Here is a 72,089-nt window from a genome sequence, read left to right as displayed (position 1 = left end):
ACGATCAGATACGGAGCCAAAAACCTAATTCCACCGCCGCAACTGTCTGTATCCACGAGATCCCATCTTGGGGCCTGTTCCAGAGCTCCGCCAGAAGGGGAATCGATCATGGAGGGCTTCTACATCTTCATCCAAGCCTCTCCGATGAAGTGTGAGTAGGTTACTTCAGACCTACGGGTCCATAATTAGTAGCTAGATGGCTTCTTCTCTCTTTTTGGATCTCAATACAATGTTCTCCCCCTCTCTTGTGGAGATCTATTCGATGTAATCTTCTTTTTGCGGTGTGTTTGTTGAGACCGATGAATTGTGGGTTTATGATCAAGTCCATCTATGAATAATATTTGAATCTGCTCTGAATTCTTTTATGTATGATTTGTTATCTTTGCATGTCTCTTCGAATTATCAGTTTGGTTTGGCCTACTAGATTGGTTGTTCTTGCCATGGGAGAAGTGCTTAGCTTTGGGTTCGATCTTGTGGTGTCCTTTCCCAGTGACAGAAGGGGCAGCAAGGCACGTATTGTATTGTTGCCATCGAGGATAACAAGATGAGGTTTTTATCATATTGCATGAAACTATCCCTCTACATTATGTCATCTTGCTTAAGGCGTTACTCTGGTTTTAACTTAATACTCTAGATGCATGCTGGATAGCGGTCGATGAGTGGAGTAATAGTAGTAGATGCAGGCAGGAGTCGGTCTACTTGTCTCGGACGTGATGCCTATATACATGATCATACCTAGATATTCTCATAACTATGCTCAATTCTGTCAATTGCTCAACAGTAACTTGTTCACCCACCGTAGAATACTTATGCTCTTGAGAGAAGCCACTAGTGAAACCTATGGCCCCCGGGTCTCTTTCTCATCATATCAATCTCCATCACTTTATTATTGCTTTTCTTTTATTTTGCCTTTTACTTTTTACTTTGCATCTCTATACCAAAAATACCAAAAATACACTACAACAATTTTGCTAATACATGACGGATTCAATCCGTCACAGACCTATGCAAAATTATCATGGAAGGGCAGACGTGACGGATTTCAAATCCATCATGTATATCGCGTCATAATTTGATCACTATACACTCCATGACGGATCATCTTAAACTGTCATGGACCATGACGGTTCTTGATTGTCATGGATGGCACTTACTTGACGTGCTCATAACGGCGTTAACTTGCCTGCCATGTCATCATCCAACATGGATCTGACATGGCAGCCCATGTAGTAATCAGCCCATCTGAAATTTTGGCCCACTAAATTTTAGAATTTTAGCTCAATCCAAGATTGGCAGCCCATATTGTAATCAACACAATTAGAATTTAAGCCCATTAATTTCTAGTATGGACCACTACGATCACTTGTTTCTTTTGGCACATGAAAATTCAAGAATTTGGCACAAATATATGCTCATGTCAATAAAAGAAAGAAGATTACATAAACACATCTTAAAATACACATGTACAAGAGCAAAATAGAAGATCCAAAAAAATGTTAATTTTACAAGTATGTCTCAGAGAACACTGTGCCAGCGCCTCCCCCATCAAACAAGGCCCCGCTCTCATCAGGCATTAACCATTAAACATCAACACTAGGTCATCTGGCATTTTCGGCAACTGATCCGAACGTCCATGCCTAAGTCAACAACCATGTCTTGTTGAAAATGCTCCCAAAAACCAGTATCTGCCACATGATGAAAAACATGTCAGGTATAAAATATTATAGCCAGTAGGTTGAACTAGAAGTAACTTGCTACACGTTACCAATTCCATGATGATTGTCTTAACAGAATGTGTCCTATCTGATATGATATTCCACAGGAAACATATCTATATGGCTTACAATTAATCTAGGTGAAAATAGATTCGTAAAATATTACTTGTAATAAAGGATTGGATCAAATAGAAGTCACTTCTTTATGTATATTAAGAACATAATTGTAGAGACTGACTATAGATACAACAAATATTGTCTAGTATCACACTGCAGTATGTTATGACTTATGAATTAACTTGGAAGGGCACAACTATTCAGATCATATCCAAAGAAACAGTCATACAATTGACCATATGAAGCTTTTATTACTACATCCTAGCCTAGCCTAAAAGATGGCAAAAGAGATGACAGCCCGAATACACATTAATCTGAGTGAAAAAAAACATGTTACATACACATGCTGTAACGTTCGTCCGAGCCTGAACAAAATAGTGTCATCTACCAATCTTTGACAAAGAAATTAATGATCTAATGGTTGTCCAATTTAAGAAATTCTTTTGAATGAAGATAGAAAACTCTTTAGTTTTTTCATGTGTTTTATTAAACACCAATTGTTAGACATTACTCTGAGTGAAAACACACACATTACATATACATGCTGTAACATTAGTCCGAGCCTGAACAATATAGTGTCACCTACCAAATCTTTGACAGAAATTAACGATCTAATAGTTGTCCAAAATAACAAATTCTTTTGAATGAAGATAGAAAACTTTTTAGATGATTGATCTATCTGGGATCTGATTTGGAAAGCTAAGGTACCACAAAAAGTCCGGATTTTTGGATGGAGGGTCGCTGCTAATACTCTGGCAACAAAGAGAAACAAGTTTAGAAGGACTATTGAGCTGGATGCCATCTGTAATATTTGCGGCAACGGCGAAGAGGATGAGTACCATGCGGTTGTTGCCTGCACAAAGAGTAGAGCACTCAGAACAGCTATGAGGAAAGAATGGTCGCTCCCTGATGAGAGAGCCTTTAGGTACAGTGGGAAGGATTGGCTTCAGCTGTTCCTTGACACTGAACCTGTGGACACACGCGCTAATATTCTGCTCCTTTTGTGGGGATGCTGGCACTTGCGGAGGACTGCATTCGCAATGTGGGCAAAGAATCGATTATGGGATCTGTGCAGTTCTTGCTGAGGTATTCTGAAGAGTTTAAATCAGCGGCAATTGAGTGGTGATCATGAAGCAGGAAAAGGTGTGGGGGCCATTGCGGTGCTGCAGCCCCGCTGCCCCATTACGCAGCACTTGCATTGGACAGGGCCGGCCATGGGATCAATCAAACTAAATTCTGATGCCTCGTACCTGGAGGAAATGGGTGAATCTTCTGCAGGTGCTGTCGCTAGGGACAACATAGGGTAAGTTGGTGTTTCTATCAGTCAGAATACGTCACCTAGCCGTAGTGTTGAGGAGGCCGAAGCAAAAGCAGCCCTTATTGGGTTGCATGCACTCTCGAGGATCTACAGGGGCCCCGTGGTTTTGGAACTTGACTGCCAAACTCTGATTAAGGAACTGATGACAGGGAACCAGTCCCTCTCCCCCTGCTATGAACTGCTAAGAGACATCAAGCAAGCACAGCAGCGTGGGGAGATTGTGCAATGCCCTTGCTCATGGGCTTGCAGCGTTTGCCAGGAATTCGGAAGACCAACAGAGGATTGTGGACGTACCGAACTGCCTCCGCCCGCTTATGATCTCTGAATTTGTGGCAATTCAGACTTGTATTTTATTGAAATGCTTAGCAATTCGGTAGTTCTAGCGTACTTATAAAGTAGTACTCTTTCTCCCTTTTAAATAAGAAAATACTATTACAGTGACCTACATATATTTTTAAGACAATCAGACCTACATATATGAATGATTTAGCATACATTAGGATCTTTTCTTCATGCACCAGGCTAAACATCAGGTTTGCCCTACTTCTACCTTATCTCACCAGGATAAAGATTGTTGTCAACTCTGAAGCTATTCCTGTAGCATTTAAAGGGCTTTTTCAGCATTATGTCAGAGAAGATTAATTCCAATTTTGCAACTCTCAAGTCTCAACACATGAACTGATCAGAAAAGACAATGAAAAAACGATATGATGTGTGAGTTGCGGCTTCGCTAAGTAGGGCCCTACAACTTGCTGGTATTTGTAACATCAACATAACGACGGACGCGGCTAACTACAATTTTTAAATCCATGCAAGTTAAACATGTCAAAACTTACTTCAAATCCACATACATTATTTTACTTCTAGTATGTATATATCCACAAAATCAAACAGACTAAAAGATGGATACCACACACACACACACACACACACACACACACATATATATATATATGATTACTTAGAATGATACATAATCCACATAAACAACTTGAACATTCTGAAAGTGCATGTGGTTTCTTGATATTTATGCGTTTCTTATGAGATCCAAATTTATTGCTATTTTCAGTTAATAATTAGATAGTGTTTCAGTTAATAATTACATTTTCTCTGAGGTACACATCTGTAAAACAAGTCCATTCTGGCAAGATACAAAATCATACCTGAATTTATATCTAACAAGCTGAAGCTTACAAATTAAGTCCCAAAAGATCAGTGTGAAAGCAACATGAAGTACAGTGCATGTTAGAAAAAATAACCATATCATATTATGTGGAATAACATTAGTTTGCTGTGGTTATAATATGCGTAACATTGCAAGAGTCAGATCCGCAAAACAATCAACAACTAATCAAGCTCACGTGTTCATCTCAGCAATTGAATCCACCTCTAAACTGAACAAAAACACAATTTGTATTCAGAATTTCAGATTGCAAGTATCATTAGATTTTGGGGTAAATGGGGGAGAGGTGAGAAGCTCACCACGCTAGGAGCGAAGGACGTAGCCGTCGGTGAGCTCATCCACACACTAGAGGATATGAGGTTGGGGCCAAGAGGGTGCTGGACTTGCTGCTCCACCTAATCCAGCAAAGACAGCCTGTTGGGGACGGCCATGTCGAGGAGGACATCCTGTACACCGCTGGATGGGAGAAGGGGGTACAGGGGCGTGCTTGTGCTGTACTGGCGCTCCTCCTTGGAGGTCGATGACAAGGAGGAGCACCGGTGTTCGCCGCCACTGCCGTCGAGCAGGACAAGGCCGCCATGCCCGCCCTCATCCCGGATCGGCGGCTGCAGGATGCGCCGTGTCCGTGGATCCTGCAGGAGGAGGTCCTCCATGATGCCTTTCTCAAGGTGGACCATCAAGAATCGAGGGCGCGCAGTAGACGACGGAGAAGAGCCGTCAGAGACCGCCGGAGATGCGCTGACAACGAAGCCGGTGCCGGAGGGCCAAGCCCTAGCACGGGCGTGGATTTTGGGCGAGCGGTCGAGGCCGAGAGGGGAAATTTACTGGAGGGGAGGATGGATCCGAGCGAGGCGAGCTCGGTGGTGTGCTCCACGCCGGCGCTTGCCGCCGGAATCGCCCGAATCGGAAGCGGCGGTTGTGGCGGCTAAGGGAACGGAGAAGACAATGGGGGTTAGGGTTAGATGGGTCTGGACTTTGGGTTAAATAGGCTGGCTCAAAGTTTTTGCCACCGCCCGCGTCGGCGACTTAAAATTTTGCACGTCCACGCGCGCTCTCGAAATTTCTGGCGTGTCCGCTTTTTATTTTCCCTATATTTGTGTATTATATACTATTGACTACATTCAACTGGCATATGGGCCAACCCACAAGCCAGACACGACATATCATTAGGAGTCATCGGTGACGGTCTGGATGATGCATAAAAAAACAAATGGCTTGCCCGAGTAAGTTGATTTCTGACGATTTCCATGACAGTCCAGCTTGTCCATCATAAAGGGGCTACCATCTTCAGTGGGCAGTCACATCCTACTGATCCATGACGCTTTTCATGACGGATAGGCTAAAACCGTTATCATCGGTGACAATTTTTGAGAACGTCACCAAAAATCCGTCACGTATTAACAGATTTTTTGTAGTGATATTATTTATCATCTCTATCAGATCTCACTTTCATAAGTGACCGTGAAGGGATTGACAACCCCTAAGCGCGTTGGTTGCGTTCATCTATTGTTTTTGTGTAGGTACAAGGGACTCGAGCGTAGCCTCCTACTGGATTGATACCTTGGTTCTCAAAAAGTGAGGGAAATACTTACGCTACTTTTCTGTATCATCCTCTATTCTTCGGGGAAATCCAACGCAGTGCTCAAGAGGTAGCAAGAAGAATTTCTGGCGCCGTTGCCGGGGAGTCTGCACAAAAGTCAACATACCAAGTACCCATCACAATCCCTATCTCTCGCATTACATTATTTGCCATTTGCCTCTCGTTTTTCTCTCCCCCACTTCACCCTTTCCATTTTATTCGCCCCCTCTCTCTCTATGCTCCTTCTTTTTCCCTCGCCTTTCTTCCGCTATGTCTGAATCCAAAAGGGTAGGGGGTTCTCTCCGGATTTTTAGTACTTTGGACAACCCTTCTGTTCTCGCTAAGCTCATAAATAAAAATACTATGGAAAAACCTACTGGAGTTATCAGTGAGAATCTTAATAATTTTGATGAAGATGATTCTGGAATTTTTCGTAATTTACTTGATGTATCTTTGTAAGATGCTTGGTATAGACTACTAAGAATAAGGGCTAGTTATGTGCCTCAATATCAAATTGAAGTCTACTTAAAAAGCTTTTATATTGCCCTTCCTTCATCTTTTAAGCATGTCTTAGACTCTATATTTGAGGAAGGTTTTCTTGAAGGGGATGCCGTATACACTAATGAAAAAATGAAAACCATATTTGGTCACCCCATGAATGAGAAAGTTGAATCTACATCTCTTTTGCTCTCTTACCAAAATGAATCTATTAAAGAGATAAAGGCTAGTCTAGATACAAATTTCCGTAACATACTTAATCTTTCTTCTACCATTAATAGCCATGCGCTTTATCCAAATAGAAGGATTAATTCTATAGATAGCAAGTTTGCTCTTTTCTTTCCTAATACCAAAGATGGCAATACCTAGATCTATTCTTGCTTGTTATGCCTAGCTAGGGGCGTTAAACGATAGCGCTTGTTGGGAGGCAACCCAATTTTATTTTTATTCCTTGCTTTTTCCTCCTGTTTAGTAATAAATAATTTATCTAGCCTCTGTTTTGGTTGTGTTTTTTGTGTTTAATTAGTGTTTGTGCCAAGTAGAACCGTTGGGAAGACTTGGGGAAAGTCTTGTTGAACTTGCTGTAAAAAACAGAAACTTTAGCGCTCACGAGAACTGCTGTCATTTTTATTTGGGAAGTGATATTTAGTGAATTATTTTTGCAGATGATTAATAGATGAATTCCTCACGTCCAGAAATTTATTGTAGAATTTTTGGGGTTCCAGATCTTGCGCTAGCTACAGATTACTACAGACTGTTCTGTTTTTGACAGATTCTGTTTTTCGTGTGTTGTTTGCTTCTTTTGATGAATCTATGGCTAGTAAAATAGTTTATAATCCATAGAGAAGTTGTAATACAGTAGGTTTAACACCAATATAAATAAAGAATGCGTTCATTACAGTACCTTGAAGTGATGTTTTATTCTCTTTCACTAACGGAGCTCACGAGATTTTCTACTTTAAGTTTTGTGTTTTGAAATTTTCAAGTTTTGGGTAAAGATTTGATGGATTATGGAACAAAGAGTGGCAAGAGCCTAAGCTTGGGGATGCCCATGGCACCCCCAAGATAATCCATGGACACCAAAAAGTCAAAGCTTGGGGATGCCCCGGAAGGCATCCCCTCTTTCGTCTACTTCCATCGGTAACTTTACTTGGAGCTATATTTTTATTCACCACATGATATGTGTTTTGCTTGGAGCGTATTTTATGATTTGAATCTTTGCTTGTTAGTCTACCACAATCATCCTTGCTGTACGAACCTTTTGAGAGAGCCATACATAACTTGGAATTTGATAGAATACTCTATGTGCTTCACTTATATCTTTTGAGCTTTATAGTTTTGCTCTAGTGCTTCACTTATATCTTTTAGAGCACGATGGTGGATTTGTTTTATAGAAACTACTGATCTCTCATGCTTCACTTAGATTATTTTGAGAGTCTTTAATAGCATGGAAATTTTCTTAATAATAATATGCTTGGTATTCAAGATTTGTAGAACTTTCTTTTGAGTGCGTTGAATACTAAGAAAAGATTGATGCTTGATAATTGTTCTGAGATATGAAGATGGTGATATTAGAGTCATGCTAGTTGAGTAGTTTTGAAATTGAGAAATACTTGTGTTAAAAGTTTGTGATTCCCGTAGCATGCACGTATGGTGAACCGTTATGTGATGAAGTCGGAGCATGATTTATTTATTGATTGTCTTCCTTATGAGTGGCAGTCGGGGACGAGCGATGGTCTTTTCTTACCAATCTACCCCCCTAGGAGCATGCGCGTAATACTTTGCTTTGATAACTTCTAGATTTTTGCAATAAGTATATGAGTTCTTTATGACTAATGTTGAGTCCATGGATTATATGCACTTTCCTTCCTTACACCATTGCTAGCCTCTCTAATACCGCGCACCTTTTGCCGGTATCATACACCCACCATATACCTTCCTCAAAACAGCCACCATATCTACCTATCATAGCATTTCCATAGCCATTCCGAGATATATTGCCATGCAACTTTCCACCGTTCCGTTTATTATGACGCGCTCCATCATTGTCATATTGCTAGCATGATCATGTAGTTGACATCGTATTTGTGGCAAAGCCACCATTCATAATTCTTTCATACATGTCGCCTTGATTGATTGCATATCCTGGTACACCACCGGATGCATTCATATAGAGTAATATTTTGTTCTAAGAATTGAGTTGTAATTGTTGAGTTTTAAGAAAAATAAAAAGTGTGATGATCATCATTTTTAGAGCATTGTCCCAAGTGAGGAAAGGATGATGGAGACTATGATTCCCCCACAAGTCGGGATGAGACTCCGGACGAAAAATAATAAAAAAGAGGCAAAAAAAAGAAAAGGCCCAAACAAAAAAATGAGAGAAAAAGAGAGAAGGGGCAATGTTACTATCCTTTTACCACACTTGTGCTTCAAAGGAGCACCATGATCATCATGATAGAGAGTCTCTCATTTTGTCACTTTCATATACTAGTGGGAATTTTTCATTATAGAACTTGGCTTGTATATTCCAATGATGGGCTTCCTCAAAATGCCCTAGGTCTTCGTGAGCAAGCAAGTTGGACGCACACCCACTTAGTTTCTTTTGTTGAGGTTTCATATACTTATATCCCTAGTGCATCCATTGCATGGCAATCCCTACTCACTCACATTGATATCTATTGATGGGCATCTCCATAGCCCGTTGATACGCCTAGTTGATGTGAGACTATCTTCCCCTCTTTTTGTCTTCTCCACAACCAGCATTCCATTCCACATATAGTGCTATATCCATGGCTCACGCTCATGTATTGCATGAAGATCGAAAAAGTTTTGAAAATGTCAAAAGTATGAAACAATTGCTTGGCTTGTCATCGGGGTTGTGCATGATTTAAATACTTTGTGTGGTGAAGATAGAGCATAGCTAGACTATATGATTTTGTAGGGATAGCTTTCTTTGGCCATGTTATTTTGAGAAGACATAATTGCTTTGTTAGTATGCTTGAAGTATTATTATTTTTATGTCAACATGAACTTTTGTCTTGAATCTTTTGGATCTGAATATTCATACCACAATTAAGAAGATTTACATTGAAATTATGCCAAGTAGCACTCCTCATCAAAAATTCTCTTTTTATCATTTACCTACTCGTGGACGAGCAGGAATTAAGCTTGGGGATGCTTGATACGTCTCCAATGTATCTACAATTTTTGATTGCCCCATGCTATATTATCTACTGTTTTGGACTATATTGGGCTTTATTTTCCACTTTTATATTATTTTTGGGACTAACCTATTAACCAGAGGCCCAGCCTAGAATTGTTGTTTTTTTTTGCCTATTTCAGTGTTTCGGATAAACAAAATATCAAACGGAGTCCAAACGGAATGAAACCTTCGGGAACGTGATTTTCTCATCAGATAAGATCCAGGAGACTTGGAACCCCCGTCAAGAAAGCCACGAGGTGGTCATGAGGGTGGGGGCACCCCCCTAGGGCACGCCCCCTGCCTCGTGGGCCCCTCGAAGCTCCACCGACGTACTCCTTCCTCCTATATATACCTACGTACCCCCAAACGATCAGATACGGAGCCAAAAACCTAATTCCACCACCACAACTTTCTGTATCTACGAGATCCTATCTTGGGGCTTGTTTCGGAGCTCCACCGGAAGGGGAATCGATCACGGAGGGCTTCTACATCATCATCCAAGCCTCTCCGATGAAGTGTGAGTAGTTTACTTCAGACCTACGGGTCCATAGTTAGTAGCTAGATGGCTTCTTCTCTCTTTTTCGATCTCAATACAATGTTCTCACCCTCTCTTGTGGAGATCTATTCGATGTAATCTTCTTTTTGCGGTGTGTTTGTTGAGATCGATGAATTGTGCCTTTATGATCAAGTCTATCTATGAATAATATTTGAATCTTCTCTGAATTCTTCTATGTATGATTTCTTATCTTTGCAAGTATCTTCGAATTATCAGTTTGGTTTGGCTTACTAGATTGGTTGTTCTTACCATGGGAGAAGTGCTTAGCTTTGGGTTCGATCTTGTGGTGTCCTTTCCCAGTGACAGAAGGGGTAGCAAGGCACGTATTGTATTGTTGCCATCGAGCATAACAAGATGGGGTTTTTATCATATTGCATGAAACTATACCTCTACATTATGTCATCTTGCTTAAGGCGTTACTCTGGTTTTAACTTAATACTCTAGATGCATGCTGGATAGCGGTTGATGAGTGGAGAAATAGTAGTAGATGCAGGCAGGAGTCGGTCTACTTGTCTCGGACGTGATGCCTATATACATGATCATACCTAGATATTCTCATAACTATGCTCAATTCTGTCAATTGCTCAACAGTAATTTATTCACCCACCATAGAATACTTATGCTCTTGAGAGAAGCCACTAGTGAAACCTATGGCCCCGGGTCTCTTTCTCATCATGTCAATCTCCATCACTTTATTATTGCTTTGCTTTTACTTTGCCTTTTACTTTTTACTTTGCATCTCTATACCAAAAATATTATTTATCATCTCTATCAGATCTCACTTTTGTAAGTGACCGTGAAGGGATTGACAACCCCTAAGCGCGCTGGTTGCGTTGAGATATTGTTTTTGTGTAGGTACAAGGGACTCGAGCGTAGCCTCCTACTGGATTGATAACTTGGTTCTCAAACACTAAGGGAAATACTTATGCTACTTTGCTGCATCATCCTCTCCTCTTTGGGGAAATTCGACGCAGTGCTCAAGAGGTAGCACCCCTTAGAGGATTACTTTCCATAGTAACAAGTGACAGTAAATTTCAGCACACTATATAAATTTTTCCTTGCCAAATTCCACCTATCGAAGGCGCTTCACTCCCCGACAACGGCGCCAGAAAAGAGTCTTGATGATTCACAAGTATAGGGGATCTATCGTAGTCCTTTCAATAAGTAAGAATGTCGAACCCAACGAGGAGCAGAAGGAAAGGATAAGCGGTATTCAGCAAGGTATTCTCTGCAAGCACTGAAATTATAGGTAATAGATAGTTTTGGGATAAGGTAATTGGTAACAAGCAACAAGTAAATAAAGTAAATAAAGTGAATAAAGTGCAGCAAGTTGGCCCAATCCTTTTTGTAGCAAAGGACAAGCCTGGACAAACTCTTATATAGAGAAAAGCGCTCCCGAGGACACATGGGAATTATCGTGAAGCTAGTTTTCATCACGATCATATGATTCGCATTCGGTACTTTGATAATTTGGTATGTGGGTGGACCGGTGCTTGGGTGTGATACGTCTCCATCGTATCTACTTTTCCAAACACTTTTGCCCTTGTTTTGGACTCTAAGTTGCATGATTTGAATGGAACTAACCCGGACTGACGCTGTTATCAGCAGAATTACCATGGTGTTATTGATGTGTAGAAACAAAAGTTCTCGGAATGACCTGAAACTTCACGGAGCAACTTTTTGGAAAATATAAAAAATACCTGCAAAAGATGAAGGCCAGGGGTCCCACCACCTATCCACGAGGGTGGGGGGCGCGCCCCCCCTACCTCGTGGCCCCTGTGGAGCTCCTCCGAGCCCAACTCCAACTCTATATATTGTGTTTCGGGGAGAAAAAATCAGAGAGAAGAATTCATCGCGTTTTACAATACGGAGCCGCCGCCAAGCCCTAAAACCTCTCGGGAGGGCTGATCTGGAGTTCGGGGCTCCGGAGAGGGGAATTCGTCGGCATCATCATCATCAACAACCATCCTCCATCACCAATTTCATGATGCTCACCGCCGTGCGTGAGTAATTTCATCGTAGGCTTGCTGGGCGGTGATGGGTTGGATGGTATCTATCATGTAATTGAGTTAGTTTTGTTAGGGTTTGATCCCTAGTATCCAATATGTTCTGAGATTGATGTTGCTATGACTTTGCTATGCTTAATGCTTGTCACTAGGGCCCGAGTGCCATGATTTCATATCTGAACCTATTATGTTTTCATCAATACATGAGAGTTCTGGATCCTATCTTGCAAGTCTATAGTCACCTATTATGTGTTATGATCCGTTAACCCCGAAGTGACAATAATCGGGATACTTACCGGTGATGACCGTAGTTTGAGGAGTTCATGTATTCACTATGTGTTAATGCTTTGTGCCGGTACTCTATTAAAAGGAGGCCTTAATATCCCTTAGTTTCCGTAAGGACCCCGCTATCATGGGAGGGTAGGACAAAAGATGTCATGCAAGTTCTTTTCCATAAGCATGTATGACTATATTCGAAATACATGCCTACATTATATCAATGAATTGGAGCTAGTTCTGTGTCACCCTAGGTTATGATTGTTACATGATGAACCACATCCGACATAATTCTCCATCACTGATCCATTGCCTACGAGCTTTCCATATATTGTTCTTCGCTTATTTACTTTTCCATTGCTATTGCTATCATCACTACAAAATACCAAAACACTACTTTTTCTACTGTTACTTTTTGCTACCATTACCACTAGTATCATATTACTTTGCTACTAAATACTTTGCTGCAGATACAAAGTTTCCAGGTGTGGTTGAATTGACAACTCAGCTGCTAATACTTGAGAATATTCTTTGGCTCCCCTTGTGTCGAATCAATAAATTTAGGTTGAATACTCTACCCTCGAAAACTGTTCTGATCCCCTATACTTGTGGGTTATCAAGACTAATTTTCTGGCGCCGTTGCCGGGGAGCATAGGTCTATTCTTTGAGTCACTTGGGATTTATATCTGCTTATCATTATGAAGAACTTGACAGATCTAAGAACCAAGATTTATCCCTCAACTACGAGGGGAGGTAAGGAACTGCCATCTAGCTCTGCACTTGATTCACCTTCTGTTTTGAGTAAGCTTGCGACACCAAAACCTGCTTCTGCTATTCGTTCTGATATGTCGCATGTTATTGATGATGCCACTTCTGCTATACATGATACTTATGATGAAACTACTTCTATGCTTGATACTACTGTGCCACTTGGTGAATTTCTTGACGAACAACTTGCTAGGGCTAGAGAGATTGAAAATATTGAATCTGATAATACCGATGAAAGTGATGATGAAGACTTGCCTGTTATTCCTAAGGGTTATTGTCGGTGTCAAAACCGGCGGATCTCGGGTAGGGGGTCCCGAACTGTGCGTCTAGGATCGATGGTAACAGGAGGTAGGGGACACGAAGTTTTACCCAGGTTCGGGTCCTCTTGATGGAGGTAAAACCCTACGTCCTGCTTGATTAATATTGATGATATGGGTAGTACAAGAGTTGATCTACCACGAGATCGTAGAGGCTAAACCCTAGAAGCTAGCCTATGGTATGATTGTTTGTTCTGTATCTATCGACTAGCCTGGCCCTGGTTTATATAATGCACCAGAGGCCTAGGTTAACAAGAGTCCTAGCCGAATAAGCCGGTGGGGAGAAGTCCTTGTCTTGATCGCCAAGTCTTGTGGAATCTTCCTTGTATGCGGCAGCTGTCCGAACTGGCCCATGAGTATACAGCCATGGGGGTCCTCGGCCCAATCTAATAGATCGGGAGATGACGTGGTGAGTACCCCCTAGTACAGGACATCGTCAGTTATGTTTTTGATAAAGAAGCTTCTTTAGCTATTTTAGCTTGCAAAGATAGATATGAACTTAAGAGGTATTAGCTAAATGGAATCAGCAATCTCTAAATGCTAGAATGAAACCTGACCCTGCTTTTGCTACATTACCTATCTACGTTACTGAGAAGGATTATGAATTCTCTGTTGATCCTGATATAATTACTTTGGTTGAATCTGATCCTTTTCATGGCTATGAATCTGAAACTGTTGTGGCAGATCTTACTAAATTAAATGATATTGCCACCCTGGTCACTAAAGATGAGAGAACTCACTACTTTTATATCCTAAAAATATTTCCGTCATTAAAGGGTGATGCTAAGATATGGTTTAATTCTCTTGATCCTGGTTGTGTGCGTAGTCCCTAGGATATGATTTATTACTTCTCTGCTAAATATTTCCCTGCTGATAAGAAACAATCTGCTTTAAGGGATATATATAATGTGGCGCAAATTGAAGAAGAGAGTGTCCCACAAGCTTGGGGGAGGCTTCTCCAATTACTTGATGCTTTGCCTAATCATCCTCTTAAGAAAAATGAAATACTTGATATCTTTTATAATGGACTAACCGACGCTTCCAGAGATTACCTGGATAGTTGTGTTGGTTCTGTTTTCTGGGAAATAACACATGAAGCTGAAATTCTATTGAATAATATGTTGACAAATGAAAATAATTGGACACCTCCGGAGCCAATTCCTGAACCTATTCCTAAACCAACTCCGAAGAAAAGGGGTATTCTATTTCATAGTCCTGAAGATATGCAAGAGGCAAAGAAATCTATGAAAGAAAAAGGTATTAAAGCTGAAGATGTTAAGAATTTACCTCCTATTGAAGAAATACACGGTCTTAATTTACCGCCTGTTGAAGAAACATATGATCTTAATCCATTACCTATTGAAGAAGCTCATGGTCTTGATAACCCGACACAGGTAGTAAAGGTAAATCCTCTCTATAGATATGATAAAGCTGAAATCCCATTTACTAAGTTTGCTAGCCCATGCTTAGATGAGTTTGATAAATTTATGGTTAAGCAAGAAGATTTTAATGCTTATTTTGGTTGACAATTAAAATACAATTCAAATATGCTTGAACACTTGGGTGATTATATGGCTAATGTCAAAGGTGAACTTAAACTTGTTAGTAAACATGCTTCTATGGTTACCACTCAAGTAGAACAAGTACTTAAAGCTCAAAATGATTTTCTCAACGAATTGAATAGTAAGAATAATGATAATGCTATTAGAGTGGCTACTAGAACTGGTAGAATGACTGAGGAACCTTTGTATCCTGATGGCCATCCTAAGAGAATTGAGCAAGATTCTCAGAGAAATAATATAGATGCACCTAGTCCTTCTAAAAGGAAGAAAAAGAAAAATGATAGGACTTTGCATGCTTCTAGTGAACCTATTACTGAAACACCTGAGAATCCAAATGATATTTCTATTTCTGATACTGAAACACAATCTGGTAATGAACCTGAAACTAGTGATAAGGTTAATGATAATGTTCATGATGATGCTCAACCTAGTAATGATAATGATATAGAAATTGAACCTCCTGTTGATCTTGATAACCCAGAAACAAAGAATTAACGTTATGATAAGAAAGACTTTGTTGCTAGAAAACATTGTAAAGAAAGAGAACCATGGGTTCAGAAACCCATGCCTTTTCCTCCCAAACCATCCAAGAAAAAGGATGATGAGGATTTTGAGCACTTTGCTTAAATGATTAGACCTATCTTTTTGCGTATGCGATTAACTGATATGCTCAAAATGAATCCCTATGCTAAGTATATGAAAGAAATTGTTACTAATAAAAGAAAGATACCGGAAGCTGAAATTTCCACCATGCTTGCTAATTATACTTTTAAGGGTGGAATACCAAAGAAACTAGGAGATCCAGGAGTACCTACTATACCATGCTCCATTAAAAGAAACTATGTTAAAACAGCTTTATGTGATCTTGGAGCCGGTGTTAGTGTTATGCCTCTCTCTTTATATCGTAGACTTGATTTGAATAAGTTGACACCCACTGAAATATCTTTCCAAATGGCTGATAAATCAATAGCTATACCTATCGGTATTTGTGAGGATGTGCCTGTTGTAGTTGCAAACGTTACTATTTTAACAGACTTTGTTATTCTTGATATTCCCGAGGACGATAGTATGTCTATTATTCTTGGAAGACCCTTTTTGAATACTGCAGGGGATGTTATTGATTGCACTAAAGGCAATGTCACTTTTCATGTTAATGGTAATGAGCATACGGTACACTTTCCGAGGAAACAACCTCAAGTCCACGGTATCAATTCTATTGGAAAAATTGCATCGATTATATTTGGAGGTTTTGAATTTCCTCTTCCTACTGTCAAGAAGAAATATGATATTCTTATTATTGGGGATGTGCATATCCCCGTTGAGGTAACATAGTGTTATTCGAAATTTCTCCGGTTCCATGTTATTCGGAATGAGTTTGTTAACAAGACTTGATCAACCTTGTTAGTGGATTCCTTTTGATGAGCATGAGATGGATGAAACTAGAAGGCACAACCTTCTGTACCCCACTTTTACTTTCTGTTATTTATATTAAATAAAATAAAAAATTAGTATTTTTCTATCTGTTATCTGATTATCCGTGCAATATAAAAATACCCCAAAAATAAAAGTTCTTCAAATGCCCTGAAATTTAAATATGATTTTTTCTAGAATATTTGAGAATATTTGGCACTGACAACATAGCAGGGGGGTCACCCACTTGCCCACGAGGGTGGAGGGCGCGCCCTACCCCCCTGGGCGTGCCCCCCTGCCTCGTGGGCCCATGGTTGCCCTCCTCCACTTATCCTTTCACCCACACACTTCATCTTCCTCCCACAAACACGAACAACCAGCTCAAACCCGAGTCCAAGGTCGTTATGCTGCCATTTTCGATCTCCTTGCTCAAAGCACCTCTCACAAATTTGCTTGGGGAGATTGTTCCTTGGTATGTGACTCCTCCATTGGTCCAATTAGTTTTTGTTCTAGTGCGTTATTCATTGCAAATTTGTGCTACCTAGGTGACCATGTTCTTGAGCTTGCATGTCAAATTTCTATGGTTCCAAGTAGTTTTGATGCATGATATAGGCTCTAGGCACTTGTAGGAGTAGTTGCTATCAATATTATTGAGTTTGGTTTACTTTTACTTTTATTTTGAAGTTACTAAAAAAATTCAGAATTTTTCATAGGGAGAAATATGCTTAGGAAAATGTTCCAGGGTGGTTCTTCAAGAAAGCAAGGACCCAGGCTTGCAATGCGTGATGCTGATGAAGAGCCACCAAGAGACGCTCCAGTGCGTCCTTGTGAATGGCCTTCTATGAACTTTATGGATCGAGCGGGAATTAAGGAAGAATTTAACACATATTTGTGTAACGCTGATCTTGTGAGCTTCGAGGAAGAGAAGTGCAGCCAGTATCACAATCTCACTAGTTCCTTTGTGAGCAGGTTTGAATTTTCATCTTCACGTAATTCCCCAACTGTCCTGTTTGATCTTTATGAAAATTCTTATACTATGGACTTAGAGGATTTTACCACTGCTTGCAAACTTCCACAATGGGGTAGTATCAGGGATCCTCGCAAATATGAATTTAGAGATTTTCTTGCTAGTATAACTATGGGAGAATCTAGAGATATAACACAAGCTATCATAGGGAGCATTCACTTTCCTGCTATACATTATTTTGCTCTCTTCATAGGTAGATGCATTAATGGTAAAGATGAGGCATGCCACATGTGTGTCACTGACCTCAGTATTCTTAGGAGTGCTGTGTTAGGAGATAAATCTTATAAATTGGGAGCCATTGTTGCACGTACGTTGCATCTTAACAGATTTAATGGAGATTTCTTTGGTGGAATTTATGCAACCCGCATAACTAATTTTCTTGGTATAGCCATACATGAAGATGATATTGAATTACCCCCTGCTTACCTAGACTTTAATGCTATGGTTCACCACCAGTTTGTTGAGAGGAATGAATCACCTCTCTAGTATCGACTAATCTTTGTCAGACGCCGTGTTGTCCATATTACTCTCCCTGCTCCTGCCTTCTTTGATCATCAGGCAAAAGGAAGATATGTTATTACTAGAGAGGAGGCAGATGAGTACGAGAGGAGAGCGGAGGCCACTCGTCGCCACGTTGTAGCTCAGGAGGTGATAGCCGTTGCATCTCAGTACGACCCCAACTATTATTATGGATATCCGCCAGGCCAGCCGTGGCCATAGACCAACTTAGGCCAAAAACCTAAGCTTGGGGAGTACGTATTTCTCACCAACATTACATTTATGTTCACACACTAACTACTAGGGAAAACCCTAGTAGTAGCGCGGGTTTTGAGGCTAGCAGCAGCGCGGGTTGCTGCGCTACTAATAAGGCGCTACAGCTAACTTATAGTAGTAGCGCGGTCCGTACCCACGCTACTACTGTTGACGATATCAGCAGCGCTTTTTATGGACGCGTTACTATTACATTATTGTAGCGATTTCGCAGTCCCTCTCTACTGCTATATCTTTCATCATTTTCCCCCCGTACCCCTTTCCCTTTTAGTTTCCCTTTCAGATACTAGATACTAGGTACTGCTAGTAGATATCAAATTCATAAACCATTATTGGGTAGTACTCCCTTCGTTCCAAATTACTCGTCGTGGTTTTAGTTCAAACCACGACGAGTAATTTGGAATGAAGGGAGTACTAGATAACAATTTCATGCATAGTCAACATGCATCCTCAAGCAGTACAAGGTCATATCAACGGCGATCATCATATGTAGTTCTAGATGATATCAACGGCGATCATCATATGTAGTTCTAGATGATATAGCCACACACACATATGTAGTTCTAGATGATATAGCCACACACACATATGTTGTTCTAGATGATATCGAAGACAATCATCATCCTCAAGCCTAGGCGGTTGGTGTTCCTGATAGTAATTAGGATGGCCTATCCCACACGAAGATTCTTGCCATCGAGGAATTTCTTCCACCCAACCGAGTTTAAGTGTGTGCGACCGTCCGTGTCCATGCGGTAAGTACAGGTTGTGACGGAGCCCCTTGCAGTAAGGCGTAGTCCAGCTAAGCCTTCTTCATCAGGCTCGATACCATAACTCACCGATATCCTCTTTGCCAATTTATGAATAAGAAAAACATTTCAATTAATAAATAGCCTCGCAAATAAGTACATATGGATTATCTACACTATTAATAGTTTCCTTAGATTCTACACTAATAAGCATGTGATCGAACTCTACACTAAAACATATCATCGACTAGATTCCACACAACATACCATATCATTGGATTGTACACTAAGTATTTCATTAGATAATTTGCATTTGTAAGTATAACATACCATATCATGTCGATCAACCATGGTATTTGTCAGGCGGGTCACGAATGGCACCCCGACAAAGTCAGCACGTGGCGGAATTATGTCCCACAGGTTGGACACCTCCTCCTCGCTCAGCCTTGTTCTTTGAGCTACGATGGCTTCATGAAGTGGGTCCTCATCATCTTCATCGAGTGGTTCCTCATTATCTTCATCATCTTCATCATCTTCGTCATCTTCATCATCTTCCACCAGGTTGAGATAAATGACAGCCAGCTTCGGTCTTTCTGCTCTGAAGGAGAAGCTGATCAACACACCACCAGTAAGATGCATGTGAGCGACGAAACGGGCCCATCCATCTCCTCCAATCTGCGACATATTGCGTCCTTTCTCGACCTCCTAGTGTACGGCCCCCCAAGAGCCTCAAATGTCACAGTGTCTCCTGTCAGCTTGTTGAATTTCAACCTCACATTGCATGGGACGATCTGTGTAAAATAAGCAAAATGACACAATGCAGTAATGCCAACACTAAAAATAAAATAGTTATTACATTTCATCTAATTTATTACGGCCGCATGACGAAAACTCGGCTGGAAGTAGATGCCGAACAGCTTGCTAGTTGCAAGGCTGCTGGCGCACCTTGACTTGCACAGTCGACATAGTGGTGGTGGGGTGGCGCCATTTTTCCTAAAGCAATATGAGCAAAGGATTAACGATCCACTTCACAGGAAAGAAAAACAGTAGCATGAGATATTTTTGGTTCTTCCGCGAGAAGCAATTTGATGGACAATTATAATCCTAAGATCTAGTAACATATTAGATGACAAGGTACCACCTACATTTTGCCAAAAAGTAACTTATAAAAAAACAAAAGCAACTACGTACCTATCCGTGTATAGAAAAAATAACAATAAAATGGTGCATACTAAATCAACTAAATGAACTAGCCTACTAAATCAACTAAATCAAAATGTTCGAAATCAACTAAATGAGCTAGCCTACTAAATCAACTAAATCAAAATGTTCTAAATCAACTAAATAAACTAGCCTACTAAATCAAAATGTTCTAAATCAACTAGCCTACTAAATCAACTAAATCAAAATGTTCTAAATCAACTAAATCGACTAGCCTACTAAATCAACTAAATCATATCAACTAAATGAAAATGTTGCATATGAACTAGCCTACTAAATAAAAATGTAGCAAGCAGGAGGGAGAAGGAGGGGCGACTCGAGGAGGGAGAAGAGAGTAGGACGGAGGAGGAAGGCGGAGCGAGGAGGGGCCGGCCGGCGGCCAGTGGAGGGAGGACGGAGGAGGAAGGCAGAGCGAGGAGGGGCCGGCCAGCGGCGAGTGGAGAGGGAGGACGGAGGAGGAGGTCGGTACCGAGTCCAGCAAGGAGGAGGAGGTGACGGCGGCGCAAAGGGAGGAGGGGCGACGGGGGAGGACCGACGCAGGGGATTGAGAGGGATCCAGTGAGTGTGTGACTGTGAGTCGATCGAATAGAGGAGATGGGGGTGGGAGATGGAATGGCTTAGCAGTAGCGCGCTATAGAGAAAGACGCTACTGCTAAACTACCTAGCAGCAACGCCTTTCACAAATAAGCGCTACTACTATGTGTCAGCACGTAAAATAGACTTAGTTCAATGTGTCAAAAATACATTGATCATCAACGATCTTTTTGTGTACAATCTGATTTGTCAATATGAGTCCTCACTGGTTTAGGAACAGGTGAAGACTCAATGAAGACCAAGTGCTAGTCAAAGTTTGAGAAGTAACATATTTAAGGTGGTAGAAACTCTCTTCATGGAGTGAGGTGGGACTAAATTTTTGTAGTAAACTTAGCAATAGCTTTATTGGCGAAATGCGCTGCTACTATGCTACGTAGCAGTAGCGCCCGTCGTTATAACATGTTGCCGCTATAACTAGCCTCGCGGCGGCCTCGTGGAAATTATAGCAGTAGCGCGTCTTTGAGCAGGCGCGCTACTGCTATATTTATTTCAGCAGCGAGTTATTCTTGAGCTCGTTACTGCTAATTAGCAGCAGCGCCTTATTTTAAAGCGCGCTGCTGATAAGATTCTGTTTATAGGCTTTTCCCTAGTAGTGACTCATTGCTAGATGTCGGTGCTCATACTTTTTCATTGTATCATCCATGCTAGTTTATTTCCTTTTTATGCTTTCTTCTTGTGTATTTAATAAACCTTAAGAAAAACCGAAAAATTTAGGTGTAGCATTTAATTAGTTTACTTTCCATGCTTGTAGTAGTATTAAAAAGAAAACCCAAAAATATTTCCTATTCTTCTTTTGCTTGTTGGGAGCTCTCCCGTGTAAATAGTTTTATTTCTTTTCTTTTCTTTGGGGTCGATAGGAGAAGACCATGATTAAATTGTTGAAGTGGCTCTTATATGCATTATTGTTGATGTGACAAAAGAGCCCATATTTCCTTGTCTTCTCCTGTTTATTGAATGCTTGCAGATTCCAGCTTAGTCCAATGCACACGCACTATTATTATTCACATCATTCGGTCGTGCAAGTGAAAGGCAATAATGACGATATATGATGGACTGACTGAGATGAGAAAGGCTGGTATGAACTCGACCTCTTTTGTTTTTGTAAATATGATTAGTTCATCGTTCCTGATTCAGCCTATTATGAATAAACATGTTTGCGATGACAACTAGAGATCATAGTTCTTGTGCCATGATTGACTAGCTAGGAGCTTATAATGGTTTACCTTGCGTGCCAACATGCTATTGAAATGGTTATGATGTGGTATGATAGGGTGGTATCCTCCTCTGAATGATTTAAGTGACTTGACTTGGCGCATGTTCACGCATGTAGTTGAAACAAAATCAACATAGCCTTCACAATATTTATGTTCATGGTGGATTATATCCTACTCATGCTTGCATTCGGTGTTGATTAATTTTAATGCATGTTCATGACTGTTGTTGCTCTCTAGCTGGTCGCTTCCCAGTCTTTTGCTAGCCTTCACCTGTACTAAGCGGGAATACTACTTGTGCATCCAATCCCTTAAACCCCAAAGTTATTCCACATGAGTCCACTATACCTACCTATATACGGTATCCACCTGCCGTTCCATGTAAATTTGTATGTGCCAAACTCTAAACCTTCAAATAAATATCCTATTTTGTATGCTCGAATAGCTCATGTATCAACTAGGGTTGTCCGTATCTTCCATGTTAGGCGGGTTATTCTCAAGAGGAGTGGAATCTGCTCCTCACGCATGAGAAAGTGGCTGGTCACTGGGATGCCCAGTACCATGCTTTATGCAAATTAAATCAAAATAATTGCAAACAAAAATCCCCCTGGGACTCTTGTTAGTTGGAGGCACTCGTTGTTTCGAGCAAGCCATGGATTGATGCTTGTTGGTGGAAGGGGGACTATAAACTTTACCATTCTGTTTGGGAAACGCCTATAATGTGTGTAGCATGGAAGATATCGCCATCTCTTGGTTGTTATGTTGACAATGAAAGTATACCGCTCAAAATATTATTCACCCCTATTTCAAAACCGAGCTCTGGCACCTCTACAAATCCCTACTACCCTCTGCGAAGGGCCTATCTATTTACTTTTATGTTGAGTCATCCTCCTCTTATTAAAAAGCACCAGTTGGAGAGCACTGCTCTCATTTGCACTCATTATTGTTAGTTTACATTGGGTATGACTTGACTGGATCTCTTTTACCATGAATTACGATGTCTAGTCAGTCCTTGATCTTTAAAGGTGCTCTGCATTTATGTTTTGCGGTCTCAGAAAGGGCTAGCGAGATACCATCTTGTTATATCATGTTATGATTGTTTTGAGAAAGTGTTGTCATCCGAGATTTATGATTATTGCTCGCTAGTTGATTATTCCATTGATATGAGTAAACTTGAGACCTAAGCATTATTGCGAATGTGGTTAGTTATAATCTTTGCTGAAAACTTGAATGCTGGTTTTACATATTTACAACAACAAGAGCAAACAGAGTTTGTAAAAGCTTTTCTTTATCACTTTCAACTTATCAACTCAATTACTTGAGGACAAGCAAAGGTTTAAGCTTGGGGGAGTTGATACGTCTCCGTCGTATCTACTTTTCCAAACCCTTTTGCCCTTGTTTTGGACTCTAACTTGCATGATTTGAATGGAACTAACATGGACTGATGCTGTTTTCAGCAGAATTACCATGGTGTTATTTATGTGCAGAAACAAAAGTTCTCGGAATGACCTGAAACTTCACAGAGCAGCTTTTTCGAAAATATAAAAAATACCTGCAAAAGATGAAGGCCAGGGGGCCCACCACCTGTACACGAGGGTGGGGGGCGCGCCTACCCCCCTAGGGCGTGCCCCCTACCTCATGGCCCCCCTGGAGCTCCTCCGACTCCAACTCCAACTCTATATATTGTGTTTCGGGGAGAAAAAATCAGAGAGAAGATTTCATCGCGTTTTACAATACGGAGCCGCCGCCAAGCCCTAAAACCTCTCGGGAGGGCTGATCTGGAGTCCGTTTGGGGTTCCGGAGAGGGGAATATGTCACCATCGTCATGATCAACCATCCTCCATCACCAATTTCATGATGCTCACCGCCGTGCATGAGTAATTTCATCGTAGGCTTGCTAGACGGTGATGGGTTCGATGGGATCTATCATGTAATCGTGTTAGTTTTGTTAGGGTTTGATCCCTAGTATCCACTATGTTTTGAGATTGATGTTGCTATGACTTTGCTATGCTTAATGCTTGTCACTAGGGCCCGAGTGCCATGATTTCAGATCTGAACCTATTATGTTTTCATCAATATATGAGAGTTCAGGATCCTATCTTGCAAGTCTATAGTCACCTATTATGTGTTATGATCCGTTAACCCCGAAGTGACAATAATCGGGATACTTACCAGTGATGATCGTAGTTCGAGGAGTTCATGTATTCACTATGTGTTAATGCTTTGTTCCTGTACTCTATTAAAAGGAGGCCTTAATATACCTTAGTTTCCGTAAGGACCCCGCGGCCACGGGAGGGTAGGACAAAAGATGTCATGCAAGTTCTTTTCCATAAGCACGTATGACTATATTCGGAATACATGCCTACATTATATCAATGAATTGGAGCTAGTTCTGTGTCACCCTAGGTTATGATTGTTACATGATGAACCGCATCCGGCATAATTCTCCATCACTGATCCATTGCCTACGGGCTTTCCATATATTGTTCTTTGCTTATTTACTTTTCCGTTGCTATTGCTATCATCACTACAAAATACCAAAAACACTACTTTTTCTACTATTACTTTTTGCTACCGTTACCACTACTATCATATTACTTTGCTACTAAATACTTACCTACAGATACTAAGTTTCTAGGTGTGGTTGAATTGACAACTCAGCTGCTAAGACTTGAGAATATTCTTTGGCTCCCCTAGTGTCGAATCAATAAATTTGGGTTGAATACTCTACCCTCGAAAACTGTTGTGATCCCCTATACTTGTGGGTTATCAGGGTGTTGTCCTTACTTGGACAAGCATCCCACTTATGATAAACCTCTATTGCAAGCATCCGCAACTACAACAAAAGTATTAAGGTAAACCTAACCATAGCATGAAACATATGGATCCAAATCAGCCCCTTACGAAGCAACACATAAACTAGGGTTTAAGCTTCTGTCACTCTAGCAACCCATCATCTACTTATTACTTCCCAATGCCTTCCTCTAGGCCCAAATAATGGTGAAGTGTCATGTAGTCGACGTTCACATAACACCACTAGAGGAGAGACAACATACATCTCATCAAAATATCGAACGAATACCAAATTCACATGACTACTAATAGAAAGACTTCTCCCATGTCCTCAGGAACAAATGTAACTACGCACAAAGCATATTCATGTTCATAATAAGAGGGGTATTAATGTGCATGTAGAATCTAAACATACGATCTTCCACCAAGTAAACCAACTAGCATCAACTACAAGGAGTAATCAACACTACTAGCAACCCACAGGTACTAATCCCAGACGTACAGACAAGAACTGGAAAAAAGAGATAAACTAGGGTTTGAGAGGAGATGGTGCTGGTGAAGATGTTGATGGAGATTGACCCCCTCACAATGAGAGGATCATTGGTGATGATGATGGCAACGATTTCCCCTCCCAGAGGGAAGTGTCCCCGGTAGAACAGCTCCGCCAGAGCCCTAAATTGGTTCCGCCAAGGTTCCGCCTCGTGGCGGCGGACTCTCGTCCTGAAAGCTTGCTTATGATTTTTTTTCTCAATGAAAGGCTCCATATAGCAGAAGATGGGCATCGGAGGGCCACCAGGGGGCCCACGAGGCAGGGGTGCGCCCAGGCGGTAGGGCATGCCCCCACCCTCGTGGCTGGTTAGTGGCCCCCCTCTGGTACTTCTTGCGCTCAGTATTTTTTTATATTCTGAAAATAACTTTCGTGTAGTTTCAGGACTTTTGGAGCTGTGCAGAATAGGTCTCTAATATTTGCTCCTTTTCCAGCCCAGATTCCCAGCTGCTGGCATTCTCCCTCTTTATCTAAACCTTGTAAAATAAGAGAGAATAGGCATAAGTATTGTGACATAATGTGTAATAACAGCCCATAATGCAATAAATATCGACATAAAAGCATGATGCAAAATGGATGTACCACATACGCGATTAGCAGAATCCTTGACATTGAGGTTCGACCGATAAGATCTTTGTCGGTGTCAAAACCGGTTGATCTCGGGTAGGGGGTCCTGAACTGTGCGTCTGAGGTTCGAAGGTAACAGGAGACAAGGGAGACATGATGTTTACCCAGGTTCGGGCCCTCTTAATGGAGGTAAAACCCTACGTCCTGCTTGATTGTATTTGATGAGTATAGGGGTTACACGAGTTGATCTACCTCGAGATCATAATGGCTAAACCCTAGATGTCTAGCCTATATGAATTATGATAGCCTCTACGGACTAAACCATCCGGTTTATATAGATACCGGAGGGGCCTAGGGTTGTACAGAGTCGCTTTACAGAGAAAGGAAATTATATAAGCTTTCCATCCACGCATAAGAGAGTCCAGACACAGGGTAAGGACTTCTTCCTTGTATCTCCACGGACCATCAGTCTGGCCCATATCATATAGACTGGACACCCGAGTACCCCTTAGTCCAGGACTCCCTCAGCAGCCCCTGAACCAATCTTCAATGATGATGTGTTTAGCACGCAGATTGTCTTCGACATTGCAAGGCGGGTTCCTTCTCCATATACAAAGCAGTCTCTTGAGCAAAATAACTATATCCGGCTCTGTATAATAGTCACAACCCTCAACCACAAGGATATACTACTTAATAAGGCATATCTACTCATAGCTTTTTCGGCGAAACATCACGTCTGGCCTTTTTATTATTTTGAACCGTTTTTTGGCCTCCCTCTTCATGCTTCGAGGTGCAGCCTCTATTGACATGTCTTGTCAAAGCAGAGATCGTGCCCACTTATTGCGGGATTTTCATCAATACGGGTTTGGGTAATCCAACCGTGACTGCTACCTCTTGAGCTTGCGTTGGTTTTCCCCAAAGAGGAGGGATGATGCAGCAAAGTAGCATAAGTATTTCCCTCAGTTTTTGAGAACCAAGGAATCAATCCAGTAGGAGGCCACGCTCAAGTCCCTCGTACATGCACAAAACGATAGCTACTCGCAACCAACGCGATTAGGGGTTGTCAATCCCTTCACGGTCACTTACGAGAGTGAGATCTGATAGATATAATATTTTTAGTATTTTTGGTATAAAGATGCAAAATAAAAAGTAAAGGCAAAGTAAAAAAGCAAAGCAAGATTAAAGTGATGGAGATTGATATGATGAGAATAGACCCGGGGGCCATAGGTTTCACTAGTGATTTCTCTCAAGAGCATAAGTATTATACGGTGGGTGAACAAATTACTGTTGAGCAATTGACAGAATTGAGCATAGTTATAAGAATATCTAGGCATGATCATGTATATAGGCATCACGTCCGTGACAAGTAGACCGAAACGATTCTGCATCTACTACTAAAATGCCGGATCCGTTTAACCTAAAGGCGTTGTTGTTCGTGACATGCCTTTCGTTTACAGTCATGGTCATAAACAACAACTCCACGAGTGTCTCTCTTCGACTCATCCAATGAGAACATCTCCGCCAAGTGCCTCATGGCTAAAGCCACCAACAAGGTAACCCCCAACATCAAAACTACCATCATTAATAATCCTTCCTTGACGGATTGCATTGATGAATATGAGGGATCTAGTGTGGAGGAAAATTAGTTTGAGTCCTTTATGGGTAAACTCAAGGGTAAATCCAAGAAGCATTTCGTTTCTCTCTTGGAACAACTTGGTGAAGCCAATGACATGATGGAGGCTCATGCAGATACTATCTCCAAGATGGAGGGGCATAGTCGTGACTATGCCGATGAGATTTCGGATCTTTCAATGCTCTTGAGGAAGAGCATGGTCTTCGTTTGGCTCTTGAGGAGTCACACAATGTTGATCACGCTAAGTTAAAGAAAGATTTTGATCATGCTCTTGTTGTTTCCCGTGTGCTAAACTCCGAGAAGGCCAAGCATGGGGTTGATCTTGCTAGACTCAAAGAGGAGTTTGACCTACTTGAAAAGGCTCACAAGGCCTTGAAGGGTGTTCATGCTAGCCTCAAGGAGTCTCATGATCAACTTCAAGTAAAGCTAACCTAGGAGAGAGCCACTTTTCCTCGTATGATGTTAATTGATAATGCAAATGCTACTAACCCATATTGTGAGCATGTGCATCTTGTTGAGGAGACCGCTAAGTTAAAGGAGCAACTTGATAAAGATCTTGTGTCTTGCATACAAGGCGAGAAGAACCTCAACGACATTTTGACCAACCAAAAGGGAGTTGTGGCCAAGGAAGGGATTGGGTACGTGCCCAAGTGCAAGAACAAGAAGGAGAATGACAAGGCCAAACGACCTCCTCCTCTCAAGCAAACCTTTGTGAAGGATGGATAGGGTGCTACTAAGGAGAAGGAGAAGAACACCGTGAGGGGTAGTGATGCAAAGAATGGCAACACTTCCCTTCCTAACAAAGCCGGCGACTTTAGCCCTTCTTATGTGTTGTGCCGTGCTAGAGATGGGCATGTTTATGCCAAATTTGTTGGTTCTCCTTATGAGTGCATTGAATGGTCTATTTGGGTTCCTAAGACCCTTGTTACTAACATCAAAGGACCCATTACAAAATGGGTACCTAAAACCAAGCATTGATCTCTTGTAGGTGTTTGCTTCCGGTGGGGGCTCATGGTTGCTCGATAGTGGAGCTACTAATCATATGACCGAAAGCAAGGACTTGGTGGTGGACGTGAAAAATATTCCATCCATGCCCACCAACATCGTGTGGGGTGAAGCCTCGTCCTCTAAGGTATTGGGACTCGGCAAGGTTGGCATTTCTCATGATCTTACGATCGAGAAGGTCATGCTTGTTGAGTCCCTTGCATACAATTTACGTTCCGTTCGTCAACTAGCACTCATGGGTTTTTCCACCTTCTTTGATGTTGATACCGTGGCCCTCTTGTGGAGCAAGACTCTGAAAGTAGCCTTTGTTGGGCATGTCGAAAATGGTCTCTATGTGATCAACTTTTCGGAGCGACTCACTAAGACTGCGACATGCCTAATGGCTAAAGTTGACGTGGGATGGCTTTGGCATCGCCATCTGGCCCATGTCAATATGAGATCTTTGCAAAGTCTTCTCAAGGGGGACCATGTCCATGGACTAACAGATGTTAGTTTTTCCAAAGATCGTGCTTGTATCGAAGGAAAGCTACATGAAAAGGCTCACCGTCCCACGACTCTCATTTTCTCGAATAGGCCTTTGGAGCTCCTTCACATGGATCTTTTTGGGCTTCCATCTTTTGATAGTCTTGGGGGTAAGAAGTATTGCTTGGTGATTGTAGATGATTATTCAAGATACACTTGGGTATATTTCTTCAAGAGGAAGAGTGAGACCGAACAAACCGTCATCGACTTTTCAAATGAGGCTCAACGTCAACACAATGAAAAAATCTTGACAATAAGAAGTGACAACGGCACCGAGTTCAAGAACTACACCTTGGATGATTTTCTTAGTGATGAGGGGATCAAGCATCAATATTCCGCACCATACACCCCTCAACAAAATGGTGTAGCGGATAGGAAGAACCGGACGTTGATGGATGCTGCAAGGACCATGATGGCGGAGTTCAAGTATCCATACAACTTTTTGGCCAAAGCCATCAACACCGCGTGTCATGCGTCAAATAGGCTCTACCTCCGCAAAGGCTTGAACAAGACTCCATATGAGATACTCCGGTAGAAACTTTGGGGCACTCTTTGAGGTCCTTTGTGTTGGTTGAATAGATGAATCTGAGATTGTGTGATGCATATCGTATAATCATACCCACGGATACTTGAGGTGACATTGGAGTATCTAGGTGACATTAGGGTTTTGGTTGATTTGTGTCTTAAGGTGTTATTCTAGTACGAACTCTAGGGCTGTTTGTGACACTTATAGGAATAGCCCAACGGATTGATTGGAAAGAATAACTTTGAGGTGGTTTCGTACCCTACCATAATCTCTTCGTTCGTTCTCCGCTATTAGTGACTTTGGAGTGACTCTTTGTTGCATGTTGAGGGATAGTTATGTGATCCAATTATGATATTATTGTTGAGGGAACTTACACTAGCGAAAGTATGAACCCTAGGCCTTATTTCCACACATTGCAATACCATTTTACACGTACTTTTATCATTAGTTACCTTGCTGTTTTTATAATTTCAGATTACAAATACCTTTATCTACTATCCATATACCACTTGTATCACCATCTCTTCGCCGAACTAGTGCACCTATACAATTTACCATTGTATTGGGTGTGTTGGGGTGCACAAGAGACTCTTTCTTATTTGGTTGTAGGGTTGCTTGAGAGAGACCATCTTCATCCTACGCCTCCTACGGATTGATAAACCTTAGGTCATCCACTTGAGGGAAATTTGCTACTGTCCTACAAACCTCTGCACTTGAAGGCCCAACAACATCTACAAGAAGGAGGTTGTGTAGTAGACATCAAGCTCTTTTTTGGCGCCGTTGTCGGGGAGGTTAGTGCTTGAAGGTATATCTTTAGATCTTGCAATCGAGTATTTTAGTTTCTTGTTTTATCACTAGTTTAGTCTATAAAAGAAAACTACCAAAAAATGGAATTAAGGGTACCTCATATGCTCCATCTTTTTAATATCTATCATGAAAATAAGGATTCCGATAATTGTGCTCAAGTGCTAGAAGAAGAATGCATTAGAATGTTTGGCATTAAATATTTGAATGATGAGCATGATTGCAATGTTGTTAGTATGAATTCCTTGAATATCTATGATGCTAAGGATATGCAAAGCCACAAGCTTGGGGAAGCTATGTTTGATGAAGATGATATTTTTTGTCCCCCAAGTTTTGATGAGCAAATTTATTATGATGAAAGCATGCCTCCTATCTATGATGATTATTGTGATGACTTGTATGCTATAAAGAATAATTATATCCATGAATCTTGTCATCATGATTTTAGTTTTCAATTGGATTATGCCTCACATGATAATTATTTTGTTGAGTTTGCTCCCACTATTATTCATGAGAAGAATTTTGCTTGTGTGGAGAGTAGTAAATTTTCTATGCTTGTAGACATGACAAGAATGCTTTAGGTGCTGGTTATATTGTTGAATTCATTCATGATGCTAATGAAAATTATTATGAGGGAGGAATATATGCTTGTAGGAATTGCAATAACATCAAGTTTCCTCTCTATGTGCTTAAAATTTTGAAGTTATGCTCGTTTTGCCTTCCTATGCTAGTTGATTATTGTTCCCATAAGTTATTTGCTCACAAAATACCTATGCATAGGAAGTGGGTTAGACTTAAATTTTCTAGTCATATTCTTCATGATGCTCTTTTTATGTTACAATTGTTATCTTTTATGTGAGCATCATTGAAATCATCATGCCTAGCTAGGGGCGTTAAACGATAGCGCTTGTTGGGAGGCAACCCAACTTTATTTTTATTCCTTGACTTTTGTTCCTGTTTAGTAATAAATAATTCATATAGCCTCTGTTTATATGTGGTTTTATGCTTTTAATTAGTGTTTGTGCCAAGTAGAACCTTTGAGAAGACTTGGGGAAAGTCTTGTTGATCATGCTGTAAAAAACAGAAACTTTAGCGCTCACGAGAATTGCTGCCATTTTTATTGGGAGAGTGATATTTAGTTAATTCTTTTTGCAGATGGTTAATAGATAAATTCCTCAGGTCCAGCAATTTATTTGAGAATTTTATGAGTTCCAAAAGTATACGTTTTATCCAGATTACTACAGACTGTTCTGTTTTTGACAGATTCTGCTTTTCGTGTGTTGTTTGCTTATTTTGATGAATCTATGGCTAGTAAAATAGTTTATAAACCATAGAGAAGTTGGAATACAGTAGGTTTAACACCAATATAAATAAATAATGAGTTCATTACAGTACCTTGAAGTGGTGTTTTGTTTTGTTTCGCTAACGGAGCTTACGAGTTTTCTGTTAAGTTTTGTGTTGTGAAGTTTTGAAGTTTTGGGTAAGGATTCGATGGACTATGGAATAAGGAGTGGCAAGAGCCTAAGCTTGGGGATGCGCAAGGCACCCCAAGGTAATATTCAAGGACAACTGTTCTTCACATCGCAGCTAAAGGTAAGCTACTTTACCCCTCTATGAACATTCTTGATTCCCATAAAGATAAGCACTGCTGCAGGGATTTTGTAGGCAATACAGACCCTTGCTTTGTGTCAAATGTTAGCACCTGGAGACAACAAGTCGAACTATGTACTGTTCTTAACTAGAGGAGGCAAATGAGCTGCACATTGCCCTTGCTTTGTGTCCCATGAAAAACAGTTTTAGTTGCACTGGACATTATTTACATGGAAGCAAAAGCATTCAAACATTTAGATCTGAGCAAATTATGGCCTTTTAAACTGTTGATGCCAGTTGATCCGATCTCAAATATCCTTCCTGTAGTGAAATTAATGATGTGTGCATGACCTCTTGATAACAATAACGCCCAGGATAATAGCCATCTAAATATGCATATCTTATTATGTTTATGTGGCTAGTTCTTTTTGCTTTTTATTAATGTCAAATTGTATTGCTGCTATCTGATCTATGTCCATCTAATAACATGTAACTTTCTCTTTTTTTAGATGTTATCTGTAGCTGAATCCAAATCCAAACATCATGATGAGGAGTTGAATGAGAGAGAGAGAGATGATGAGGAGTTGAATGAGAGAGATGATGCATTATTAGAGCAAATCTCAACGAAAGCACAAGATTATGTTGTATATTTGTGATCTTGTAGTAATCTGGAAATTTGTACTAGGTACTGATTGTATTTGGCATCAACCAAACACACTTCTTACTTGGTGTTAAATATGAATCTTGTTACTTCCAGTCAAATGTAAAAATGTATTTTTACTGGAATCTGAGTTGTAGCAATTAATTTGGTCTGTTTGGTCAGGACCGAAGACCGAACAGTAAAGACCGAAGACCGAATAGTGAATAACCGAAAAGACCAAAATTATTTTGGTCTTTAATTATGGAAGACCGAATTCTTGGAAGACTGAAAAGACCAAACCGAACAAACCGAAAAGACCGAATGCCCGGGCTGATCGCGACTAGGAACGACACTGCTTTTTTAGTACCGCGCGACCAGGCCGTACTACCGCTGCTGTTAAACCTTCTTCATGGCAATTACCATATGCATTTTCTACTGGTTTCTTGTGTTTTGATGTGCTCTTTGTTTTGACCCGTCTCGCTTCTCGTGTGTGTTTGTGTTTTGTGTGTGTCTCAGGTGGTGGCTCCGGTGTCCCTGCTCGTCGTTCCAATCCAAGCCGAGACACGGGTTCCAAGTGTCTGTGCAACCAAGAGAATGTTCTAGAGGGCTCCAATGCCCCCAATCGCAATGTCAAGACCACTACTAGCAAGGTCAAGGAACCAACAAGGGACATGGATGAGATACCTCTTGATGAGTTTGTCTCTCTTAGGAAGATCAACCCCTACGCGCATCCTTGTGCAAACTTCAGAGGGAATGAACTATTTTGGACCAAGCAGCAGAATCTCTTTTACTTGGATGTGATCAAGGCCAAGCAGAATCTGTATGTGGATGTGCACTAGATCGACATGCATCACATGAGGGAGGATAAGCATCATCACTACTTTGGTGACGCCATGGACCTTGTGGAGCAGTTTGCCATTGAGAATGTGATCTCTTTTCATCTGGACCATGACCCCGAGCTGGTGGCCCAGTTCTTTGCCTCGGTCCACTTCCACTCTGGGGAGGATCGGAGGATGACCTGGATGACCAATGGACGTCAGTTGACTGCTACTTGGAAGGAGTTCATGGATTTTCTCAGAGTGCCTGATGAGGGGATCCACACGCCGGTTGGTGTTCGCCCTCATGCCAACGCCGAGTCAACTAACAAGGACAAGCTTTTGCCATTCTATGTTGAGAAGAAACTAGCCAGTGGCAAGTCGACGTGGGTGTTCAACCCGTTCCTTGACATCATGCACCGGATCTTCCGCCACTCCCTCTTTCCCCGCGTTGGGGACAAGGACAAGGTGCATGCCTTTTTGTGGACATGTTGCTCATTTGTGAGGAGGCCCGAGTGTCTCAGACTCAACCACTTGATGTCTCACATATCATGTGGTGTGAGCTTCGGTTCGCGGTTTTCAGACGCAAGGTACCCATCTATGGTCCATATCTGTTCCTCCTGATCTCGAAGACTTGGGAGAAGATCTATCCTAATGAGGAGTTTCTGGCCCCTGACTGGATCCATCATGACTCCATCAGACTCCGCATCAAGCCCAGTGGGCTAACACTACTACTCGTGCCAAGGCTGAGGCGGCTAAGAGGGCAACTGATGAGGAGGAGATTGAGGAGGAGAGTGCAGTTGAGGACAGCTCTGCGGGATATGCACCTCCGTCCACTGAGCCCTCATGGGAGAAGAAGCTGAAGGCCAAGATGAAGGCCTTGTTATGCATGCAGGCCAAGGGGCAGTATCGGACTCACGTGGCCTCCAAGGAGAGTCACCACCGTGACAAGAAGATCATAAGGGTGTTTGGAGAGGATGTTTCTGCCGGCTCTAAGGAGCACATCACTCCAGAGGCTGAATGGATGGCAAAACAAGGCTATAGGTGGACTGATTCTGAGGAGGAGCACATTACGGCGGCCGAGTCTGGCGAGGAGCATGTGAGCGACTACTCCGCTTGAGCCACCACTTGTGTTGTAGGTGTCCTCTCTGCCTTTTTGGAGTCTCAATGCCAAAGGGGGAGAGAGTGTAGGGATTTGCCGTGTCGTGTCGTGTTTGCTTCGCTTGTGTTTGGTTTGTTGAACCATGATTGCTTTGGTTTGGTTTGAGTTTATTTGAGTGTGTGCGACTTATCTATCATATGGTGTAAGACATATGCACTCTATCTATCTCACCTTACTGAGCTTATGTTATATTGTGCTACTTAGTTCATGCTCTTATCTACCATCATGCTTAGTGTTAGCATTGTTATTGCAAGGTATGCCATGTCTATAAAATATAGGGGAGTGTTGATCCTAGTATGTGTGTCGTGCAGTCCAAAGCACTCATCTAACTAGCACACATCTAGGGGGCGTCTATATTTTAGAGATGCATGGTTTGCTCATGTTCTATTCTTTCTCCCTTGTGCAAATCCCGTATTGTCATCAATCCACCAAAAAGGGCGAGATTGTAAGGGCATATTTATCCCTAAGGTGTTTCGGTGATTGATGACAATGCATTTGTGGACTAATCGTGTGTCTTGAGTATTTTCAGATATTTCATGACTAGGCACGAGAAGGTTAGGAGCCCATCGAAGATTATTGAAGACGGCGGTTTTCTTCGTTCCTTTTTCGGTGGATTTGAGTCGTAGGAAAGCTGTACTATTAAGAGGGGGTCTGCTTTGGAAAGGTTTGGGTGGAATCATCACGTACATGTTTACTCCTCTTTGCACCGCCTTTCCTTTAGCACCTTGGAGCATCCTTCGTTTCTTCTTGTCTGTGCAAAAAGAAGTCTTCTTATCTGTTGCTGTTCTGAGGCTTGCGGTAGTACTGCTCTTCAGAGCGGTAGTACCGCAGGCCCCTGCGGTAGTACCGCATGCCTTTGCGGTAGTACCACAGGTGGTCACGGTAGTACCGCTCCTTGGGAGCTGTAGTACCATGAGCCCTGGTTCGACACAGCAGGAGTAGTGGAAGTAGGAGCGGATGTAATTTTCTACATCCGCTCCCCGCGTGGTAGTACCGCTTTCCTTCAGCGGTAGTACCGTGTCGGACTTTTTGCACTGTTTTGTAATCAGCGGAACTAGCCACGGACATTTATCTGTCCACGGCCTTCCCAGGCTGGTCCAACCCTGCCTTGCGGTAGTACCACAAGGGTGTACGGTAGTACCGTAAGGCCTTGCGGTAGTACCGCTTGGCATGTGCGGTAGTACCGCTTATCGCGGGCTGGTTAAGTGGATAACGGTTGGATTTCTCTCTCCACTATATAAGGGGTATCTTCTTCTCCGAGTTGACCACCTCTTCCAACTCTAAGCTCCATTGTTGCTCCAAGCTCCATTTTCACCCGATCTCTCTCCCTAGCCAATCAAACTTGTTGATTTTCTAGGGATTGGTTGAGAAGGCCTCGATCTACACTTCTACCAAGAGAAATTCGATTCCCCCCACTAATCCCTAGCAGATCTTGTTACTCTTGGGTGTTTGAGCACCCTAGACGGTTGAGGTCACCGCGGAGCCATATTCCATTGTTGTGAAGCTTCGTGGTGTTGTTGGGAGCCTCCGATTAAGTTGTGGAGATTTCCCCAACCTTGTTTGTAAAGGTTCGGTCGCCGCCTCCAAGGGCACCAATAGTGGAATCACGGCATCTCGCATTGTGTGAGAGCGTGAGGAGAGTACGATGGCCTAGTGGCTTCTTGGGGAGCATTGTGCCTCCACACCGCTCCAATGGAGACGTACTTCCCCTCGAAAGGAAGGAACTTCGGTAACACATCCTCGTCTCCACTGGCTCCACTCTTGGTTATCTCGTACCTTTACTTGTGCTAGCTTATTTGTGTTATCTCCCTTGCTTGTTTGCGTGCTTGTTGTTGTTGCATCATATAGGTTGCTCACATAGTTGCATGTCTAGACAACCTACTTTGATGCAAAGTTTAATTTGGTAAAGAAAAGTTAAAAATTGTTAGTTGCCTATTCACCCCCCTCTAGTCAACCACATCGATCCTTTCACCACCCCCTCCTCAGGCACAAGGGTCCGCACCCCCTGTAACTTCACGCATAATCCAATCGACCGAGCCTCCGGGCACCGAGACATAGGGTTGTTACTTCCTCCGCGAAGGGCCTGAACTCGTAAATCTCGCGTGCACAACTTCACTGTAGCTAGGATCTTGCCTCTCCATACATACCCCCTATTTTACTGTCAGACTTAGAACCACGACAGTTGGCTCCCATATTGGGGCCGGTGTCTTAGCGACTTTTTGGTGAGGTTGCATTTTTTCCGATTCCCGTCATCATGTTTTCCGGCGGTGGTTTGGCTGAGGGCCGCGAGATCCATCTCAGCGCGCTCGTTTTCGTCGCTGACGACTCCGACTGGCTCCAAGAGGCCCCTCTCGACGTCGAGGCGCTCCCTGTCCACGGTGCGACGCACTTTCAAGCATGCGTTCGCGGCGTCCTCTTGCGGCAGCCGTTGACCCAGTATCGGTCGGCTCCTACTGTGTCTTCGCTCCCCGCCGTGCGCCGTCACAAACGATCTGGTCGGTCGTGGCTTCAGCGGTGGGTGAAGCACGTGGTGGCACGCCAGTCGACCACCCCCCAAGTTGCGTCAATCGAGCCCGACGAAACTCTCTACAACCCGTTCGATCTATCGACTGGCTCCGTCGAGACCCTATCCGAGTGCAACAGCAGCGAACCTGCGGGAGAAGTCCTAATGGTCAACACACCATGCAGCCCACCTGGTTTTCGTCGCGTCGACAAAGGTGGCGATCCGTCCTAGGCACATGAGAGTATCATTCCGAAGCTCTCACCTCACAGCAGAGGGAGGAACTTCACCGCCGCATCGTGGAGGCACTCCACACGCCCATCGTCGGAGAAACCTTCGAAGCTCGGGCCTTGGAGGCGGCGCGCCTGGCCACTTTGGTTGAGCGCACTCGACTGGAGAACCTTCAGCATACACTCGACGAGCGTGCTCGACGGCAGATCCCTGAGTCCAGTCAACGGCAATGACAACTGTTTCCGCCTGAACCACAGGTATACCGCACTCCAATTCAGAATCTTACAGCCGCTGCCCATATAGCAGAGTCCATCCAGCCATCCCAGTCGGAGGCTGAAAGAGGTTTGATGCAAATCAGAGCGTTGCTGCGAGCAACAGGAGAGCAGAACACAACAGTATCTCAGTCGCGTAACAGAATACACATCAGCTCTGTGATGGCTGACACAGTCCAGTCGGCCCACAGCCCAAGATTGCCCCTATGGCGTGAGGGACGTGGGCATCACCAGGATCAATACGTGGGTCGGAACCACGAGGAGTATGATCACCGACTCGACCGTGATGACCGCCGTCGGGTGCCCACACCTCCTCCAAGGAGTGGATCATATGTGCCCCGGCAATATGATGACAGGCGCCCGCACAATGGTGAACAAAGAGTACCAGTCGACCCAAGGGAGCCAGGTTTTGATGCGAGATCGATTCTCGTTCAAGTTCTAGTCGACTGGAACAGAGCACACAGAGAAGGACTTGACAGAGATCGCCTGACTGGCAACAGAGTTCATGTTTCCAGTCCAGAGTGTTTCAGCAGAGCCATCAGGGCTGCAAAGATTCCTCCCAACTTTAGGTTGGCGATTGGAGTTAGCAAGTTCACTGGTGAGTCCAAGCCTGACACTTGGCTTGAGGATTACCGAGTGGCTGTACAGATCGGTGGTGGCAATGATGCTCGAAGGATTAGCTAGAGCCTGTTTGAATCAGTTGACTCCAGGCAGTATATTCAGCTGGGAAGAGTTGGCCCGAGTGTTTGTCAGAACATTTGAAGGTACATGCAAACGACCTGCAGGGTTGGCAGAATTACAGCATTGCATGCAAAAACCGAATGAAACTTTGAGAGACTACATCCAGAGATGGACCACTTTGCATCACATAGTGGAGAATGTGTCCCAGCATCAAGCAGTGTGTATCTTCAAGGAGGGCGTTCGGTATCGTGAGCTTAACCTGAAATTCGGTCGGACAGGAGACATGACCCTGACCGGAATGATGGAAATAGCCACTTGGTACGCAAATGGTGGAAGGGTGAGAGTGCGTATAATCCATGGACTCAACATTAGCCATAAAGAACTCATATACTTATTGCAAAAATCTAGAAGTTATCAAAGCAAAGTATTACGCGCATGCTCCTAGGGGGATAGATTGGTAGGAAAAGACCATCGCTCGTCCCCGACCGCCACTCATAAGGAAGACAATCAATAAATAAATCATGCTCCGACTTCATCACATAACGGTTGACCATACGTGCATGCTACGGGAATCACAAACTTTAACACAAGTATTCTTTAAATTCAAAACTACTCAACTAGCATGACTTTAATATTATCACCTCCATATCTCAAAACAATTATCATGCTTCAATCTTTTCTTGGTATTCAACACACTCAAAAGAAAGTTTCACAAATCTTGAATACCAAGCATATTATTATTAAGCAAATTACCATGCTATTAAGAGACTCTCAAAATAATTTAAGTGAAGCATGAGAGATCAATAGTTTATTTAAAACAAATCCACCACCGTGCTCTAAAAGATCTAAGTGAAGCACATAGAGCAAAATTATAACGCTCAATAGATATAAGTGAAGCACATAGAGCAAAACTTCATAGCTCAAAAGATATAAGTGAAGCACATAGAGTATTCTATCAAATTTTAGTTCATGTATGGCTCTCTCAAAAGGTGTGTACAGCAAGGATGATTGTGGCATACTAAGACACGAAGACACAAATAATACAAGACGCTCCAAGCAAAACACATATCATGTTGGTGAATAAAAATATAGCTCCAAGTAAATTACCTATGGAAGTGGACGAAAGAGGGGATGCCTTCCGGGGCATCCCCAAGCTTTGACTTTTTGGTGTCCTTGGATTATCTTGGGGGTGCCATGGGCATCCCCAAGCTTAGGCTCTTGCCACTCGTTGTTCCATAATCCATCAAAAGAATTCACCCAAAACATGAAAACTTCACAACACAAAACTTAAAGTAGAAAACACGTGAGCTCCGTTAGCGAAAGAAAACAAAACACCACTTCAAGGTACTGTAATTAACTCATTATCTATTTATATTGGTGTTAAACCTACTGTATTCCAACTTCTCTATGGATTATAAACAATTTTACTAACCATAGATTCATCAAAATAAGCAAACAACACACGAAAAACAGAATCTGTCAAAAACAGAACAGTCTGTAGTAATCTGTAGGTAGCGCAAGATCTGGAACCCCAAAAATTCTAAAATAAATTGCTGGACGTGAGTAATTTATCTATTAATCATCTTCAAAAAGAATTAACTAAATATCACTCTTCAAATAAAAATGACAGCAGTACTCGTGAGCGCTAAAGTTTCTGTTTTTTTACAGCAAGTTCAACAAGACTTTCCCCAAGTCTTCCCAACGGTTCTACTTGGCACAAACACTAATTAAACACAAAAAACAGAACCAAAACATAGGATAGATAATTTATTTATTACTAAGCAGGTGCAAAAAGCAAGGAATAAAAATAAAATTGGGTTGCCTCCCAACAAGCGCTATCGTTTAACGCCCCTAGCTAGGCATAAAAGCGAGGACAGATCTAGATATTGCCATCTTTGGTAGGCAATCCATAAGTGGCTCTCATGATAGTTTCATATGGTAATTTTATTTTCTTTCTTCTAAAGTGTTCCATGCCCTTTTTTAATGGAAATTGAAATCTAATATTCCCTTCCTTCATATCAATAATCGCACCAACCGTTCTAAGGAAAGGTCTACCAAGAATAATAGGGCAAGAAGGATTGCAATCTATATCAAGAACAATGAAATCTACGGTTGCATAATTTCTATTTGCAACAATAAGAACATCATTAATCATTCCCATAGGTTTCTTAATAGTGGAATCCGCAAGATGCAAGTTTAGAGAGCAATCATCAAAATTACGGAAATTTAGCAAATCACACAAAGTCTTGGGAATAGTAGAGACACTAGCACCCAAATCACACAAAGCATAAAACTCATGATCTTTAATTTTAATTTTAATAGTTGGTTCCCACTCATCATAGAGTTTTCTTGGGATAGAAACTTTCAACTCAAGTTTTTCTTCATAAGATTGCATCAAGGCATCAACAATATGTTCGGTGAAGGCTTTATGTTGACTATAAGCATGTGGATAATTTAGCACAGATTGCAACAAGGAAATACAATCAATTAAAGAGCAACTTTCATAATTAAATTCCTTGAAATCCAATATAGTGGGTTTAGCAACATCTAGATTTTTATTTCTTTCAATCCCACTTTCATCAATTTCATCATAAAGATCTGAATACTACGAATTTTTAGAACGCCTTCTAGGTAAAGGAAGATCATATGCAGTTTCATCAAGATTCATATTGCAAAACAAAGGTTTAATAGGTGACACATCAATAACTTTTAGATATTCATCTTGATTTTCATAGGAATTGGAAGAACACGCTTTAAGAAAGGCATCTTTTGAAGCACGCATCCTAGCGGTTCTTTCCTTGCACTCATCAATGGAAATTCTCATGGCTTTGAGAGACTCATTGATATCATGCTTAGGAGGAATAGATCTAAGCTTTAAAGAATCAATCTCAAGAGAAATTCTATCAACGTTCCTAGCCAAATCATCAACTTTAAGCAATTTCTCTTCAAGCAAAGCATTAAAATTCTTTTGTGAATTCATAAACTCTTTAACACTATTCTCAAATTCAGAGGGCATCTTATTATAATTTCCATAGGAGTTGTTGTAGGAATTCCCATAATTATTAGAAGGATTACTAGGATATGGCCTAGGATTAAAATTCCCTCTATAAGCGTTGTTACCAAAATTATTCCTACCAACAAAATTCACATCCATAGATTCATTATTATTCTCAATAAAAGTAGACAAAGGCATATCATTAGGATCAGAAGAAACACTCTTAGTAGAAAATAATTTCATAAGTTCATCCATCTTTCCACTCAAAACATTGATTTCTTCTATCGCATGTACTTTTTTATTAGAAGATCTTTCAGTATGCCATTGAGAATAATTAACCATAATATTATCTAGGACTTTAGTAGCATCTCCTAAAGTGATTTCCATAAAAGTGCCTCCCGCGGCCGAATCTAAAAGATTTCTAGAAGCAAAATTCAATCCGGCACAAATTTTTTGTATAATCATCCACAAATTCAAACCATGAGTAGGGCAATTACGTATCATTAATTTCATTCTCTGCCAAGCTTGTGCAACATGTTCATGATGAAGTTGCTTAAAGTTCATAATATCGTTTCTAAGAGAGATGATCTTAGCGGGAGGGAAATATTTAGAGATAAAAGCATCTTTGCACTTGTTCCAAGAATCAATACTATTTTTAGGCAAAGACGAAAACCAAGCTTTAGCACGATATCTAAGCGAAAAAGGAAATAGCTTCAATTTAACGACATCATTATCGACATCTTTTTTCTTTTTCATATCACATAAATCAACGAAGCTATTCAGATGAGTAGCGGCATCTTCACTAGGAAGGCCGGCGAATTGATCTTCATAACAAGATTCAACAAAGCAGTATTAATTTCACAAGATTCAGTATTGGCAAGAGGAGCCATCGGAGTGCTAAGGAAATCATTATTATTGGTATTGGTGAAGTCACACAATTTGGTAGTATCTTGAGCCATCGCGACAAACAAGCAATCTAACACACGAGCAAACAAAAAGGCAAGCGGGCAAAAGAGGCAAATAGAGAGGGAGGATAGAGAGAGAGAGGGCGAATAAAACGGCAAGGGTGAAGTGGGGGAGAGGAAAACGAGAGGCAAATGGCAAATAATGTAATGCGAGAGATAGGGATTGTGATGGGTACTTGGTATGTTGACTTTTTGCGTAGACTCCCCGGCAACGGCGCCAGAAATGGCTCGTTGACGGGAGATAAAATTTTAACTTGACTTCGCATGAGCCTGCCCGGCACCGGCGCCAGAAATCCCTCTTGCTACCTCTTGAGCTTGCGTTGGTTTTCCTCGAAGAGGAAGGGATGATGCAGCAAAGTAGCGTAAGTATTTCCCTCAGTTTTTGAGAACCAAGGTATCAATCCAGTAGGAGGCCACGCTCAAGTCCCTCGTACCTGCAAAAAACGATAGCTACTCACAACCAACGCGATTAGGGGTTGTCAATCCCTTCACGGTCACTTACGAGAGTGAGATCTGATAGATATAATATTTTTGGTATTTTTGGTATAAATATGCAAAATAAAAAGTGAAGGCAAAGTAAAAAGCAAAGCAAGATTAAAGTGATGGAGATTGATATGATGAGAATAGACCCGGGGGCCATAGGTTTCACTAGTGGCTTCTCTCAAGATCATAAGTATTCTACGGTGGGTGAACAAATTACTGTTGAGCAATTGACCGAATTGAGCATAGTTATGTGAATATCTACGCATGATCATGTATATAGGCATCACGTCCATGACAAGTAGACCGAAACGATTCTGCATCTACTACTATTACTCCACTCATCGACCGCTATCCAGCATGCATCTAGAGTATTAAGTTAAAAACAGAGTAACGCCTTAAGCAAGATGACATGATGTAGAGAGATAAATTCATGCAATATGAAATAAACCCCATCTTGTTATCCTCGATGGCAACGATACAATACGTGCCTTGCTGCCCCTTCTGTCACTGGGAAAGGACACCGCACGATCGAACCCAAAGCTAAGCACTTCTCCCATGGCAAGAACTACCAATCTAGTTGGCCAAACCAAACGGATAATTCGAAGAGACTTGCAAAGATAACCAATCATACATAAAAGAATTCAGAGAAGATTCAAATATTATTCATAGATAGACTTGATCATAAACCCACAATTCATCGATCTCAACAAACACACCGCAAAAAGAAGATTACATCGAATAGATCTCCACAAGAGAGGGGGAGAACTTTGTATTGAGGTCCAAAAAGAGAGAAGAAGCCATCTAGCTACTAACTATGGACCCGAAGGTCTGAGGTAAACTACTCACACTTCATCGAAGAGGCTATGATGATGTAGAAGCCCTCCATGATGACGGCCCTCTGCGGCGGAGCTCCAGAACAGGCACAAAGATGGGAACTCGTGGATACAGAAAGTTGCGGCGGTGGAATTAGGTTTTTGGCTCCGTATCTGATCGTTCGGGGGTACATATGTATATATAGGAGGAAGAAGTACGTCGGTGGAGCATCGAGGGGCCCACGAGGCAGGGGGGCACGCCCTAAGGGGGGCGCCCCCACCCTCATGACCGCCTCTCTGATGCCTTGGCGTAGGGTCCAAGTCTCCTAGATCACGTTCGGTGAGAAAATCACGTTCCCGAAGGTTTTGTTCCGTTTGGACTCCGTTTGATATTCCGTTTCTTCGAAACGCTGAAATAGGCAAAAAATAGCAATTCTGGGCTGGGCCTCCGGTTAATAGGTTAGTCCCAAAAATAATATAAAAGTGGAAAATAAAGGCCAATATAGTCCAAAACAGTAGACAATATAGAATGGAGCAATCAAAAATTTTAGATACGTTGGAGACGTATCAGTGCCACGCGCACAACCCCTTGGGAATAGGCGAGTTTTAAGGCAAGTGGGGGGTGTTTGGTATTCACTACCTATATAAGAGGATAAAGATCCATCTTTTTACCCCACTCCTTCTTCCTTCCTCAGCCTTCCCATCCTCGAGCTCTAGCGCCCAAGTTTCCACCTTTCCCACCGCCACATCCTTGCAACCATGTCCGAATCCGGCTCTCAAGGCAAGTGGGTGGCCTCCTCTGTCATGGAGAAGGACATTAAGGAACTCTGGGAGGCAAAGTATTTGACCGTGGAAATCGCACACAGGCTCCCGCCCAAAGAGCAAATCATCCCCACTCCAGAGCCCGCCGAGAGGGTTGTGTTCATCCCTCACTTCCTCCGCGGCCTAGGGTTTCCACTTCACCCTTTTGTCCACGGTCTCATGTTCTATTACCGGCTAGATTTCCATGATCTAGCCCCAAACTCCTTCCTTCACATCTCGGTGTTCATCATCGTGTGTGAGGTGCTCCTCCGTATTCCACCCCATTGCGGCATGTGGCTGAAAGTCTTCAATGTGAAGCCGAAGGTGGTTGACAGGCAGCACACTAACTACGGCGGTGCCATGGTGGGCAAATTCCCAACACCACTTGTCCCAAAAGAGCCTTTGTGGAGATCGTGAAGGTGTGGCAGCAGGAGTGGTTCTACATCACCGAGCCCTGCGGCACCAAATGGGTGGCCGCTCCAGAATTTAGATCTGGGCCCCCTATGCGTCTCACGTCTTGCACCAACAAGGGTCTGGACTGGGGGTCAACCGACAAAGTGATGATGATGCAAAAGTGCATCAAGAGTATGATAAAGAAGCACACCAGTCTCACCGACGTGATTTAGGTGATGGTCTTCTGCCGGATCCTCCCATGCCAACGCAGACGTCTCTGCATGTGGGAGTTTAATCCGGACGGTCCCCGAACCCTGCAGCGCTTCTTCGGTACAACGCACGAAGAGATCTGGAAACTCCTTTTTAAGGCCCAGAAGTCGTGGTCGGATAAGACCGAAGACATTGGTCTTGACAGCGCACATCCGGCTACTGAGGTAAGCTTCTTACCTTCGAACATAATTTCGGTCCATAAGTTGAAGGATATACTGAGACACCATTCCGTATTCACGGTTGGATAGCGAAGGCGGAGCGGATCAGGTGTCCGGCGCTGCTACCTGAAAGCCCAGCCACTCCTCTGTTAACAAGGATGCTGGTCCCGGCGCCTTATCAGGCGCCGGAGAAGAAGGCCAAGAAAAAGAGCAAGGAGGCCAAAGGTGGCCTCCGCCATAAAGGTACTTCGGATGCCGTGTCCGGAGATACCGAAGCTCTCTCCTCCCACAAGGGAGATGAAGATGAAGATCAGGAGGAAGCAGAGAGCAATTCTCCCCCTAAGGGGAGGAAGAAGAAAAGGGCGGCCTCTACAGACCCATGAGTGGAGGCGTCCAAGAGGGAGAAATAACCCTCTCGGATGGTTCGGATTCGGGTACCGAAGCCCTCCCCGAATGGCGGCCCAGGTCGAAGCCCCTGGCCGCATCATAAGTACCCAAGGACACTATGCGCATGTCTAGTTTTTATGATTGTAGTTCTAACATATTTGTGTTGTGTGGCTCAGCCCGGCCCGTGATCTTGCCCAATCATCGTCTTCGGGGAATTCACTGGAGCCAGGGATGGTGGAGAGCGAGGCGCCTCCGCGAGCTTCCCCGCCAACCGCTATGGACGACACCGAAGTGTTGTCCTGAAAGGCCTCTCCAGGCCATGGAGAGGTGCGGAGGCCGTCGAGATGGCACCAGAGGGTAATACCTCGGCTGCCGGTAACATGGTGGAACCAACCCCTATGGAGACTGACGATGGGGGCCATGACCAATCCGGCCCCCGACCGAACACCATTCCGGAGACCAATACATCTCTGGAATCGAGCAGGCAACCCCCTTTGAAGGAGGGGGGAGCGCCGACTCCTCCGGAAACCTCCATCAATCCGGAGGCCCCGTACACCTTGACGGAAGCACTTCGACGTGCTTCCATCGTGGAGGAGCACCGTACCCTGATGGGTGTGGTGGTTGAGAAGATTTAGTCCGCTAAGAGCGGGCTAAACGGAGCCTTTACCAGCCTACTGATAGGCTTTGAGGTATGCGACGTAAGACGCCTTTCTATATGAAGAAAGTGTGCTTGTATACAGATAGTAGCCCCTGAGACTATGTTCGGTCTTGAAAAAAATGAACAGAGGATCAAATGAATATCACAGAAGGCTACATGCATATCTATTTAATGTACATGCTTCACTGTTGGCGGCAACCGCCCAGGCCGCTGAAGTTTCCGAGCTCAAACGGAAGCTGAAGTTGGCCAATGACGACCTCGCCCGCATTAACAAGCGGTTCGATGAGGCGCAAGGTACGCATTTGTAAACTAAAATTATATTCGAGTGTGGAGTTTTAAGCTAACACACTTTCTTGTGTAAATTATTTGCAGGTAGTGCGACCGAGATTGAGACTCTCAAGGGCGCCCCATCGCAAGTCCAAGAGCGGGAGAGGGTGAGTAGAGCGGCTGCTGATAAAGCGGATGCAGATTTAAAGGCCGAGCAGGCCACCCGCCGCCAGTATGAGGAGAGGGTGACCGAAGTTGACCAAGAGCTCAAGAGTGTGAGGCCTTGGTGGAGAAGAATAAGGCTCATGCAGACAAACTTTCCAGGACTCTCCAAAAGGCCAGGGAGGCGTGGACTGAGTCCCGGGCGGCTCGCGAGGAGATCAAGCAGGCTGAACAGATAGCGGCTGGTAAGCCCTTTCTTTTGCAAAGTAAATTTGGCAGTCAAGCATATGCCCCGCTTACTGGATTGTGGAGTTCTCCAGATGCGTTTGCGGATCCTCCGAAGAGCGCTGTTGACGCTGCGAAGTTTTTCCGCGCCCAAGAGGGGAGCACAACGGAGAAACTCTTCTGGTCACAGTACCTGGCGCCGGAGCGTCCAGTGCTATTGAACGACCAGATGATGCAGCTGGCGGAGCTTCATAGGATGTCTGGACTGGCCATGAAGGACATTGTAGTCCGATTATGAACAGTCGAACCTATTCCTGGCAGCTACTTTGGCCTAGTCAAGTGGCTCGCCGACGCCCTACCCCAAATCGAAGCTGTGAAGCGCTCCTCCTATATTGAGGGTGCCCGGATGGCCTTTGCCCATGCTAAGATGCACTAGACAAAGATGAAGGCTGCCGTCATAGCAGTTGAGGGCCCACCCGAAGGCAAGGACTATCGCCAGACGGAGCGCTGTTTTGAAGACGTCCTAGAGGGTGCCCGTTTAATAGAGGGTCAATGCTCAAAGGATATTATGTTTGAATGAATGTACACCCGCTGGCCGGTCTTTGTATTATGAAACAAGGCCTTTGAACAATATACTTGTGTGTTTATCTCAAATTATTTTCCTCCTATGCGGCCGTTTTTTGTATCTGATAGTTTGCCTGTCATTGGCTTCAGCCCCCACGTAGATACTACGGGGGTGATCTGTATAGCACTAGACCACACTTTCCCCAACGTGTTGGTCCGTAAAGGAGGTGATCGTGTAGAGAACTAGGCAATCAGACTATGCGGCTTTATCACTCTCACTTAGCCATAGGAGTTTGACAATGGGACTATGAGCTAGCCCTTGGTGTTTGTTTGGCTATCCGAACTTGGATGCTTTTAGGCGCATGACCGGGTAGAGGCCGGTCCTTCATCTAATATGAAGAAAAATCGCAAAAGATTTAGTAAGTCTCACCGAACCGCTGACCAGCTCTCGCTATATCATGACAGTCAGTTTTCGGCTTTCTCTACTGAGGTGTTTGACTGGACGAGCCAGAAACACAATCGCAGTAGTTCTCCCTTTACTACATTAGCCGAACAAGCGAAATGTAAGGTGGTAACCACAGGAGCCAGGCAAGCCAACTATTGACCAAAGACATGATTCGGAGCGGATGCATATAATGGGGAGTTCGGGACGCCGAAGTGTACTGTAAAAGTGTTCGGAATTTTTTTGTTTTTGAAAAATATATGTCGCCAAATCGAGCCCATGGCAATTAATGCCGCGATACGTATGTCAATCTATCGTGAAGATGGAATACAGATTATGGAATAAGCCAATACCAAATAAGGTTGGACAAAACTGTTTCCTCTATATTCTCATTGATACGTCAAACGTGCTCTTACAGAAAATGCCATAATCATTGATACGTCTCCAACGTATCTATAATTTTTGATTGCTCCATGCTATATTATCTACTGTTTTGAATGTTTATGGGCTTTATTATACACTTTTATATCATTTTTGGTACTAACCTATTAACCCAGAGCCCAGTGCCAGTTTCTGTTTTTACCCTGTTTTAGGGTTTCGAAGAAAAGGAAAATCAAACGGAGTCCAATTGACCTAAAACTTCACGGAACTCATTTTTGGAAGGAAAGAAGCCAAAAAGATTTGGAGTGCACGTCTGGGGACCTTCGAGGAGGCCACGAGGTAGGGGGCGCGCCCTCCACCCTCGTGGGCCCCTCGTGGCCCCCCTGACATATTTCTTCCACCTATATATCTCCATATACCCTAAAAACATCAGAATGGAGATTAGATCGGGAGTTCCGCCGCTAGAAGCCTCCGTAGCCACCGAAGACCAATCTGGACCCATTTCGGCACCCTGCCGGAGGGGGCAATCCTTCTTCGGTGGCCATCTTCATCATCCCGTTGCTCTCCATGACGAGGAGGGAGTAGTTCTCCCTCAGGGCTGAGGGTATGTACCAGTAGCTATGTGTTTGATCTCTCTCTCTCTTTCGTGTTATTAATTTGCACGATCTTGATGTATCACGAGCTTTGCTATTATAGTTGGATCTTATGTTTCTCCTCCCCCTCTTCTCTCTTTTAATGAATTGAGTTTCCCCTTTGAAGTTATCTTATCGGATTGAGTCTTTAAAGATTTGAGAACACTAGATGTATGTCTTGCCGTGCGTATCTGTGGTGACAATGGGATGCCACGTGATTCACTTGATGTATGTTTTGGTGATCAACTTGCGGGTTCCGCCCATGAACCTATGCATAGGGGTTGGCACACATTTTCGTCGTGATTCTCCGGTAGAAACTTTGGGGCACTCTTTGAGGTCCTTTGTGTTGGTTGAATAGATGAATCTGAGATTGTGTGATGCATATCGTATAATCATACCCACGGATACTTGAGGTGACATTGGAGTATCTAGGTGACATTAGGGTTTTGGTTGCTTTGTGTCTTAAGGTGTTATTCTAGTACGAACTCTAGGGCTGTTTGTGACACTTATAGGAATAGCCCAACGGATTGATTGGAAAGAATAACTTTGAGGTGGTTTCATACCCTACCATAATCTCTTCGTTCGTTTTCCGCTATTAGTGACTTTGAGTGACTCTTTGTTGCATGTTGAGGGATAGTTATGTGATCCAATTATGATATATTGTTGAGGGAACTTACACTAGCGAAAGTATGAACCCTAGGCCTTATTTCCACACATTGCAATACCATTTTACACTTACTTTTATCATTAGTTACCATGTTGTTTTTATAATTTCAGATTACAAATACCTTTATCTACTATCCATATACCACTTGTATCACCATCTCTTCGCCGAACTAGTGCACCTATACAATTTACCATTGTATTGGGTGTGTTGGGGTGCACAAGAGACTCTTTCTTATTTGGTTGTAGGGTTACTTGAGAGAGACCATCTTCATCCTACGCCTCCTACGGATTGATAAACCTTAGGTCATCCACTTGAGGGAAATTTGCTACTGTCCTACAAACCTCTGCACTTGAAGGCCCAACAACGTCTACACGAAGGAGGTTGTGTAGTTGACATCAAGCTCTTTTTTGGCGCCGTTGCCGGGGAGGTTAGTGCTTGAAGGTATATCTTTAGATCTTGCAATCGAGTATTTTAGTTTCTTGTTTTATCACTAGTTTAGTCTATAAAATAAAACTACCAAAAAATGGAATTAAGGGTACCTCATATGCTCCATCTTTTTAATATCTATCATGAAAATAAGGATTCCGATAATTGTGCTCAAGTGCTAGAAGAAGAATGCATTAGAATGTTTGGCATTAAATATTTGAATGATGAGCATGATTGCAATGTTGTTATTATGAATTCCTTGAATATCTATGATGCTAATGATATGCAAAGCCACAAGCTTGGGGAAGCTATGTTTGATGAAGATGATATTTTTTGCCCCCCAAGTTTTGATGAGCAAATTTATTATGATGAAAGCATGCCTCCTATCTATGATGATTATTTTGATGACTTGTATGCTATAAAGAATAATTATATCCATGAATCTTGTCATCATGATTTTAGTTTTCAATTGGATTATGCCTCACATGATAATTATTTTGTTGAGTTTGCTCCCACTATTATTCATGAGAAGAATTTGCTTGTGTGGAGAGTAGTAAATTTTCTATGCTTGTAGATCATGACAAGAATGCTTTAGGTGCTGGTTATATTGTTGAGTTCATTCATGATGCTAATGAAAATTATTATGAGGGAGGAATATATGCTTGTAGGAATTGCAATAACATCAAGTTTCCTCTCTATGTGCTTAAAATTTTGAAGTTATGCTCGTTTTGCCTTCCTATGCTAGTTGATTATTGTTCCCATAAGTTATTTGCTCACAAAATACCTATGCATAGGAAGTGGGTTAGACTTAAATTTTCTAGTCATATTCTTCATGATGCTCTTTTTATGTTACAATTGTTATCTTTTATGTGAGCATCATTGAAATCATCATGCCTAGCTAGGGGCGTTAAACGATAGCGCTTGTTGGGAGGCAACCCAACTTTATTTTTATTCCTTGCTTTTTGTTCCTGTTTAGTAATAAATAATTCATATATCCTCTGTTTATATGTGGTTTTATGCTTTTAATTAGTGTTTGTGGCAAGTATAACCTTTGGGAAGACTTGGGGAAAGTCTTGTTGATCATGCTGTAAAAAACAGAAACTTTAGCGCTCACGAGAATTGCTGCCATTTTTATTTGGAGAGTGCTATTTAGTTAATTATTTTTGAAGATGGTTAATAGATAAATTCCTCAGGTCCAGCAATTTATTTTAGAATTTTATGAGTTACAAAAGTATACGTTTTATCCAGATTACTACAGACTGTTCTGTTTTTGACAGATTCTGCTTTTCGTGTGTTGTTTGCTTATTTTGATGAATCTATGGCTAGTAAAATAGTTTATAAACCATAGAGAAGTTTGAATACAGTAGTTTTAACACCAATATAAATAAATAATGAGTTCATTACATTACCTTGAAGTGGTGTTTTGTTTTGTTTCGCTAACGGAGCTTACGAGTTTTCTGTTAAGTTTTGTGTTGTGAAGTTTTCAAGTTTTGGGTAAGGATTCGATGGACTATGGAATAAGGAGTGACAAGAGCCTAAGATTGGGGATTCCCAAGGCACCCCAAGGTAATATTCAAGGACAACCAAGAGCCTAAGCTTGGGGATGCCGCGGAAGGCATCCCCTCTTTCGTCTTCGTTCATCGGTAACTTGGAGCTATATTTTTATTCGCCACATGATATGTGTTTTGCTTGGAGCGTCAATTTATTTTGTTAGTATTTGAATGCTGCTATTTAGAACAATGTTTTGCATCTTTTATTTCAATAAAAGTGGCATTCATAGCCTTTACTTTGCCTATGTTACAAGTATACATGTTGCTGTTTGAAAACAGAAAGTTTACCGCTGTTGCAATAATTCCCTAGAAAATTCAGATTGTGATAAAATGTTGAAACCTTTTTCATATTAAGCTCTGATAAATTTAAGATAGTGGGAATTTTCTTTAATAATTTTTGGAGCTAGGGAAGTATGGATGTTGCAGCCTTCTTTATAGACTATCCTGTTTAGGAAGATTGCTGTTATGTTTGCATTGTTTGCATATGTTTGCTTCTTTAATGATTCTATTTGAGGATAGGACTATTAAATATGCAGAGGCATTTAGTATGCAATGTTGAATAATAATTTTAGTGATTTTCTACAGTGAGTATGATAAGGTTTTTGCAATGGTTTATACTAACTTATCTCACGAGTCCTTGTTGAGTTTTGTGTGGATGAAGCTTTTGAGATTTAGGCAGACCGTGATATGATAGGAATTAAGGAGACACAAAAGCTCAAGCTTGGGGATGCCCAAGGCATCCCAAGATAATATTTCAAGAAGTCTCAAGCATCTAAGCTTGGGGATTCCCCGGTTGGCATTCCACCTTTCTTCTTCAACAACTATCGGTTAGTGTCGGTTGATCCTAAGTTTTTGCTTCTTCACATGATGTTTGCCATTCTTAGAATGTCATTTTCTTTTGCTTTGCTTTCTGTTTGAATAAAATACCAAGATCTGAAATTCTTAAATGATTAGAGAGTCTTCACATAGTTGCATAATTATTCAACTACTCATTGATCTTCACTTATATCTTTCGGAGTAGTTTGTCATTTGCTCTAGTGCTTCACTTATATCTTTTAGAGCATGGTGGTAGTTTTATTTTGAAGGAATAGATGAACTCTAATGCTTCACTTAGATTATTTTAAGAGTCTTAAATAGCATGGTAATTTGCTTAAAATCCTAATATGCTAGGTGTACAAGATTAATAATAAAACTTTCTTATGAGTGTATTGAATACTAAGAGAAGTTTGATGCTTGATGATTGTTTTGAGATATGGAGGTAATAATATCAAAGTCGTGCTAGTTGAGTAGTTGTGAATTTGAAGAATACTTGTGTTGAAGTTTGCAAGTCCCATAGCATGCACTTATGGTAAAAATTGTGTAACAAATTTGAAACATGAGGTGTTATTTGATTGTCCTCCTTATGAGTGGCGGTCGGGGACGAGCGATGGTATTTTCCTACCAATCTATCCCCCTAGGAGCATGTGCATAGTACCGAGGTTTTTGATGATTTGTAGATTTTTGCAATAAGTATGTGAGTTCTTTATGACTAATGTTGAGTCCATGGATTATACGCACTCTCACCCATCCGTCATTGCTAGCGTCTTCGGTACCATGCATTACCCTTTCTCACATTGAGAGTTGGCGCAAACTTCGCCGGTGCATCCAAACCCCGTGATATGATATGCTCTTTCACACATAAACCTCCTTATATCTTCCTCAAAACAGCAACCATAGCTACCTATTATGGCATTTCCATAGCCATTCCGAGATATATTGCCATGCAACTTTCCACCATTCCGTTTATCATGACACGCTCATCATTGTCATATTGCTTTGCATGATCATGTAGTTGACATCGTATTTGTGGCAAAGGCACCGTTCATAATTCTTCCATACATGTCACAATTGAGTCATTGCATATCCCCGTACACCGCCAGGGGCATTCATATAGAGTCATACTTTGTTCTAGTATCGAGTTGTAAATAAATAGAAGTGTGATTATCATCATTATTAGAGCATTGTCCCAAGTGAGGAATAAAAAAAGAGAAAGGCCATAAAAAAGAGAAGGCCCCCCAAAAAGAGAAAGGCCATAAAAAAGAGAAGGCCCAAAAAATGAGAGAAAAAGAGAGAAGGGACAATGTTACTATCCTTTTACCACACTTGTTCTTCAAAGTAGCACCATGATCTTCATAGTAGAGAGTCTCTCATGTTATCACTTTTATATACTAGTGGGAATTTTTTATTGTATAACTTGGCTTGTATATTCCAACAATGGGCCTCCTCGAGTGCCCTAGGTCTTCGTGAGCAAGCAAGTTGGATGCACACCCACTTGTTTCTTTTGTTGAGCTTTCGTACATTTATAGCTCTAGTGCATCCGTTGCATGGCAATCCCTACTCCTTGCATTAACATCAATCGGTGGGCATCTCCATAGCCCATTGATTAGCCTCTCTGATGTGAGACTTTCTCCTTTTTGTCTTCTCCACATAACCCCCTCATTATTCTATTCCACCCATAGTGCTATATCCATGGCTCGCGCTCATGTATTGCGTGAAAGTTTATAGGTTTGAGATTACTAAAGTATGAAACAATTGCTTGGCTTGTCATCAGGGTTGTGCATGATGAGAGCATTCTTGTGTGACGAAAATGGAGCATGACTAAACTATATGATTTTGTAGGGATGACTTTCTTTGGCCATGTTATTTTGAGAAGACATGATTGCTTAGTTAGTATGCTTGAAGTATTATCATTTTTATGTCAATATGAACTTTTATCTTGAATCTTTCGGATCTGAATATTCATGCCACAATTAGGAATAATTACATTGAAATTATGCCAACTAGCATTCCACATCAAAAATTCTGTTTTTTATCATTTACCTACTCGAGGACGAGCAGGAATTATGCTTTGGGATGCTGATACGTCTCCAACGTATCTATAATTTTGGATTGCTCCATGCTATATTATCTACTGTTTTGAATGTTTATAGGCTTTATTATACACTTTTATATCATTTTTGGGACTAACCTATTAACCCAGAGCCCAGTGCCAGTTTCTGTTTTTACCCTATTTTAGGGTTTCGAAGAAAAGGAAAATCAAACGGAGTCCAATTGACTTAAAACTTCACGGGACTCATTTTTGGAAGGAAAGAAGCCCAGAAGACTTGGAGTGCACGTTTGGGGACCTTCGAGGAGGCCACGAGGTAGGGGGCTCGCCCTCCACCCTTGTGGGCCCCTCGTGGCCCCCCTAACATATTTCTTCCGCCTATATATCTCCATATACCCTAAAAATGTCAGAACATAGATTAGATCAGGAGTTCCGCCGTCAGAAGCCTCCGTAGCCACCGAAAACCAATCTAGACCCATTCCGGCACCCTGTCGGAGGGGGAAAATCCTTCTCTGGTGGCCATCTTCATCATCCTGGTGCTCTCCATGACGAGGAGGGAGTAGTTCTCTGTCGGTGTCAAAACCGGCGGATCTCAGGTAGGGGGTCCCGAACTGTGCGTCTAGGCCGGATGGTAACAGGAGGCAGGGGACACGAAGTTTTACCCAGGTTCGGGCCCTCTCGATGGAGGTAAAACCCTACATCCTACTTGATTAATATTGATGATATGGGTATTACAAGAGTTGATCTACCACGAGACCAGAGAGGCTAAAGCCTAGAAGCTAGCCTATGGTATGATTGTCGATGTGTATGTTGTCCTACGGACTAAAACCCTCCGGTTTATATAGACATCGAAGAGGGTTAGGGTTACATAGAGTCGGTTACAATGGTAGGAGACCTGAACATCCGTATCGCCAAGCTTGCCTTCCACGCCAAGGAAAGTCCCTTCCGGACGCGGGACGGAGTCTTCAATCTTGTATCTTCATAGTCCAGGAGTCCGACTGAAGGTATAGTTCAGCTATCCGAACACCCCCTAATCCCCCTCAGTAGCCCCTGAACCAGGCTTCAATGACGACGAGTCCGGTGCACAGATTGTCTTCGGCATTGCAAGGCGGGTTCCTCCTCCAAGTACTTCATAGAAGATTTTGAACACAAAGATAGTGTCCGGATCTGCAAAATAAGTTTCCACATATTGCCATAGAGAGAATAATAATATTAACACAAATCTAATCTGCTGATGTATTCCGTGGTGCGACACGCCACGACCAAGCCTTTATCCATTTAATTATCCCACCTCAGCGCGTTGTGCGAGGCGGTTTTCTTGGCACGTCTTGTTGAAGGAGAGATCATGTCCCCTCATTTCAGGATTCTCATCATTACGGGCATAGGTAACCCAACCGCGCCTTCGATTATGGTGCTTGGAGATAAGCAAGTTTTACCAGGCTGGTGGGGACACATAACCGCATCCACCCATGTAAGGGGATAAGGATCCACCTTCTCACCCATGCCTTCTTCCTCCTCTGCCTATCCATTCTTGCGCTCTCAAGCTCCAGTGCCCAAGTCCGCACTACCACCTCGACCTTCTCCAGTCATGTCCGGAGCGGGAGGCAAGTGCATGGTTTCCTCTGTCATGGAGGGACACATAAAAAAGCTAAGGAAGGACGGATATCTGGCCAGTGACATCACGCACCGACTCCCCGAGAAGGGGCAGCTCATCCCCACTCCTAGGCCCCATGAGAGGGTGGTATTTCTCCCCCATTTCCTCCGCGGACTGGGTTCCCTCTGCATCCATTTGTCCGGGGGCTCATGTTCTACTACGGCCTGGATTTCCACGATCTGGCCCCGAACTTCGTCCTCAACATCTCGGCGTTTCTCGTCGTGTGCGAGGCTTTCCTCCGCATCCGCCCTCATTTCGGCTTATGGCTAAAGACCTTCAACGTCAAGCCAAAGGTGGTGCGCGGCAGCCAGGCAGAGTGCGGCGGTGCCATGGTTGGCAAGATGGCCAATGTCTTGTGGCTCGAGGGCTGCTTTGTGGAGACCCTGAAGGGGTGGCAATTGGGGTGGTTTTACATCACCGAGCCGTGCGACCCCGAATGGGTCGCAGCCCCCGAGTTTCGGTCCGGACCCCCTACGCGGCTCACCTCCTGGAAGGAGACCGGCCTGTCGTGGGGTAAAAAAAGAGCCGACCGGACTCCAAACATGCATCCAACCCTGGTGGACAAGAAGCTCAAGCTTGTCAACGTAGTCCAGGTTATGCTCATCCGCGTGATCCTCCCGTGTCAATGACGGGCCTTCAACCTGTGGGAGTTCGACCCGGCGCAGCATCAAACTCTAAACAGGCTCTTTGACATGACGTACGAAGATGCCTGGAGGATGCTCTTCAAGGGCGCCGAGGCTCCCGCATCCACTGCCGAGGATCGCGGATTCAGTACTCAGCATCACGCTCATGCGGTAAGCTATTTTTGTCCTTTTACAGGGTATCAGTTTTTCATAGTTTGACTCTATGCGGGATCTGAGTTCCCTTATCTTTGATAGGATTGGGTGGTGATGTCCGGACAGATCAACTATCTGGCTCCTCTGCCCGAAGGCCCAGCGGACGCTCGCTTAGTGAAGCTGCTGGTCCCGACGCCCTACATGGTGCGGGAGAAGAAGGCCACGAAAAGGGCCACGGGGACTCGAAAGAGTGCCCGGTGCTAGGAGGTGTCGGATTCGTCATCCGACGGTCCCTAAGCGCCTTCCTCTCGTGAAGACGAGGAGGAAGAAGAAGAGACCTCTCCCCCTCCAGCGGGAGGAGAGAAGAAAAGGAAGGCCGCCCTCTCTGAGGAGGCTGGAGGGTCCAAGAAGGGGAAAACCCTTCCTCCAGACTGCTCCACCGACGCCGACGACGACAAAGAGGATTGGCAGCCCAGGGCCAAGCCCCTGGAGAAATCGTAAGTGTCCGGATACCGGAGTAATTCATAGTATTTGTTTTTTGCACAACTTTCCCTTATGTCAAATACATTTATGCAGCCCACCCAAAGACCGGCTCGACACGTCGTCGAGCGGCTCACTAGACTCGTCGGAGGTGAACTCGCTTCCGACGGCTTCCTCCCCCCGCCCTACAGGCGACACCGAAGTGTTGACCCAACAGGTTCCAAGCTGGGAGGAGGTGGTCCTGGAGGCGCCGCAAGGCGACCTCCCGGACTCCAGGAGTAAAGGGGAGGAAACCCCCCAGGGCTCCAAGTCCGGCTTAAGACCGGACACAGCTCCGGAATCTTTAAAGGTTCTAGAGTTCGACGGGCAACCTCCTTCCAAGAGGAGCAAGCCTACCGTGCCGGTGACCTCCGTCCAACCAGAGGCGCCGGACAATATGTTGGAGGCGCTCCAAGGTGCCTCCATCGACGAGGGGCACCGCACTATTATGAGTGCGGTGATCCAGAAGGTTCAGTCCGCCAATAGCGGACTGACTGAAGCTTGTACAAGCCTTTTAACAGGCTTTCAGGTAAGTAAAGAATGCGTAAATAAGAGTACTGCATAGATAGTAGCCCCTGATGCTCTGTTTGGCGTTCGGGAAGAAAAGCCGAATAGAGGATCAAATAGAATTCGCAGGAGTCTAACAGAAATGAGTCAATATGCATGTGCAGGCTACCCTGCTTGCGTCCGCCGCACTAACTGCGGAAGTGCACACGCTAAAGCAGGACCTCGAAAGGTCCGAGCAAGAGCTCGAGCGTGCCAAGAAGAAGCTCGAGGACAATGAAGGTAAGAAATACCTTGTTGAAAGTATATATATAAAAAAGGTGCGATTGCGAAAAATGACAGGATTATCGTGGCTATTGTAGGGGCCACGTCTGAGGTGGCGACCCTTAAGCAAGCGCTGGACGAGGCCGAGAAGAATTCGGCCTTGGAGCGCACCGAGTGGGCGAAGTATGAGGCCGAGGTTGGCAAGGTGCGGCAAGAGCTTCAGGCTCTCATGGAAAAACATGAGAGTTTAGAGCGTGACTCGAAGACGCAAGCGTCCGAGCTTGCAGTGGCTATTGAAAATGCCAAATCTGCTAAGGCCGAATCCCAGAAGACCCTCCAGGAGTTGGATGAGGCAAAGAAGATTGCAGCGGGTAAGGCATTATTTATGCAAAGCAAGCACATAAACGTGAGTTACCTGTTACTTACCCAAATCCGGAGCTCTCGAGGAGCGTTCGCAGATCTTCCCCGGAGTGTATCCGATGCCGCCGCATTCTATCGAGCCGAGTAGGGAAGCTCGACGGAGAAGGTGTTCTGGTCTCAGTACGCTGAGGCCGGACACCCCGTGCCCCTGAGCGAGCAGCTGAAGCAACTGGTCGAGCTCCACAAGGCGGCCGAACAGGCCATGAAGGGCATCCTAGTTCGGTTGTGGCCTAGAGAGGCTCTGCCTGGGAGCTATTTCGGGCTGGTGCGGCGGCTGGTGGAGGCCTATCTGAGTCTTGAAGACATCAAGCGCTCCATCTGCATTGAAGGTGCCCGTAGGGCCCTTGCCCGTGCTAAGGTGCACTGGGGCAAGCTGGATGCGGAGAAGCTTGTGAAGGACGGGCCACCGCCGGGGAAAGAGCATCACAAGCCCGAGAATTATTATAAGGATGTTCTGAAGGGTGCCCGCCTTGTTGCGGATGAATGTACCAAGGATGTATTTTTTGAGTAAAACCCGCTCGTGTTATCTTGTGCGCTGAAAACTTGTTCATATGCGCTAAGCAATGCTGCTTGAATTTAAAATATTACCTTCTGTGCGGCTGTTTATCCATACTGAGAGATGGCGAGTCGTCGGCTTCTGCCCCCGTGCCGCTAGTGCTGGGGTGTTCAGGGATAAACCTGGGTGCTCTTTTTCCCATATTTGGGTCCTTCGAGGGAGGCGCTCAGCCCAACGAACGAGGCAATCTGACTATAATGCGTGAACACTCTCACATAGCCATAGAATTCTATAATTTTAAATTTCGGCGAAGCCCCTAGTATTCGGAAGACCGATTTCGGGGCGCTATCCACGCCATGGCCGGACAGAGCCGACTCCTCGCCCGAAGCGGCATAAGTCTTTAGGGACTCAAAAAAACCTCTCGAACAGCGACCAGCTCTCGCTTCATCATGACAGTCAGTTTAGCTTTCTCCACTGAGGTGCTCGGCCCAGCTCAACTGGGGCACAATCGCAGTGGTTCTCCTAGTGCTACCTTAGCCGATATAGCGGAACGTAAGGCACCAAAACATAGGAGCCGGGCAAACCCAACTATTGACCCAAGACATGATTCGGAGCCGATGCATATAATGCTATAAGTTCAGGGTGCCGCACTTGTTTAAGTGTTCGGACTTCTCACACCATATTGAGGGGTACTGAAGCCCCTGGCGTATTTTGGCCATACCAGTGTACGGGTGCAACATGCCATTAAGGAACATATATATAAAAAAAGGTAATGCAAAAAATAGACAAAAGTTATGCATTGTTCATTAAAATAACTGCGATCAAAGCAGAACGATACAAGTAATGCGATAAACGAAAAAGTTGGACTATTTAACATGTCTGCTCCAGGGGCAAGCTGCAGAATAGTATGCGAAACAGGTATACTGCTCGTGATAGAGACCACCTGGGATTTCCGTAATGCGGCATGGCTTGTCTGCTTCCCTGGTCCTTGCATTGTTTGTGCGGCAATTGAACTGCCGAACAAGCCTTCCGAAGAGTAGAGTCCTGGAAGTAAGAGAAAAGTATAAAAAATCGGCAGCCCCTGGTGCGGTTTAAGCCGTGTTTTGGGCGTGCCATGATGGTGCCCCTCCCCCTGTGCCCATGGTATTTCTAGAGCATAGTTATGTACGCGAAGTACTGGCGTTGCCTTTTTGCGGGGGTTGGGGTTGGGGTTGGGGCTGCATTGCTACGTCTGCTCGGAACGTGCCAGGCGGTCTTGTTGTAGGTTACTCCGGGCGCGCTTGACTGTATCCGGACGTTTAATGGCCGAACTGGAGAACTTCCAGGAGAGGCTGCTTTGTATTTCCGCTGCAAGGGCCGCCATGTGCTCCTCCGTTCGGAGAGAGCGTTCGGTGTTTCCATTGACCGTAATTACTCCTCGAGGGCCTAGCATCTTGAGCTTAAGGTATGCATAGTGCGGGACCGCATTGAACTTGGTGAATGCGGTTCGCCTGAGCAGTGCATGGTAGCCACTGCGGAACGGGACTATGTCGAAGATTAACTCCTCGCTTCGGAAAAATTCCGCAGATCCGAAGACCACTTCAATTGTGACTGAGCCTGTACAGCTGGCCTCTACACCTGCTATTACGCCTTTAAAGGTCGTTTTGGTGGGCTTAATCCTCGAGGGATCTATGCCCATTTTCCGCACTGTATCCTGGTAAAGCAGGTTCAGGCTACCGCCGCCGTCCATAAGGACTCTAGTGAGATGAAATCCGTCAATAATTGGGTCGAGAACCAATGCGGCGAATCCGCCATGACGGATGCTAGTGGGATGGTCTCTTCGATCAAAGCTGATCGAGCAGGAGGACCATGGGTTGAACTTTGGGGCGACTGGCTCAACCGCGTATACGTCCCTTAACGCGCGCTTCCGCTCCCGTTTGGGGACGTGGGTGGCGTATATCATGTTCACCGTCCGCACTTGTGGGGGAAAACCCTTCTGTCCATTGTTGTTAGGCGGCCGCGGCTCCTTGTCATCATCGCTATGCAACCCCTTGTCTTCATTGTCGGTGCTTAATCTGACTGCCTGCTTGAACACCCAACAGTCCCTGTTGGTGTGATTGGCCGGCTTTTCGGGGGTGCCATGTATTTGGCACAAGCGGTCGAGTATTCGGTCCAAGCTGGACGGGCCCCTAGGATTCCTTTTGAATGACTTTTTCCGCTGACCGGATTTAGAGCCTTTGAATCCGGCATTAACTGTCGTATCCTTAGCATTGTAGCCGTTGATGCGGCGCTTCTGCTGGTTGCGACGCGACCTGCCCCTAATGTCCCTGGTGTCCGAACGACCAGGGTTCTTGGTCATATTGTTGCTACGAGCAAGCCAGCTATCTTCTCCTGCGCAAAAGCGGGTCATGAGTGCCGTGAGTGCTGCCATAGATTTCGGCTTCTCCTGTCCTTGGTGCCGGGCAAGCCACTCGTCACGGATATTATGCTTGAAGGCTGCTAAGGCCTCTGCATCCGGACAGTCGAGTATTTGATTTTTCTTTGTTAGGAACCGTGTCCAGAATTTCCTGGCCGATTCATCTGGCTGCTGAATTACGTGGCTTAGGTCGTCAGCGTCTGGGGGTCACACATAAGTGCCCTAGAAATTGTCGAGGAATGCGGCTTCCAGGTCCTCCCAACAGCCGATTGACCCTATTGGTAGGCTGTTAAGCCACTGCCGGGCTGGTCCTTTAACCTTGAGTGGAAGGTATTTGATGGCGTGGAAATCATCGCCGCGAGCCATGTGGATATGAAGGAGATAATCCTCGATCCATACCGCGGGATCTGTTGAGCCATCATATGATTCGATGTTTACGGGTTTGAAACCCTTGGGGATTTGATGATCCATTATTTCGTCTGTGAAGCACAATGGGTGTGTGGCGCCTCTGTACTGGGCGATATCATGACGTAGCTCCAATGAGCTTTGTCTACTATGTTCGGCCCTGCCGAATTTGTGGCCGGCGTGACGGTTATCGTCTCGAGCCATGGGGCGCCTACGCGATCCGTAGATCGATCATGTTTTCCTTGCCTTGTCCTCCAACATGTCTCGTAAGTCCGTCGCATATTCCCGTGCCTTGGTACGGGGTGTGGCTTGGGTGGAGGGCCATGAGGCCTCTCTGTCGCGGCCACGAGGTGGCCTGTCGGCCGCGTCGAGTGCTTCCTCCTCTAATCGGGGTAGCAACCTGCGCTTCGGGTAGCACTTGGAGGGGCGTTCGGGTTTATGCTCTTCGGCCGCAAGGACTTCAGTCCATCTATCGACTAGCCGATCTTGATCAGCTTTAAGCTGTTGCTATTTTTCTTGAGGCTTCTTGCCATGGCCATAAGCCTGCGTTGAAAATGCTCTTGTTCGACGGGATCCTCCGAACGGCGAATTCGTCGTCGTCGAGGCTTGCCTCGTCTTCGGAGGGAGGCATACAATTATCGTCCTCGACCTCTCTGTCAGCCGCTCTCTCATGAGGGCTGGTTTCTCCATCCTCCTGTGCTAAATCTTGCTCGGGGGGATGTTCTTCGGCGCTTTCTGGGGTATTATTATCTCCCGTGCTGGAATCACCATTTTTGTGTGGGCGGGATATTGAGCGGCACCGCTGACGCTGGCGCTTTTGCTGTTTCTTGGAGGGGTCATCCTCTGCTATTCCATTGCCCTTTCCGTCTTTTGGGGTGTCCACCATGTATATGTCATATGATGAGGTGGCTTTCCAGGGCCTAGTAGGCGCTGGTTCTTCATCATCTCCTTCATCGGTGTCCATACCGTCGATGTCTTCGGAGTCGAAGTCGAGCATGTCGGTTAAGTTGTCAACAGTGGCTACAAAGTGGGTGGTGGGTCGGTTTTGAATTTCTTCATCGTCCGTACCCCAACCTTGCTGACCGTAGTCCGGCCAGGGCTCTCCTGACAAAGAGAGAGACTTTACTGATTTCAAGATATCACCGAAAGGCGAGTGCTGAAAGACGTCCGCGACCGTGAACTCCATGATTGGCGCGCAATCGGATTCGCTCGGCAGGGGCGTGGAGAGTTCGGAGTCCGGAGAAGAATCCGGCTCCATGGAGTCGCGAGTCTTGCAGAGTATGGGGCTGGTGTTCGGCTCAACCGCCGTTGGGATCGCAGCCCCTGAGGTGGCGTCCAACCGCCCATCCTCGATCGATGCGGTCGGCTCCGAACTAGGGGTCGGATCCGATGCGGGTGCGGCCTCCAGGGCTCTGTTCGGCGGCAGAGCTAGATCATGCTCGTCGTGACAGTGCGGCGCGCTCGGCAGAGGTTCGAATCCGTCGAAGATCAAGTCTCCACGGATGTCGGCCGTGCAGTTTAAACTTCCGAATCTGACCTGACGGCCAGGGGCGTAGCTTTCGATCTGCTCTAGATGGCCAAGTGAATCGGCCCGCAGTGCAAAGCCGCCAAAGACAAAGATCTGCCCGGGGAGGAAGGTCTCACCCTGGACTGCATCGCCATTGATGATCGTAGGAGCCATCGGGCCTGATGGCGACGGCACAGAGGAACTCTCAATGAAAGCACCAATGTCGGTGTCAAAACCGGCGGATCTCGGGTAGGGGGTCCCGACCTATGCGTCTAGGCTGGATGGTAACAGGAGGCAGGGGACACGAAGTTTTACCCAGGTTCGGGCCCTATCAATGGAGGTAAAACCCTACGTCCTGCTTGATTAATATTGATGATATGGGTATTACAAGAGTTGATCTACCACGAGACCAGAGAGGCTAAACCCTAGAAGCTAGCCTATGGTATGATTGTTGATGTGTATGTTGTCCTACGGACTAAAACCCTCCGGTTTATATAGACACAGGAGAGGGTTAGGGTTACATAGAGTCGGTTACAATGGTAGGAGACCTGAACATCCGTATCGCCAAGCTTGCCTTCCACGCCAAGGAAAGTCCCTTCCGGACGCGGGACGGAGTCTTCAATCTTGTATCTTCATAATCCAGGAGTCCGGCTGAAGGTATAGTTTGGCTATCCGAACACCCCCTAATCCAGGACTCCCTCATTCTCCCTCGGGGCTGAGGGTATGTACCAGTAGCTATGTGTTTGATCTCTCTCTCTCTCTCTCTCTCTCGTGTTCTTGATTTGGCACGATCTTGATGTATCGCGAGCTTTGCTATTATAGTTGGATCTTACGTTTCTCCTCCCCCTCTTCTCTCTTGTAATGAATTGAGTTTCCCCTTTGAAGTTATCTTATCAGATTGTGTCTTTAAAGATTTGAGAACACTTGATGTATGTCTTGCCGTGCGTATCTGTGGTGACAATGGGATGCCATGTGATTCACTTGATGTATGTTTTGGTGATCAACTTGCGGGTTCCGCCCATGAACCTATGCATAGGGGTTGGCACACGTTTTCGTCGTGATTCTCTGGTAGAAACCTTGGGGCACTCTTTGAGGTCCTTTGTGTTGGTTGAATACATGAATCTGAGATTGTGTGATGCATATCGTATAATCATACCCATGGATACTTGAGGTGACATTGGAGTATCTAGGTGACATTAGGATTTTGGTTGATTTGTGTCTTAAGGTGTTATTCTGGTATGAACTCTAGGGATGTTTGTGACACTTATAGGAATAGCCCAACGCATTGATGGGAAAGAATAACTTTGAGGTGGTTTCGTACCCTACCATAATCTCTTCGTTCGTTCTCCGCTACTAGTGACTTTGGAGTGACTCTTTGTTGCATGTTGAGGGATAGTTATGTGATCCAATTATGATATTATTGTTGAGGGAACTTACACTAGTGAAAGTATGAACCCTAGGCCTTATTTCCACACATTGCAATACCATTTACGCTCACTTTTATCATTAGTTACCTTGCTTTTTATAATTTCAGATTACAAATACCTTTATCTACTATCCATATACAACTTGTATCATCATCTCTTCGCCGAACTAGTGCATCTATACAATTTACCATTGTATTGGATGTGTTGGGGACACAAGAGACTCTTTGTTATTTGGTTGCAGGGTTGGTTGAGAGAGACCATCTTCATCCTACGCCTCCTACGGATTGATAAACCTTAGGTCATCCACTTGAGGGAAATTTTCTACTGTCCTACAAACCTCTGCACTTGGAGGCCCAACAACGTCTACAAGAATAAAGTTGTGTAGTAGACATCAATCATCAAGGCTATTTTGCATGCCAAGAATTTGCGAACAAGGGAAAGCTGTATACATGTCCTCTAAATGAAAAGGGGTGGTCTTGAAGATCCTTTGGGCACCCTACTGCACGTCTGTGCCGCTTTTTCACCTTGGTGTAGGATCCTTTGAAAGGATCAACCATCAAGTACACATAAGGGGCCTGGGAAAGGGCCCTTGGTACCATCGAAAAGTGAGGGTTTTGAACAACCTGAAAATAAAAAGGGAAAAAGGAAAAGGAAGAACATGAAGGTCCGAATAGTGTCGAGCCGTATTGCGAACTTTGTCCTTAGTGTGCCTCCGTCCTTGCCCATGGTATTTTTAATGCGTACTTATGTACGCGCGGTGCATATGCCGTGATTAAGTGGGGGTATTGATGGAGGCCAAATTGCTAATCTAGTTCTGGACGAACCGGACTGTCATTCTGCAGGGTAGACCGGACTCTTTTGACAGTGTCAAGAGACTTGATGGATGATGAAGTATTTGGCTTGATAAGGCCACCCTGCACCTTAGCTGCAAGGGCCGCGGTATTCTCCTCGGTACGGAGGGAGCGCTCCATGTTTCCATTGACTGTTATAACCCCGCGTGGTCCGGGCATCTTGAGCTTTAGATAGGCATAGTGCGGGACTGCGTTGAAGCGGGCGAAATCGGTTCGTCCGAGCAGTGCATGGTAACCACTATGGAATGGGACAATGTCGAAGATTAAATCTTCGCTTCGAAAGTTATCCGGTGAGCCGAAGACTACCTCCAGCGCTATTCACCCTCTGCAGCAGGCCTCTACGCCAGGTATTACTCCTTTAAAGGTGGTTTTAGCGGGTTTGATCCTTGACGGATCAATACCCATTTTACGGACAGTGTCCTGATAAAGCAGGTTAAGACTGCTGCCGCCGTTCATGAGGACTCACGTGAGATGGAATCCGTTGATAATTGGGTCGAGGACCAATGCTGCCGAACCTCCATGAAGGATACTGGTCAGATGGTCTATGCGGTCAAAAGTGATCGGACATGCCGACCATGGGTTAAATTTTGGGGTGACTGGCTCTATGGCGTAGACGTCCCTTAGTGCGCGCTTGCGCTCCCGCTTGAGGATATGAGTGACATAGATCATATTAACTGTTTTTACCTCGGGGGGATATTTCTATTGCCCCCCTATGTTTTTTGGGTGAGGCTCATCGTCATCCTCGCTAGGCGGCCCTTTCCCCTTATGTTCGGTGTTTAGCTTACCAGCCTGTTTAAAGACCCAAAAATTTCTGTTGGTATGATTGGCAGGCTTGTCAGGGGTGCCATGGATCTGGCAAGGCGGATCTAGTATTCTGTCCAAATTGGATGGACCATCTTTCTTTCCTTTGAATGGCTTCTTCCCCTGACCGGGTTTAGAACCACTGAATCCGGTGTTGACCGTCGCGTCTTCGGTATCTTCGTTGTTGCTTCGACGCTTGTGTGTGTTGCGCCGTGGCCTGCCATTGCCATCTCTAGCTTCGGAGGTGCCTGGGTCGCTGGTGCTATTGCTTGTACGAGCTAGCCAACTATCCTCTCCCACGCAAAAGCGGGTCATGAGTGCGGTGGGAGCTGCCATGGACTTCAACTTTTTCTTGGCCAAGGTGTCGGGCGAGCCACTCGTCACGAACGTTGTGCTTAAAGGCCGCGAGGGCTTCAGCGTCCGGACAATCGACGATTTGGTTCTTTTTAATTAAGAACCTAGTCCAGAGCTTGCGGGCTGACTCTCCGGGTTGTTGGACTATGTGACTGAGGTCATCGGCGTCCGGGGGACGGACATATGTACGTTGGAAGTTGTCTCTAAAGGCATCCTCCAAATCATTCCAGCTACCAATAGAGTTCTCTGGGAGTCTATTTAACCAGTGTCATGCTGGTCCTTTCAGTTTTAAGGGAAGGTATTTGATGGCGTGGAGATCGTCACTGCGGGCCATGTGGATATGGAGAAGGAAATCTTCAATTCATACCGCGGGATCTGTTATGTCGTCGTATGATTCGATGTTTACGGGTTTAAACCCTTCTCGGAACTAGTGTTGGATTACCTCGTTGGTAAAGCATAAGGGGTGTGTGGCGCCTCTGTATATCGGGCAATGTCACGACGGGATTCGGATGACATCCGTTTGCGGTTTTCGGCCCTACTAAGGTTATTGAGGTTATGCCTATCGCGCCAAGCTTGACGGCCATCTTCTCGCATTGGGGCGCGCCCCCTTGATCCATAGATTGATCTTGTTTGGCCTACTCTATTACTCAGGTCTTGTCATAAGTCGTAGTTGTATCCTAGAGCCTTTGTCACTCTGCCCATACGGCGAGGTGGTGTGCGTTGGTGTTCGGCGTAGGTGGCCTCTTTATCTCGCCCACGTGGTGGTTAGTCTGGTTCATCAGCGCAGTCATGTTTCGATGGGATTGGCTCGAAGGCCTCATCATCGAATTGTGGTAGTAGCCAACTCTTTGGATAACTCTTTGTTGGGCGTTGAAGGCCATATTCTTCGGCAGCTAGGACCTGGGTCCATCTGTCATTGAGTGTATCCTGTTCGGCTTGGAGCTGTTGCTGCTACTTTCTAAGGCTTCTTGCAGTGGCAATTAGTTGGCGCTTAAAGCGCTCCTGCTTGAGGGGTTCCTATGGCATGATGAAATCTTTGTTGCTGAGGCTGACATCATCCTCGGTGAGCGGTAGATAATTACTATCTTCCGAATCCTCGTTCCCGACCAGATCGTCGGTGTTAACTTGGCCCTCCTCCACATCACCCTATTCGGATGTGGGCTCGACGGGGGCTTCGAGGTCTTCGATGTCATCTGGAGTGTTATTTTCTCCGATGCCGGTGTTACTGTCTTTGCCATGACGTGATTTTGAGCGGCGTTGCTGACGTCGACGCTTCGGCGGTGCCTCATTAGGTTTGTCCTCCACCGGATCCTTCATGTCTGCACCGTCATCCTCTTTGGGTGTATCCACCATATACACATCGTATGTGGAGGTGGCCGTCCAAAGTCTGGTAAACGGTGGGTCTTGGCATTGTGCATCTCCGGCATCATCGTCCATGTTGTCGATGTCTTCGGAGGTGTAATCCAGCATGCCGGTTAAGTCCTCGATGGTAGCTATGAAGTGGGTGGTGGGTGGGACGTAAAATTCCCTACTCTCAGCCCCTAGTCCGGGCTGGGCATAGTTCGGAGGCGATTCCTCTGTAATGGTGAGGGACCACATCAAGTCTAGAGCCTTGTTTAAGAGCGTGGGTTGGACGGGGAAATGAGAGTCCACAGGGCTGCCTAGGGAAAGGCATCCTGGACACGCTTGCCGGGCGCGGGCTTCAAGAGTTCAGAACTAGAGTCCAGGGGCGAGTACGGCCTTTCCATGTTACGGTGGATCCAACCTGACTCCGGGTTGGCCGGCGAAAAAATCGCCTCCGGATCTCCAATTGTGAGTTTCGTAGCAGAGAGTCCGGCGGGCTTCAAACTCCCATCTTCGGACCCCGGCAGTTTGCTCCAGATCTAAGGCCAGAGTGATGGTCGGGGCCGCGAACCCTTTGAAGATCAAATCTCCTCGGATATCAGCGACATAATTTAGGTTCCCGAAACTGATCTGATGACCAGGGGCATAGCTATCAATCTGTTCGAGGTGGCCAATCGAGTTGGCATGCAGAGCGAAGCCGCCGAACACAAAAATCTCGCCGCGGAGGAAAGTTTCCCTGGAAATGGCATCATTGTCGATGATCGAACGAACCATCGAACCTTCTGTCGAGGGCACAGTGGGTCAATGTCGGTGTCAAAACCGGCTGATCTCGGGTAGGGGGTCCCGAGCTGTGCGTCCAAGGATCGAAGGTAACAGGAGACAAGGGAGACACGATGTTTGTTCGGGCCCTCTTAATGGAGGTAAAAACCTACGTCCTGCTTGATTGTATTTGATGAGTATAGGGATTACAAGAGTTGATCCACCTCGAGATCGTAATGGCTAAACCCTAGATGTCTAGCCTATATGAATTCTGATAGGCTCTACGGACTAAACCGTCCGGTTTATATAGACACCAGAGGGGCCTAGGGTTGTACAGAGTCGGTTTACATAGAAAGGAAATTATATAAGCTTGCCATCCACGCATAAGAGAGTCCTGCCCAGACACGGGGGAAGGTCTTCTACCTTGTACCTTCATGGCCCATCCGCCCGGCCCATATCAAATAGCCAGGATACCCGAGGACCCCTTAGTCAGGACTCCCTCAATCTTCATAGAATATGTAGGAACCAATATGGACATTCAGGTCCCGCTATTAGTTATTAACCGTCACTAGTAGAAAACAGGGCTTTGGTTCAGGCATGGCAAGCCCATTAGTCCCAGTTCAGTCACGAACCGGGACCCGTGGGGCATTCGTCCCGGTTCGTGAGCCCAGGGGGCCGGCCGGGGCCTCGTGGGCATTGGTCCCAGTTCGTATGGACCCATTTGTCCCAGTTCCAGCCACGAACCGGGACAAATGAGTTGCCTATATATACCGCATCGCCGCAGCAGAGCACTCCACAATGCTCTGTTTTTTTCTGGCCGGCAAGGAGAGGGCATTTGGGTGCTCAATCTCACCTCCTATGCACATGAGGTTTTCGATGAAATGCCTGAGCCACACTAGTTAAGATTTTTCCTCTTGAAGCTCGACCTCCAAGCTCCATTTTCCCCAAGATTTGCATAGGTTTAGCGGTTCGTCACGTCCCGTCCCTGTCTTCGCCGCCGTCGATCACCCGTGCCGATCTCATCGCCGGCACCACCGTGGTGAGCCTCTTGTTCTTATCTTCTTTCTGAAAGAAAATAATTCTTACTTTAGATAGATACTTGTCTAATTTTTCTAACTTTTTTTATTGCTTGTTATTATATAGTGCGATGGTTTTGGTATCCACCCCCGTCGGCCCTCGTCCAGTCTATGATTCAGATGTGGTATATATTATCTTTTTATAACTATTTGTTTCATTTATTGTTTATGACAATTATGCCGACCAATGTGACATAGATTTTATTTATGTAGGACATAGTTAAATCGGAAATTCCAACCGACCATATTGTCGAGAGGTTAAATTTAGTTGAAGAAGAAAACAATTACTTGAAGGAAAAAAAATTGAGGAGGAGAAGATGATATTGGAGTTGCATGTTGCGGATGTCGTCGATGATCACAAGATCAAGATGGATGCAATGCGGTTGAAGATTAGAAAGATCAGAAAATATGCCATTCATACCGAGGCTTGGTATCATTATGTCATTGGATCAAATTTTACCTTGGTTGTGATTATGATTGCATTTGTTGTTGCATTGAAAGGTTTTACATAATTTCAATGTATGGTTTACCTAGATGCTCTAGAGAGCTATATGTTGTTCAATGAGAACTATGTATGAACTTTGTTTTTAATGTGATGATGAACTTCCATTAATTTGGTGACTTATCTATTCATGAGAGCTATATGTTGCCTTCAATTTCAGGGTCTTATAGCTCAAAATAATCAGTAAATGCATTAAAAATAACAAATGAAGTCAGAAAGCATTGAAAATTTATGATGTGGCTTTGAATGGTGCATTTTGAACACAGAAAAACTATGGAGTTCAAATAAGTTAAAAAAATGAATTCCCTTTGTAACAGACGAGTTTCCGTATGGAAGCCTGATACTTCGAAAGAGATTGTCCGTTTTGTACACGAAGTGCATCCAGTTTTTCCTGTAACCCTCTCTACTTTCTTGGACATGGTATGTGGATGAAATGATGATACCATGCCAACTTTCAACCTTTTTAGAGTTCATTTGAAATGCTTTTCAATTTGAGGGTCTTATAGCTCAAAATAAACAGTAAATGCATGAAAAATAACAAATGAAGTCGCCAAGGGTTGAAAATTGATGACGTGGCTTTCAATGGTGCATTTGGAACACAGAAAAACTATGGAGTTCAAATAAGTTCAAAAAAAGAAATCCCTTTGTAACAGACGAGTTTCCGTATGATACCCTGATACTTCGAAAGAGATTGTCCATTTTGTACACGAAGTGCATCTAGTTTTTGCCATAGCCCTCTCTACTTTCTTGCACATGCTATGTGGATGAAATGATGATACCATGCCAACTTTAAACCTTTTCAGAGTTCATTTTAAATGCTTTTCAATTTCAGGGTCTTATAGCTCAAAATAATCAGTAAACGCATGAAAAATAACAAATGAAGTCACAAAGAGTTAAAAATTGATGATGTGGCTTTGAATGGTGCATTTTGAACACAAAAAAACTATGGAGTTCAAATAAGTTAAAAAAATGAAATCCCTTTGTAACATACGAGTTTCCGGATGAAACCCTGATACTTCGAAAGAGATTGTCCGTTTTGTACAAGAAGTGCATCCAGTTTTTGCCGTAACCCTCTCTACTTTCTTGCACATGCTATGTGGATGAAATGATGATACCATGCGAACTTTCAACCTTTTCAGAGTTCATTTGAAATGATTTTCACTTACAGGGTCTTATAGCTCAAAATAATCGGTAAATGCATGAAAAATAACAAATGAAGTCAGGAAGGGTTGAAAATTGATGATGTGGCTTTGAATGGTGCATTTTGAACACATAAAAACTATGGAGTTCAAATAAGTTAAAAAATGAAATCCCTTTGTAACAGACGAGTTTTCGTATGAAACCCTCATACTTTGAAAGAGATTTTCCGTTTTGTACACGAAGTGCATCCAGATTTTACCGTAACCCTCTCTACTTTCTTGCACATGCTATGTGGATGAAATGATGATAACAAAAATAAAATTAACTAAAAAACTTTTATAAAACTCTAATAGCAAAAGGAATGTACTAAAAAGCTTTTTTAACCTCTAGTATTTTTCAAACTAAAATTATATAAAATTCATGCCA

Source organism: Triticum dicoccoides, chromosome 5A (genome assembly GCF_002162155.2).
Source record: "Triticum dicoccoides isolate Atlit2015 ecotype Zavitan chromosome 5A, WEW_v2.0, whole genome shotgun sequence".
NCBI lineage: Eukaryota > Viridiplantae > Streptophyta > Magnoliopsida > Poales > Poaceae > Triticum > Triticum dicoccoides.
This window is presented reverse-complemented; position numbering follows the sequence as displayed.